Source organism: Enhydra lutris, unplaced genomic scaffold (assembly GCF_002288905.1).
Source record: "Enhydra lutris kenyoni isolate GAN:26980312 unplaced genomic scaffold, ASM228890v2 scaffoldscaffold13, whole genome shotgun sequence".
Lineage (NCBI taxonomy): Eukaryota > Metazoa > Chordata > Mammalia > Carnivora > Mustelidae > Enhydra > Enhydra lutris.
The window spans coordinates 15,714,313-15,786,401 of record NW_019154097.1 but is presented as its reverse complement, the minus strand read 5'-3'; positions in this window follow the sequence as shown (position 1 = coordinate 15,786,401).

Here is a 72,089-nt window from a genome sequence, read left to right as displayed (position 1 = left end):
TTTCTTATTTCATAAGAACCCAAGAAACCAACTAGATATAAAAATAAGAACCAATAATGTGGCTGATTAAAAAATGAATTTAACAAAACTCATATGTAACAAGAAGGAGCAGATAAGAAATACAATGGTGAACATTCTGGTACAAAATACAGCTTAAGACATAAAGATATTCAGGAATAAGGGGCGCCTGGGTTGCTCAGTGGTTAAAGCCTCTGCCTTCAGCTCAGGTTATGATCTCAGGGTCCTGGGATCGAGTCCCGCATCGGGCTCTCTGCTCAGCAGGGAGCCTGCCTCCTCCTCCTGTCTCTCTCTCTGCCTGCCTCTCTGCCTACTTGTGATCTGTCTGTCAAATAAAAAAAAATAAAAGATATTCAGGAATAAATGGAAAAACTAAAGATTCAGAGCTTACATGAAAAACTATAAAAATCCATCAAATATCATAAAAAAGGGAGAATAAATGAAAAGTTACCCTTGGTTCTTGTGTGAATACTCTAGTAATGCCATTATTCACTGAGCAAACTTATATGTTTAACAGAATCTTGATAAAAACAATTTTTTATTAAATTATTTTTAAGGTTCATCTAAAATAAACATTAGCATAGTACAAATTTTCTGAAAAGAAATAGCACTGGTGGGGAGGGAGGTGGAGCACTGAGCTGCTAGGGATTCAAATACAGTAATGGGAGATGGCCAGTAAGCATTTGAATAAACGCCATACTGCACTAATAATCAGAGAAATGCAAATTAAAATAAGAAGGGGAGTCTCACCTTTGTTGGTTTTTTTGGGCAAATTTTAAAAATTATAAAGCTACCTAGTGTTTGTAACTATAGGGATCAAGCATTCATATACTGTGAAGGTAAGTGAGTATAATTTTCTCAAGCGGAATTTGAGGATGCACTTCAGTTTTGTTTTGTTTTGTTTTTAAATTTTATTTATTTATTTGACAGAGAGAGAGATCACAAGTAGACGGAGAGGCAGCCAGAGAGAGGGAGAAACAGGCTCCCCGCTGAGCAGAGAGTCTGATGTGGGGCTTGATCCCAGGACCCTGAGATCATGACCTGAGCCGAAGGCAGAGACTTAACCCACTGAGCCACCCAGGTACCCCCGCACTTCAGTTTTTTAAATGTGCATGCTCTCAGGGTTTTAACCCCAAGTATGCAGGTATGAATGATGTGTGATCCATCAGTTGTTTTGTCTGGCAATTCTTCCAATGTACATGATTCAAAGAGTGACTCAAGATATATGAACAAGGATTTCCACTGCAACTTTTTTTTTATAAACAAAAAGAATATAAATAAATATAAAGGAGAAAAGGACTAAAATTTCGTTTATCGAGAATTGACTTGATCGCACATGATTGTCTACTTAATGTAAGAGCAAGAGTCTCGAATAGTTAAGTGAAAAAAGCAAGGTACGGAAATATATATCATTAAAAAGAACACACACACACACACACACACACGTACACATAAAACAATATAGATAGTGAGTGAGTGAGAGAGAGGGCAAGCGAGCATTTGGCAGGCTATACACCAAAATGTTCATAATTTTAATCTCCAAGTAGAATGGTTATGAATAGCATTCGTTTCTTTTTTTAGGCCTGCTTTTACTGTCTGGATATTTAAAAATCAGCAGTCAAGTTTTGGGGGTCTTTGACTCTTACAGTAACTGCTGTTACCTAGCCCCCTTTCATGTGAGCCCTGAGAAGGTATCTCTACTACCGCAGGACAACAGCCGTCTTCCTTCCGGCTCTCATTGGTAGATGGCCACTAACTTCTGGCCTTCCCTGCTGACTGTGAAGCCACAAGGGCGTGCACTCCCACTGCAGGGACTGGAATCCTCTTTGAGAATGCTGATTTCTGAGTTACACCTGGGGTTCCCTAAGTTGCCCTTGGCAATGGGGACGCATTCCCTTGAGTCTTCTAGGCGATTCCTTTCCTTTGTGAGCACCCAGCAAGACCACACTTCCCAGGCTCCCTCACAGTCAGATTTGGCCATAGCGGCCGATCTCACACCAGAGGGTGTGAATGGAAGGGAGGGGTGTCACTTTCAGACCTGATTCATTGAACGTCTCATGGGTGATCATCTCTCTGCTCTTCCCTTCCTCTGGCTAGATGTTAATGCCCGAGAGGAGGGTGAAAACTCTGCCGAAGGTGAAAGAGCCTAGATCTTCAAATGACTTGTGACCAAAGTCATTCTGCCAGACCAGACTGCCAACCTTGGACTATTTCTGAGTAAGTACATGCGTGCGCGGGCACACACCCACGCAGACACCCAAAACATAGCCAAAAGCAAGCAAACAACAAGAAACACATCTATGCTTGAGCCATTATACTTTTTTGAGTCTATTTGTTATTGCAGATAATGGACCCTCACTGATCCCCAAACCCCATCATTTTCTGTGTGGGGCTAGGCCAGTGCTTTCTCCAGCTCTACTTTCCATTTTATACTCTGGTCAGCCCAGCTGACATTCATGTATCAGAGTCCGTCATGAGAAGAGCTTCTTCAGCTGGTGTCCCAGCCTCTCGACATAGGGCTTGGACATGAGTTCAAGGGGCCCAGCAGGAACATTCTGATATACCTTCACCCTTGCTCTTGTGCCATTCCTTTAAATACATATATTCTGAACCTTCTATCTCTTGGCTAATACATTCATGACATCTGACTCATAGAGGAAACTCCTAGTGCCCTTTTGTCCTTACCGACTGGCTGTACTGGGATAGCTTGAAGCTGAACTAGGATTCCTGTCACACGTGCAGGAAACTGTCCCATTTCATAAGATGTTTGTAAGTTTCCAAATCTGAAAGAGGTGAATCCCGAGCCTCATGTCCCATGGCATCAACAAGGAACTGCAGTGTAGCATCAGAGGGATCTGGGTTTGAGTGTTTATCTAGTTCATGAGCTCTGTGGACCTCTCTGATTCTCAATTTCCTCAGAAGCGAAATAGAAAAGAAAGTAATTTATAAATAATCAGTGCATTCTAAAATATAATGAGGTGATCTTTGTAAATCACTTGGTACTGATGTTCTGAAAACTAGCAGATAAATTTGAAGATGGAGAATAAGGACAAGGATAGAAAAAGTTATGAAAAGTATTTGCTGGGTTGAACTTCTACAGGACTGAAAGAGAGGGATCGAAGGAGAGAAATTTGAATACTCAAAGGGTAAACACTGACCCTGACCAAATTAAATTGCAGTCAATGGCATTTTATTATTACCTATGACTCACAGTTATTAAACACAGCTTTAAACTTAGCAAGGGTGTTAGTATCAACTTGGTCTGCCATATCAGATGCTCATTCTCTCTCCTTCTCCAAATTTCCATTGTTCTCCTTTGCCGTATTTTATGTGAATATAGATATTTTCAGCGGGTTATTATGCTCCATTGAGATATTAGCACCTTCTAGAGTACTTTATGATTTCATCTCCTGAGTATGTATTCCCATGGAAACAGCATATAGTATAACACAACTGAGAAGGGGCCCCATATGCCTTTCCTGTGTATATCTTCGAGAACGACATTAACTAGGGGAATGAGGCTGGGAGTATGGGGTTTATTGTGGATTTTCACAGCGATTCCCTTTGCATCTTCTGAAGAGTTCTGTTTTTAATAAACTTTACTAGAAATGTAATATTACCAAAAAGTATAATCAAGTACATTGTATATGTATGAATCATAATAAATGAGGATTAGATAATGTTTTTGCTTACATAAATAGGCTGTTTCACAGTTGATATTTATTTTTTAGTGGAAAAATTTGTTTGGGTGAAGCAAAGGACTCTGGGTGAGAGGCTTTAAGAATGGGGTTAACTTATATTTAAGTAAAATTTATGAATACACATGAAGTTGACCACAACATTCCCTCTATCAGCCTACAGTTAACTTTAGCCTGCACTGTGCTCAAGCATGGGCTCTGGGGATAGCAATCTATCCTCATGTCTTATATCTCCAAGCTGTCCTTAAATTTAGGGACTTGGGTACTTCCTGTTGCTTCATCTTGGTTTTCTCTTTTGTAAAGCACAGCTGCCAAAAAGTGGTGAGCCTAGCACATCAGACGCACAAAGACAGATAATTTTGAATGCCCCCCTCCTCTAAGCAATGAAATGATCTTCAGTAATAACCATGAAATACATGAATAATAATAGTGGCAAGAAAAGAAATATACTGAAATTTTTCTATGAACAATTATATGTATATATGATATATAAAATCATGACAATTAAATACATTACAAAAAAGGGGAAAACATTAAAGGATTAATATTTTTACCTTAATTTTTTTTTTAAAGGAAAAAAAACTGGGGCTCTTGGGTGGCTCAGTCGGTTTAGCATCTTCCTTCGGCTCAGGTGGTAATCCCGGGGTCCTGGGATCGAGCCCCCCATTAGGCTTCCTGCTTGATGGGGAGTCTGCTTCTCCCTTTCCCTCTGCTGCTCTTCCCACTCATACTTTCTCTCTCTCACACCCTCTTTCTCTCTGTCAAATAAATAAAATCTTTAAAAAAAAAGGGAAAAAGCTTGCATCTACATTTACATAATAACAATATAGTTTCTGTTTTTGTACCTTGTGCAGATATGTCAATGACTTTGTCAAATTTGGTTTTCTTTGTCTATTTATGTTAAATAGATGATATAGCCAGACTTACCAATCTATGTCCTCTCATTGTTGATCAAGAATTCTTTGTTTTTATTAATTTTAAGTTCAAAAGTTGTCTTTCATAAGAACAAGTAGATATACAAATAGTTAAGAAAATACTATACATGGGAGGAGGAGTCAAGATGGCAGAGAAGTAGCAGGCTGAGACTACTTCAGGTAGCAGGAGATCAGCTAGATAGCTTATCTAAAGATTGCAAACACCCAAAAATCCAAAGGGAGATCGAAGAGAAGAAGAACAGCAATTTTAGAAACAAAATCAACCACTTTCTGAAAGGATCTCTTCTGATTTGGTTAAAGCGTATTTTCCTGGGGTCTTTGCTTTTTAGTATTTTACTTGCTCCTTCATATACTCTTATCTGGACAAAATGACAAGGAGGAAAAATTCACCACAAAAAATGGAACAAGAGGCAGTACCGAAGGCTAGGGACGTAATCAATACAGACATTGGTAATATGTCAGATACAGAGTTCAGAATGACGATTCTCAAGGTTCTAGCCAGGCTCGAAAAAGGCAGGAAGATATTAGAGAAACCCTCTCAGGAGATATAAAAGCCCTTTCTGGAGAAATAAAAGAACTAAAATCTAACCAAGTTGAAATCAAAAAAGCTATTAATGAGGTGCAATCAAAAATGGAGGCTCTCACTGCTAGGATAAATGAGGCAGAAGAAAGAATTAGCGATATAGAAGACCAAATGACAGAGAATAAAGAAGCTGAGCAAAAGAGGGACAAACAGCTACTGGACCACGAGGGGAGAATTCGAGAAATAAGTGACACCATAAGACGAAACAACGTTAGAGTAATCGGGATTCCAGAAGAAGAAGAAAGAGAGAGGGGAGCAGAAGGTATATCGCAGAGATTTATTGGAGAGAATTTCCCTAATATGGCAAAGGGAACAAGCATCAAAATCCAGGAGGTGCAGAGAACCCCCCTCAAAATCAACAAGAATAGGTCCACACCCCATCACCGAATAGTAAAGTTTACAAGTCTTAGTGACAAAGAGAAAATCCTGAAAGCAGCCCGGGAAAAGAAGTCTGTAACATACAATGGTAAAAATATTAGATTGGCAGCAGACTTATCCAGAGACCTGGCAGACCAGAAAGAGCTGGCATGATATATTCAGAGCACTAAACGAGAAAAACATGCAGCCAAGAATACTGTATCCAGTTAGGCTATCATTGAAAATAGGAGAGAGAAAAAGCTTCCAGGACAAACAAAAACTGAAAGAATTTGCAAACACCAAACAAACTCTACAGGAAATATTGAAAGGGGTCCTCTAAGCAAAGAGAGAGCCTAAAAGTAGTAGACCAGAAAGGAGCAGAGAATATATATATACAGTAACACTCACCTTACAGGCAATACAATGGCACTAAATTCATATCTCTCAATAGTTACCCTGAATGTTAATGGACTAAATGCCCCAATCAAAAGACACAGGGTTTCAGAATGGATTAAAAAAACCCCATCTATATGTTGCCTACAAGAAACTCATTTTAGACCCGAAGACATCTCCAGATTTAAAGAGAGGGGGTGGAAAAGAATTTACCATGCTAATGGACACCAGAAGAAAGCAGCAGTGGCAATTCTTATATCAGATCAATTAGATTTTAAGCCAAAGACTATAATAAGAGATGAGGAGGGGCACTATATCATACTCAAAGGATTGTCCAACAATAAGACCTAACAATTTTAAATATCTATGCCCCTAACGTGGGAGCAGCCAACTATATAAACCAATTAATAACAAAATCAAAGAAACACATCAACAATAATACAATAATAGTAGGGGACCTTAACACTCCCCTCACTGAAATGGACAGATCATCCAAGCAAAAGATCAACAAGGAAATAAAGGCCTTAAATGACACACTGGACCAGATGGACATCACAGATATATTCAGAACATTCCATCCCAAAGCCACAGAATACACATTCTTCTCTAATGCACACAGAACATTCTCCAGAGTAGATCACATCCTCAGTCCTAAATCAGGTCTCAACCGGTATCAAAAGATTGGGATCATTCCCTGCATATTTTCAGACCACAGTGCTCTGAAGCTAGAACTCAATCACAAGAGGAAATTTGAAAAGAACCCAAATACATGGAGACTAAACAGCATCCTTCTAAAGAATGAAGTGGTCAACCAGGAAATTAAAGAAGAACTGAAAAAAATTCATGGAAACAAATGATAATGAAAACACAACGGTTCAAAATCTGTGGGACACAACAAAGGCAGTCCTGAGAGGAAAATATATAGCGGTACAAGCCTTTCTCAAGAAACAAGAAAGGTCTCAGGTACACAACCTAACCCTACACCTAAAGGAGCTGGAGAAAGAACAAGAAAGAAACCCTAAACCCAGCAGGAGAAGAGAAATCATAAAGATCAGAGCAGAAATCAATGAAATAGAAACCAAAAAAACAATAGAACAAATCAACGAAACTAGGAGCTGGTTCTTTGAAAGAATTAATAAGATCGATAACCCCCTGGCCAGACTTATCAAAAAGAAAAGAGAAAGGACCCAAATAAATAAAATAATGAATGAAAGAGGAGAGATCACAACTAACACCAAAGAAATACAGACAATTATAAGAACATACTATGAGCAACTCTACACCAACAAATTTGACAATCTGGAAGAAATGGATGCATTCCTAGAGACATATAAACTACCACAACTGAACCAGGAAGAAATAGAAAACCTGAACAGACCCATAACCAGTAAGGAGATTGAAACAGTCATCAAAAATCTCCAAACAAACAAAAGCCCAGGGCCAGACGGCTTCCCGGGGGAATTCTACCAAACATTTAAAGAAGAACTAATTCCTATTCTCCTGAAACTGTTCCAAAAAATAGAAATGGAAGGAAAACTTCCAAACTCATTTTATGAGGCCAGCATCACCTTGATCCCAAAACCAGACAAGGATCCAATCAAAAAAGAGAACTACAGACCAATATCCCTGATGAACATAGATGCAAAAATTCTCACCAAAATCCTAGCCAATAGGATTCAACAGTACATTAAAAGGATTATTCACCACGACCAAGTGGGATTTATTCCAGGGCTGCAAGCCTGGTTCAACATCCACAAATCAATCAATGTGATACAACACATTAATAAAAGAAAGAACAAGAACCAAATGATACTCTCAATAGATGCTGAAAGAGCATTTGACAAAGTACAGCATCCCTTCCTGATCAAAACTCTTCAAAGTGCAGGGATAGAGGGCACATACCTCAATATCATCAAAGCCATCTATGAAAAACCCACCGCAAATATCATTCTCAATGGAGAAAAACTGAAAGCTTTTCCACTAAGGTCAGGAACACGACAGGGATGTCCATTATCACCACTGCTAGTCAACATAGTACTAGAAGTCCTAGCCTCAGCAATCAGACAACAAAAAGAAATTAAAGGAATCCAAATAGACAAAGAAGAAGTCAAACTATCACTCTTCACAGATGATATGATACTATATGTGGAAAACCCAAAAGACTCCACTCCAAAACTGCTAGAACTTGTACAGGAATTCAGTAAAGTGTCAGGATAAAAATCAATGCACAGAAATCAGTTGCATTTCTCTACACCAACAACAAGACATAAGAAAGAGAAATTAAGGAGTCAATCCCATTTACAATTGCACCCAAAACTATAAGATACCTAGGAATAAACCTAACCAAAGAGGCTAAGAATCTATACTCAGAAAACTATAAAGTACTCATGAAAGAAATTGAGGAAGACACAAAGAAATGGAAAAATGTTCCATGCTCGTGGATTGGAAGAATAAATATTGTGAAAATGTCTATGCTACCTAAAGCAATCTACACATTTAATGCAATTCCTATCAAAATGCCATCCATTTTTTTTCAAAGAAATGGAACAAATAATCCTAAAATTTATATGGAACCAGAAAAGACCTCAAATAGCCAAAGGAATATTGAAAAAGAAAGCCAAAGTTGGTGGCATCACAATTCCGGACTTTAAGCTCTATTAAAAAGCTGTCATCATCAAGACAGCATGGTACTCGCACAAAAAAGACACAAAGATCAATGGAACAGAATAGAGAGCCCAGAAATAGACCCTCAACTCTATGGTCAACTCATCTTCGACAAAGCAGGAAAGAATGTCCAATGGAAAAAAGACAGCCTCTGGTGTTGGGAAAATTGGACAGCCACATGCAGAAAAATGAAATTGGATCATTTCCTTACACCACACACGAAAATAGACTCAAAATGGATGAAGGACCTCAATGTGAAAAAGAAATCCATCAAAATCCTTGAGGAGAACACAGGCAGCAACCTCTTCGACCTCAGCCGCAGCAACATCTTCCTAGGAACATCGCCAAAGGCGAGGGAAGCAAGGGCAAAAATGAACTATTGGGATTTCATCAAGATCAAAAGCTTTTGCACAACAAAGGAAACAGTTAACAAAACCAAAAGACAACTGACAGAATGGGAGAAGATATTTGCAAATGACATATCAGATAAAGGGCTAGTGTCCAAAATCTATAAAGAATTTAGCAAACTCAACACCCAAAGAACAAATAATCCAATCAAGAAATGGGCAGAGGACATGAACAGACATTTCTACAAAGAAGACATCCCGATGGCCAACAGACACATGAAAAAGTGCTCCATATCACTCGGCATCAGGGAAATACAAATCAAAACCACAATGAGATATCACCTCACACCAGTCAGAATGGCTAAAATTAACAAGTCAGGAAATGACAGATGCTGGCGAAAATGTGGAGAAGGGGGAACCCTCCTACACTGTTGGTGGGAATACAAGCTGGTGCAACCACTCTGGAAAACAGCATGGAGGTTCCTCGAAATGTTGAAAATAGAGCTACCCCATGACCCAGCAATTGCACTACTGGGTATTTACCCTAAAGATACAAACACAGTGATCCGAAGGGGCACGTGCACCTGAATGTTTATAGGAGCAATGTCTACAATAGCCAAACTATGGAAAGAACCTAGATGTCCATCAACAGATGAATGGATAAAGAAGATGTGTTATATATACACAATGGAATACTATGCAGCCATCAAAAGAAATGAAATCTTGCCATTTGCAGCGATATGGATGGAACTAGAGGGTATCATGCTTAGCGAAGTAAGTCAATCGGAGAAAGTCAACTTCATATGATCTCCCTGATATGAGGAAGTGGAGCTGCAACATGGGGTGTTAAGGGGGTAGGAGAAGAATAAATGAAACAAGATGGGATTGGGAGGGAGACAAACCGTAAGTGACTCATAATCTCACAAAACAAACTGAGGATTGCTGGGGGAGGGGGGGTTGGGAGAGGGGGGTGGGGTTATGGACATTGGGGAGGGTATGTGCTAAGGTGAGTGCTGTGAAGTGTGTTAACCTGGCGATTCACAGACCTGTACCCCTGGGGATAAAAATATATGTTTATAAAAAATAAAAATAAATAAAAAGAAAAGAAAATACTATACATAGAGTAAGCTTGGCAGATGCATAAAAACCCTATTTCACAATACATTCCAGAACTTGTTACGCAGATTATGTGTTTTTGGAATCAATACTACCAGTTTTAAAATCTCTATGAAACTAAAAAAGAAAATCCCGCTGAAATAACTTCACCAGAAAGTTTATCAAATACGTCTTATGTTTTATAAAATCTGCAAAAATCAGAGCTAATGGCTCCATGATAACTAATATTGACGTTATTCAATCAATTCAGCAGAATAAGTATCCGGTTCCTTGAGGAAATGATTGAGGCAGTCAGATATCCTTTTGTCCTTTTGATTTTTCCTAGCACTGTAAAACCAACATCTTTTATTGTTTCCTCTGCATTCTTCTTTGAACTTTGACTCTTTTTCTTGTGCAAAATATACATTTCCTTACATCTTGCTTTGTAGTTAACGACCTTTTCCTCAGTTGCTTTGTGCTGAGCTTCAAGGACAAATTTTAAAGCTTGGTGTTTATGGTATGTTGATTCTAGCTGTTTGTAAGTAGTGTTTTGGATGTCTAATTAACCTCATCTAAAAATTCACACCCAGAAAATTTCACACTCAGAACAATATTGCCTTTATGAGCTAAAATTTGCACTTACTAGCCAATAACATAACATCTTGTACTTTCACTCAGTTTGAAGTTTTAAATGCAAATAATTCTCCAACTGGTCACCCAGAATGCCAGATTTGTGATAACTTCCGTTTTATTCCTTTGTCTATTTTAATCACTATGTTGTTGATATTCATTCAGAATCACCCATTTAAACACAAGGATAGGTAATACCACAAGTGCTAAGGATGTGAATTGGAATGGTTCTAAATTTTGCTTTTAAGATTTTATTTATTTATTTATTTATTTGAGAGAGAGACAGAGATAGCAACAGAGATCATGAACAGGGAGGAGAGGGAGAAGCAGGCTTCTCACGGAGCAGGGAGAACAAAGTGGGACTTGATCCCAGGACCCTGGGATCATGACCTGAGCTAAAGGCAGATGATTAACTGATGGAGCCACCCAGGCACCCTGGAATGGTTCCAGATGTCACAAACATAATCTTAGCCTGAATGCCCATAGCCGGGTCTCTGCCTCTTGGGTGCTGCCAATATAGCTGGGAATTCTCGGAATGAACTTCTGTGTGGCATATGTTTATTAAAGGAGAAGCAACAAACAAGTGCTAATTTAAAGCTTACATATATATTATTAAGATTTAATAGTCACAACAATTTAGAGTTTAGACTAACGAAAGATTTTTCTCAAGGACTGTTTTGTCACAGACATTGTTTAGACTCTCTGGCTCATGGTGATAATAAGGAACCGACCCACTTTCCATCCATTTGTGGTATTGTTTCAAAATTCCTCACAGACAATGCACCCCTTACTGCCCGCACCTGGGGTGGACAGCTCATACCATCGGGTCCCCAGTACCCCACTAGTCTGGGACATCCACTAGGATAAGAGGCAGCTTGTGTTAAGTTCTCAACAAATGCTCAATTTTTTAGTTTAGTCATGCCCATCCCAAACTTTACTCTGCAATTTGTTTGTCTATGTAGTCATATATGCGTTCATGCGTCACACATTTAATGAATATCCACACAATGACAGACCCTCATCTGGGCCTTGGGAATATAAGACAGAAAGGCTGGTAACAGTCTCTGCTTTTGAGGACTGTAGTAGTCCATTAATGAACAAATGAGTGTTCAAAGTTTTAGCCATCACTGGAAATTTTCTTTATGTATCTTTAAAATAAGAGCAGTTACAAGTAACAGTATTAAATGCTTAATCTTCAAGGCCATTTGCTTTTGGATTAGCATGCTATGTAGAGGTGTGAGGACCCAGATGTGGTGGCCATCAAGGACTCCAGTTCCTTTGGTTCTTTGTCTCTACCATCCTCGGTTTGTACGCGGTGGCTCCTCTTGTGGTCACAGCATGGGTGCTGCAGTGCTGAACATCACAAAGTCCCCTGTGACTTCTCTGTATGTCTCATTGGCCAGAACTGGGTTGTCTGCTCAGCTCTGAGTAAATCACTGGTGAAAGGACCTGGGATTGTCGTGATTTCTTCACACGAGTTATGACCGATTACCTGGACCTGTGCACTTGGCTACATGAATCAAATTGGAGTTTTGTTCACCAAGAAGTAGGGTCTGACAGTTGAATTAGGTAGTCAACAGTCTATATATACCTGAGCCAGGTGAATTGTGGGGGCACACTTTATCAAATTTGCCTCAGTTACTTCTTTGAAAATAGTAGTTATACCTGACCCAACTTAGCCTGTACAGATGCTTAGCCCCAAGACTCAAACTCTGCGTTAGAGAAGTTCTAAATTCTATCTGTTCCTCATGACTTGAGAGAAGACCCCTTCAATCCCTAGTCTCCTTTAATTTGGAGGCATTTAGGTTTAGATGAACTTCCAAGTTCCTTCTTGTTCAGACACTGCATGAAATAGTTCACTGGTGCCTGGAATGTATCACTGATAGCAGCCTCTGCTTTCCTATGACCTTGTCACCATTCAGACCAGATTCTCTTATGGCCTGCTGCATGTCTCTATCAAGAGAGGCATCCAAGCCATTTGTCTCAGCCATTTAATGACTAATTGTGAACCTCCTGCTCCACGGGTATGCCAGTTAGAGAAGCAATATTGCTTGCCTCTGGATTATTTCAATCTAGCTACTGTCAAAATAGCATAAACATGTGACAAATCTTCCCAACTATGTGAAGAATCAGGGCACTGGATGCAATTTAGACAGCATAAGTCACTGCAGAAGTTCAAGTACTTCCCCTAAGGCACTCCAGCCATATATATGCAATCTAGTCACATAGAACCCTTTGAGGAATGGATAAGACAAAGATCTCCCGTGGATCTCTACCTGTTTTCTCAAGAATAAAGTTTTCTACAGATCACATTTAAAGGACATGTCAAGATACATTCTCTTAGATGTCTAAGGATACTTCAAGGTACTTGAGAGATGAGTTTCCCTCAGGAGACATGAATGATTCTTTGCATTGATTTGTTCTCCAAAAACAATATAGCAAGAAAAAAAAAATAGAACCAAACATTCCTGGCTTAAATGCTTTCTTTCATTATTTATTATCTGTGTAATCATGGGCAAGGTATTAAATCCTCTCCAGTCCTCTCTTCTGCCATCTTTGAGACAGGTATGTTAAGGATGGTAGAGCAGATCCCCCAAATTAAGGGTGGACATCAAGAGACAAGGCAATGTAGTTGGGAGGCCTAAGCCTGCCCCTAACTGTGCAGTCTTAGTGAAGTCCCTTTCCCTTTTGGGGTTTAAGATGCCCATATGTGCAGTGAAGGGTTGCACCCTGCTCAGGTAACCTGTAAGTCAATATAGCAGTTGTCATATGAGTGATCATAAGAAGAGGCCACATCTCAAAGAAAAGATCCAGAAAGGGCCTGAGGCCAAGCTGTACTGAGCTGGGTTTAGAGACTCTTTAGGAGATATCAAGATCAATGACAACTCCAGGAGAACTTCTGGACAGTGTTAAGGGCTATCAAGAACATAGATCATCTCCTCCTGATTGTCATCTTTTGACGTTTCCTTTACTCATCACAAAATAGGTCCTGGGTCAGCCGGGGCTCTCACTATAGTGTAATTATATGGGAGCAACTCAGGGAGTCATCTTGCTTATCTTCACCATTCTATTAGCTACTTTTTCATGGTGAAAGTAGGAAGACCAGGGGATTTAGAATGATAGGGGATGGTTTCTAGCTACTGCTCCAAAACAGTGAGGTTGAATTCTGCTTAGTTCCCTTCAACCTGCTTCAACATTCAGCCAGTAGAGTGAAGAAGGAAGTCCCCCAAGTAGCCGTCTCTTCTCTACATACTCATGCCTTCCTGTTGACTTCTTCCTTCACTACCTACTCAGCCGTCTTCTCTGATTTCCCAGAACATACCAAAGAATCTTGCTTCAAGGGGGATTCAAACCAATAGGAACAGAATTTAGGGTCCTCATCAACTTTGGCATTTCCAAATCACTTTCCCTATGACACATCTGGACAAGTGTTTGCTTCTTTATTGACCTAGTGAGTTCTGTTCTCCCTACATCAAGTCTTTTTATACCTTCCTCATTAGTTTCTATCCTGTCTTCCCTACTTTTATGCATACCTTTATCACAGTTCATCCTAATGATCTGCTCACTCTTCTTTACTTCAGTAGACTTTGAGCTCTTTGGTCCTAAGGCCTGAATCTGACCATCCTTGCGGCACAGTGTCTGGTACAGGACATGGCAGAGGGAGAAGGTGCCGGGCTCAGTAACTCGTGAACAAATGTGTAGTGTGTGAGTCTGACCCCGTTTGTTGACTGATGGATAGCCAATCTCCTTGACAGCTGAAGAATTCTGCACCTCCCACAGGCTTCAGTTTTGGAACACTGGTCTAGTTTGTGAAGAAGCACTTTCTCCATTAGGTAGAAATCCCCATCTGGACCACATTCCATTGCCTCAAATGTCGATAAATAATTCAGGAAGTGATAAGTTGGCTATTTGGACATGAGCTCAAAGTGAAGAATCTAAAAGCAAATAGAAGATGAGATAAGCTGCTACATCACACACACACACACACACACACACACACACCATATTCATCCACACTCAAACTACACTGAAGTACCAAAAGAAGTCTCTCCAGATGAGACAGGAGTCTGACTATTAGGCAAGGGAAGACCAAGCAAATTTTATGGGGTGGAGGAAAGTAACATCCCTTTTCATCCTTATGGTTGTAGAGAACTCAGGTAGTTCAGCTTTGAAGCTGCACAAGAGGCTGGACTTGAGATTAATGAATAAATTAGCTAAATCCCCAAATAATACTCACTAAATACCCATTTTGCATTTACTTTTGTAAACTTCAAAATGAGAAAGGGTTTCTCGTATTGGAAGAGACAGCTAGTTATAGTGTGTGCAACTGCTGTGGTGAGGAGAATTGCATGGCCTGATGAGTGGGACACCTGCCACAGCCTGGGGAGAAAGGCAAGGAAGGGTGATGACATGGGCAGAATTTTGAGGAATGCATAAAAGATGGTCAGATGAAGTGGTGGAGTAGGGTAGGGAGTATTCCATGGAGGAAGACAGTCTTGGACCAAGGCATGGGTAAAGTCTAGAAAATTGGGAGAATGGTAAATCATCCCACATGGCAGAGATAGAAAGGCAGAAAGAATACATGGTAGGTGAGGAGACCAACCATGGCAGAAGATAAGGAGGGAAGGTTAATTGAGAGCCAAGTCATTAAATACCCTCAGAGTCATGATGAGAAATTTTCAGTCCTTCCAGGAGGCACCAGGAAGCCTTGGGGAGATTCTCTGGGTCCATCATTTATCTGGAGGGTGGAGACAGAGACATAGTCATCAATGCTTCTGCTCTTCCATTGCAGCTCAGAGAAGGAAAGGGACAGATGGACCTTCAGCTTTCTAAGGCCAGGATTATAACTTCTTAAGGAATGTAATCAAAGTCATGTTAATAGGAGGACCATCCAAGGCTCATGTCAAATAGACAAGGTAGTTTACAGAAGGAATTCAATCCTCACAGTTACATATTGTGTTTAACATCAAGGAATTCAGAGAAAAAGAGCCACAGACTGAAATGAAAACATCCCTCACACCTAACCACCATCTTCTTATCCATCTGTTGACCCAGTGGGAACTGAATGGCCAAAGAATTGCAGAGTTCGAAAGATATAAAAGGGAACCATAGGGGTTGGGGCAAATTCGTCACATTCTAAGAATGGGGGGCTGGAAAGAAGCAGCACCTAGAGAAGGTCATGAAGGAAGAATGGAAGTCAGAAAGAAAGCGAGAAATAGAGAATCTCTGTTGGCATTCTGCCAAGGCCCACTCAGCAGGGACTTGTTCCTTTGTGGTATTGGAGGTGAATTTAAATAATTCGAAAGCACAGCCCTTAGCTCTTGATTAGATTGCTTTAACAGATAACTGGTCAAACTTCTCTCAGGTATACTGTGTTCCATGTTAAGATGTGGCACACATCATTTAGAACGGTGAAGGGAACTCAGTAGTTTCTGGTAGTCACAGACCCAAGCCCCATATAGAGTGCAAACAGGTAAGGCCATTATTCGGAGCCTAGAACGAGAGCTAGAAGGCTCATTCTATTAATTTGCCCCTCTTTTGGTCATATTTAGAGAGATTTCTTGTGAGTCAAAAGGGATGAGATTAGAGGTTGGAATCTGCCATAGGGATTCATTAGCATTTATCAGGAACATTCTATGTGCCAGGGGCTGAGCTAGATGCTTTATATACATGATCGCACTTAATTCCTACAGTAGCCCTGTGTTATCAATATGATTTATCTTTATCCTCACTGTAGAGATGAGGTAAAGAGACTTATAAATGTTAAAAGTCAACATGATAACTTAAATATCCTAAAGATCCTTATGCTACAAAATCCATGAAACTTCCGGGTAGACTATTGACAAAGGAACAGAGGAGGAGGAGGAAGATGATGAGGAGGAGGGAGAATATTCCTTTAAAGTGGTGAATTAGTGTTTTGAAACTGCAGGCCTTTTCCCATGGATGTGTAGGTAAATCAATTTAGTGGGTTGTGACTACCGTTTTAAAAATGAAGTAGATTGGAGTGGAATAGAATAGGAAAGAAAGTGTCTGAGTGGACTATAGATGGTAAGGGGAAGTATTGTTGCATGAATTACAAGTTTTTGTGTGTCATGGTTTGCAGTGTGAATGTACATCTTTATTTGAGTCCCTCCCAGAATTTGAAACCCACTGCTGAGGTGCATAGCTGAACTTAATAGAAAATTAGGGAGATCCTTAGAAGCCAAAACAGAGCAGCATCCCCCACTCTATCTAGTGGCGTAACATGGATCTGCTATGTAGAGAATTGGCTGAAAGTTTATGATCTTTTTAAATTAAACATTTAAATCTACTTATAATTCTCAGCATGGTTGCAAAATGTTGAAGAGAAGGCAGAAAGTGCCTATAAGCTAGACTTTCTGTAGGAGGTAAATGGTTATTAGTGGGTGTTGGAACATTTCTTTTAATCCAAATATTCTTTGAAGAGTTACTTTTATGATTAAAATGCACCCCGAATACACATACATTTAGGGCGTTGGGATAAAATAACTGGTGGGTTATAGAGGAAGATTTCATTTCAAAGACAGTTTTATAAAAATGTATCATCAGAATGATTCTTGCAAGCTGGTGAATAGAAAGCTTCAAGCATCATTTTTCCTTCTTGAGACAACTCCCGGAAAGCAGCATTTTCTCATCTCTAGTTCCACAGAAGGTACAGTTCTCATTTCTGTGATTCCATCAAAAATCTCGAAAGGACACACTGAGGGAATATGCTTAGTCGTTGGCAGGCAGGCTTAGCATCGCAGAGAGGAAATCGATTACCATTTCAGGACTTCCATGCAGTTGCTGTCCAAACCACAGTGAGCAAGATAAACCATAAGTTAAACTGACCTCCTGCTGATAAGCCTGGGACACCATCAGAATCTATTTCCAAATATCACGGAGGGGACCATGTGGAATCCTCTGCCTTCTGGAGCATCAGATTGAATGGGGAGCCTGTTTTTTATTATGGCTGGGAATAAAAAAAAATAATGTTTAACTATTCCATGACTTTAATGGAACACAGATTTGGTTTGTCTTGGAAATGACTGTTCGGCATTATAATTACAATTTGCTTGCAGCGTCAGTGAAGGCACACGGTGGAGTTGGCTTCCAAACCACGGAGGCAAAGAAGAGAGAGGACAAGCACTAAGATACATGTGTGCATACACACGTACACACATCCATATATACATCATCCATTGGTTCATTTGCAATTCATGACACTTTGGAACAGGGAAGATTTTTTTTTTTTTTTCAAAAGGCAGCATCCGTTCCCTGACAAACTCATAAATCATTTTATTTTTCTGCTATAAAGCAAAAATCACTTTTAAAACCAGTGCAATCTTTGAGTCTCTGCTCATTTGGCAAATGCATCTCATGCTGAAATAAACCTGCTGTCAAGTTTGACAAGAAGTCTGCATTCCCTAATGTGGGTACTTTGCAGTGTTCAGTCAGAGGCACGCCATTTTGGATGATGCCTTCTTTGAGCTGCTCTCGCCAGAGCACTGCCCTGGGCATCCAGGCTCATCCCTGGGGACCCTGCCAGTGTAGCCTTCCACTGCCAGTGTAGACCCTTCCACCATTTTTGAGGGCTTTAAATTTTCACCCAAGGCTTAGTGGGACAGAAGAAATGAAGCAGATTAGAGCTAATTAGAGTCTACAAAGCACCATGTTGTTAATTCTAGAGTTTCGATTGTTTCCTCTTAGAAACTAATCCTAGACTGAGTGTGTGCTGGAGGAGGCTTGGGGTTCGTTGGCTGTAAATTATTTGGCGCCCAGTGTCCCATTGGGCAGAACTTTGGGTTTTTTTGTTTTGTTTTGTTTTTTTAAAGATTTTATTTACTTATTTGACAGAGAGATCACAAGTAGGCAGAGAGGCAGGCAGAGAGAGTGGGGGAAGCAGGCTCCCTGCTGAGCAGAGAGTCCGATGCGGGGCTTGATCCCAGGACCCTGAGGTATGACCTGAGCCAAAGGCAGAGGCTTAACCCACTGAGCCACCCAGGCACCCTGGGCAGACCTTTGTACTAGCTGCTCTCTCTCCCTGAAGTGTGCATTCTCCTAGTCTTTGCACGGCCAACTCCTTCTCATCCTCTAAGACTCCCCTTATTTAATTCTGATAATCATTCATTGAGTTCAGTGTTATTAGTGCCTCTTCAAAGATAAAGAAACTGGGGCTCAAAGAGTCTAGGTAGTTTGTCTACTGGCTAGTAACTAGCAGAGACAGGATTCTAACCCCAGGGTTCTAGAGCCCGTATTCTTGAATCTCACATTATGCTGCTTAGTCCTCTGCTCTAAAAAGGATCTCAGACTAGTCTGGAGATGTTCATTCTTGCTAACTAGTTCCAGAATGGAGGCACTCATGTGATCTTATAGGAGCCTGGGGGTTCATTGAAGGTTTCCTTAAAAAAAAAGCAAACTTGAGTTGGAACAGCTGAAAGAGTACTGAGAGTACTGAAGGGTAAAATATATTCTGTGTAAAGGAACATCAGGCAAAACGGCCCATCATTGTGAAACAGCAGGAATCAAAGAGGAAGCTACTTTAAGGAGATGAGTATTGCTTGAGCGTTATTGTGATTAAGAGAGGGGTAGAAGCTGAGGCTGAATTATCTAGTAGGAATCCGTATAAGGTCTAAGATGCCAAGTTACACCGCCTCCAACCTTGGAAGGAGTGTAAAGCGATTGTAGGCAGCAGGGGGACATGGTCAGACTTGCTTTTAGGAATATCACTATAGCTATCATGTGGTTAATGGAGTGGAGCAGGATGAGTGTAGGGGATGGAAGACCTTTTAGGACCATATGCAGTAGGGCAGGTAAAAGATGCTGTGAGCCTGAAGCAGGACAGTGAGTGTAGACAGGGAGAGGACAGGTCTGATTCATGAAGATTTAGAAGATAAGATCAGTAAGCTTTGGACTGGGGAGATGGGGAGGCTGAAAGGTGAGTTTAGGTATACTCCCGGGTTTCTGGCTCATGGTTTCTGGGCAGATGACAGTACTGTTCTTAGAAAGAGGGAACCAAGTTTAGTGAAGAAAAGGCTAAGCTTCCTTTGTTTAGTACATGACGGGACATGGTGGCTTGAGTGTCCAACTTGTCCTCGCACCGCAAGTGGAGAGTTGACAGATGTGGTTGGTGATTGGAAATACATAGCATAGGAGAGATGGTGAAAGCCAGTGCTTCAAGGAGAGTGTGTGAGAAGAGAACAGAGTTCTTAGACCCATGGGGCACAACAATGGTTCCGGGGCTGCTAAAGCAAGAGGAGGTTACAAGAGAAACTTGAACTCTGTAAAAGGCAGGGCCCAGGAGACTCAGTCACCTAGCCACCTGTAGCTCCTGTGTCTTCTAGGAAGTGGGATCAACCTCTCTCTGGGGATGAAAAACACTAGTCAGAAAGACCTGAGAAAAGGACTTTAAACCCACCATCTGTCTGAGGGTGCCAAGGCTCGGCGGTCCAACTATGGAGGACATTAATGTATTCTGAAAAGTGAAAGTTGTTCCTAAAGAGGTAGACATTTTGCATATGTTTTTCTTAGCAAAATCCAGAGAATTGGAATTTAATTTAAAGGACATGAACATTGTGAATGCAGTAACCGTTGTTTATTATTACTGTTGTTATTAATTAATCAGGCTCTGTTTCTATGGCAGGAAACGTCACAAAGCTCTGGCCCTTAATTGTGATAGTATGCCTAGTGTTAAGTAGAAAATAGAATAGGGAGAAAAAAATGTATTTTTATTTTCACCATTAATCACTCAAAAGTTTGGTTTCTGTAGTTATTTTCTAATTAGACTTCATTCGTGGCTAGCCATTCCCATTCAAATTGAGACTTAACAAACTTTCGCTGCGTGCCTGCTATGTGCTTGGAGCTATGCACTTTGATATTTCCTTTAAACGTTTCCCTAAAACTTCACCCAAGGGCCAAGAGTGAGGGCAGAGTGGTTTTGTCCATCTTACAGATAATAAAACTGAGGCTCTCAGAGATGAAGTGATTTGAGTTTATTCCAGCAATCAGAGGAGGCCAAGGATTTGAGCACGTGCATGCACACGCACACACACACGTGTTAAATTCTAAGTCCAGGATGGTTTTTTTTTTTTTCCACTTTTAATACAACTGCTGTTTCTAATTCTAAAATGTGGTTCACATCTTGCTGATTTTTCTAACTGAACAAATCTTTTCTCTTCTCTCCTTAACTCCTGAGCATCCCAATCCCATTGAACAAATGCATTAACAAACAGGGGGATCCATCAAATTGTGACCTTTACAAAATAACCATTCCTAGATCACCCCTGCAACTTCTTTGGGTCTGCGTATTTGGTGGTTTTGATTTGGTCTATGGGAAATCAATGATTGGTGTATAAAATGCAATGCCAATGATTATTCTCATCGACTTCCTTGAGGCTGGTGGGCTGTGGTGATTTATACAAGTTTATAGGGCTGTTTGGTGCCAGATGAGCTATATGACCTTCTACATCTTTAAACACGTCCAGATTATCTTTGAGGTTGTAAAACAAGGCGACCAGGCCCAAGCATGCTCCAGTGAGAGCATCCTGTGTGACTGTGGAAAGGAATCGTGGCTAACATGGTCCGATGAGGATTTAGCTTCTGAGCAAGTGCTCACACTTAGCTCAACAAAATATACATAATGGCCATCCCTGCCGTTCACTTTTCCATCTTCTTTCATTTCATTTTCATAGGAAACCGAGTAGATCCTGAATCTGTATATGGGAGGCAAACTCTTGTATTTTTCAACCAGATTTGCTAGGATATAAGAGAAGAGCGGGGAGAGAGAAAACACAAAGGTGAAATTGTTGCATATATCCAGTACACTAATGAAGTCGATAAAACAGAATTTTTGATGAACGCACTGATTTTTAGAAAGTCAGATGATGATTGTCTAGGCAGTGTGAAGAAGCCACTGGGTTCTTTCAGTTCTTCCATTAATTTGGCAAACGTTTGAGGCCCTACTCTAAGTGAGGCCCTTTTCTAGACACTGGGGGCATGAGAAGAAACAGGAGTGACATGGTTTCTCCTGTTACTCTCAAAGGCATCAAGTGGGTCATTATGGGTGCTTGCTGCGTGCCGTGTCTGTTTTCTGTGGAGACATCAGTAGTGGATCCCCATGTCAGCAGCAGGCCAGATGCCTGATGACCAATCCCTCAGAAGAATCCTTGTATAGGAAATCAAGCACATAATTTACATGGAGCCTTTCTCTATTTTAGGGCATGACTGTTGGTTATAGCTCCGCTACAAGATCTGATAAAATACAGAAGGGAAAAGAGACGGAGATGGAGAACCAAAGGGTGGATGTTTAGACTTACCTGATGCTTTTAAGAAATAGAGAGGGACTGCGAAGTGATGAGGATTTCTGAAAAGACCTTGATCCGGAAATTATACTTACCTGCATACGGGTCCCTGAAATTCATCATTATTAGTAAATATCCTGCTAACTAGGAAAATAATGTAAAACTGGCTAGTATCAAGTGAACGTCCATCACGTGCCAGGCCCTGTCCCAGTGATTCTGCGAACACAATCTCCTTTAATCTACAGAACATTCCTAGAAGGCATACATCGTTATCTCCGCACCCCTGGTAAACAAGATCCGTGATGTGAATTGACTGGGCTCAGGTCACGTGACTCCTGTGTGCTGCCCATGCTCGTGCTCTTGCTGGCCCGCAGTCTGCACCGTAACCATGGTTCAGGCTCCCACTGTCCCATATTGTGTGACATTATTAAGACGTTCTCCCCTGATAACCTTGCACTGTTTTCTCCACTTTTTTTATATTTCAGCTTGCAGAGAAGCCAAAGATGTTATGTATATTATCTCATTTAAACTGCTTACCACACTGTGGTATGGCATCATCCCTATTTTATTCATGGAGATAATAAGTTTCAGAGAGTTTTAGTAATTTCCCCAAGGTCCACATGGCTTTTAAGGAATCAACTCAGATAAGGGAGCTTATGCTTTGAAGTTGGAGAGTTGGCTTCAGACCTCATCTCCGTATCATACCACCTGTATTAATTATCCATTGTTTCATGACAAATTACCCCATAACTTAGCAACTTCAAATAACACACACTTATTCACTCACAGTTTCTGTGGCTCAGGAATCCTGGCAGGGCTTAGCTGGATCTCCTGGCTCAGGGTGTCCCATAAGACTACAGTCCAGGTGTCAGCCATGGCCATAGTCATTACATGGTTGAGCTGAGGTGAGGTCCATCACCAAGCTCACTCAGAAACTGCTGGCAGGATTTAGTTCCTTATGGGATGTTGGCCACTGGCTACCCTCTGTTCCTGGCCACAAAGTTTTCTCTGTAGGATGGTTCGCAACATGGCAGCGGGCTCCATCAAAGTGAGCAAGCCAAAGAGGGAGTACAACCAAGATGGAGGTCAGTCTTTTCTAGTGTAATCTTGAGAGAGACAGCCCATCTCATTTGCTGTGTTCTGTTCACTAGTAGCAAGTCACTCCGTCCAGCCCACCTCATAGAAGGATGGCAAGCTGCCCACCACACCACCTGTCTGAGTCTCTTTCAGTCTTTACTGACCCATGTTTGAAGGAAGAATAATATCCACTTTGCTCTGTTGGTGTGGGAATTAAGTGAAATAGGCTATATAAGGCCACTGGCCCATAATGTTGTTGAGTGAATTATAACTACAGTTATTATTGCTTTGTTGATATTGTAAGTAGGAGAGCCAGAATTCAAACCCAGGTATGTGCAATTCCTACCCATACTGCCTCCCATGACCTCCTCCACAGTATTGCTTGGTCTGAGGTAATCTGAGAGGAGCCCTCGTTTTCCGAGATAGTTTGATTAAAATAGTCCAAGAAGAGCCATTTATCCTAGTGTCATGTGCAAAGGGAGAGGCAAGGTGATTTTTTTTTTTCTTTTGGCCTTAACAACTGTAAAATATGAGGAAGCCTTTGTAGGAGAGGTTTTCTTTGTTCAAGTCTTTAGCTAGTCTCATAAGACATTTTAATGTTAATAGGGCTCCCACAGGGATAATATAATTGATACAATACTCTTCCAAAGCTGTTCTAAACATTGCAGTCACCCCAGTGTAGTAATATATCTTCCCAATGTCAGAAAATGCAGAGTGGTTACTGAACTCTGATTTGCTTGACTCTGGGATGGTTTCTTTGAAGACAGAGCTTATTGGGGAGGATGACTTTGGAGCCATGGGAGCAAGTCTGATGAATGTGTTGGAAGTGCTGCAGTGGCCTTTCAGATGCCTGGACATCACTGGGGGAAATAAAAATGCTAAGGAGAATTAATGTGATAAGCAAGTCTGTCAGTGAGCCATCTCAGAATCACGGACTTTGGATTTTAGCAAAACCGCATAGTGCGGTGGAAAGACCATGGGCTTTGGAGTCAGCTAGACAGAGCTGGGTTTGAGTCCAAGTTCTGCCTCTTTCTAGCTGGGTGGGACCTTGAGCAAATAATTTAACTTCTTACAACTCCCAGCTACTTGTTCTGCAAAGCTGGGTAATAATAACTATATCACAAGGTTGCATGGGTGTCAAGGAGCACACCAAAGGTGCTTAATAAATTTTAGACCACATCATCCTTTTAAATCTTGCTTTTAATCCAGCAGTGGTAAATATTTAACAGCAGACTCTCCAAAGGGTGGGAGGGGAAGTCCTGATTTGTAGCATTTGCCTATTTCTGTGGTGTAAACACTTCTGCCACATGGGTTTCTAGCTACCAACCTGGTCACTGAACATGGATTTGGGAAGGGAATGCGTGTAATCCACTCTTGGGAGTGTCATTTTCCTTCTGTCTCTGTCCAGCTTTCTTTCTTTCATGCAGATTTATGCCTTCTGCCAGAGCAATGATCATTTTTGCAAAGTTAGCTCTCTCCTCCTCCAAACCCATTCCCCCCTCTTCCCACCTCATTCCTGCACTTAAAAATTACCAGGCACACAAGTAAGCTTCCCTTCGCTGTTTGTTCACCTGGTCCCCTGTATCAGAGGCTGGAGGGTAAGTTGATGTCAATATTTATTTCCAGTCGATGGATAAAGTAGTCAGAGGGGAGAAGGAAGACAGCTGAAGCTATCAGCCATCTCGTGTTCGCCTGTTCTCCGTGTTTGCTTAAATCATTTTTCCAAGGGTCTCCTTTCTGCATCGAGTTTCGTATTTGATCTTAATTCTGGACCAGGTCCGAAGTGTGGCTGTCGCCAGGTAACAGAGCCTGGGGAAGAGAAGAAAAGTCTGTTCCTTTGCTAACTTTCTGGCAAGGCTGCCGTGTCAAAACTATGGTAACTACCATAAAAGTGTCTGAATGCATGGCTTCCTGTTTACCCTGTGTCGTCTTCTTGCCTTTTTCCATTTGGAAATTTTCGGGGCTGTCATGGATCCCCTCTGCTTATTTGCTTTCTCAGACATGGGACAGACAAGTTAGTTCTCCTCAACTTCCTCTCAGTTTTTGGTCCCATTTAGCAGAGGTCCCTCTAATAGAGGGATCATTCCCTAGGATGCACAAGCACAGCCTTTTCCAAATTAAAAAAAAAAAAAAAAAGATCTTGTGATAATTTCAGTAAGGATGTAGGAAAAGAGAAGTTACATCCTTTTCTCGGGTCATGATCTTATATGGATATCTTTGGCTAATATTTGTATTTTTAAGGGGGTGCTGGGTGCTATAAGGAAATAAAGGCAAAGTAGTGTGCCTTTCCACCTACCAGTGAAAAACATCTGGGGGAAGTCAGGAAGGACTTTAGAGCTTTTCAGATTCTCTATATCCCTAAGTTTAGTACCAACAAGAAGTAGAGGAACCCCTTTAAATATCAACCCTGTCACAGCTGAATTGTTTTATTCTAGTGGACTCTGGAAAAAAAAAAGGAGTCAGCATGATTATTATAATTACTTTAAGAACTTTTATAGTTGTCCCACACTATTCCAGTGGAAAACAAGCCTTGTCCCCTTCTTGTATTACAAGCAGTGCAACAAAGGGGACAAGAAGGCCTCACATGTATGCTTGGAATTGGCATGCAGTATAACCCATCCTCCAAGCCTCCTTTTAGACCTATAGAAACATCTCCCTGTAATAAAGAGGATTTAGGGAGAGTTTGTGGAGCCAAAAATTCCACATGCACAAAACCCTTTGGGTGAAAGAGTGCTAAATTGAATATTTTCTACATAAATTCCTATGACTGCCCCACTGTGCTTTGAGAAAAACCAACTCTGCTCTTGGACACAGCCGATCAGACAGATCAGCTGGAAGGAAGCCAACTCCTTCTGAGATGTCCTGGTAGGAACTTTGAGTGACAGAGACATTCCATAGTAAGTGACAGCAAATTGGGCCAATTAAGTTTTCTTTGCGGAGAAGAAAGGTCTAAGTACTGAGTTCATTAGAGAAGGGGTAGTCACTTCAGCTCGGGCTAGCTGCCCCAAGTAAACTGAGCAAACCTTTCAGTTTCTAAAGGCCCCATTGTCTACCCCAAATTCAGAAGTATGAGACCCAGGGGTCTCATGACTGTGGCTTGTGACTCAGTTTCCAGTGTGTCTTTTCTCTGCACTATCATTGAATGGAACATGATAATTGGATGCAATGTGTTAGTGGCTAAAGAAATTAAAAAAAAAAATCAAGTTTCGCATGCCTTTCCAATAGGAGAAGGTTGGTCCTGAAAAGAGTGTTCCAGTGCTTTATTCTTTCTGGAAAGGAAGGCTGACCAAGGGTCTCCCTCCACCCACATCGTCCCTCAAAGAACTCTATGCTCTCTTGTAATGGGAGAAAAATTAGGATCTCATAGTAAAAAAAAAAAACCTAGGCATATGTACCCTTTGACTTGTTTTATGGGATTATCCTTCATAGTATCTTGAGAGCTGCCCCTAGTTCAGATGAAGACAGTTTAGAAAGTTGGATGGGTTTTTTGTTGACAGTATTAACTTGGCGCTAGATGCCTTATTACACATCCAAGCATTGGAAGATCATTTTATGACTAACATTTGGGTTAAATCTGTAAACATTGTTTATCTTTGACATTATTTCCCTTGAAAAAAGGCAATAGCAGCAACATTTTTCCTCCTGTCATTTTGGGCTCCACAAGGGGAAGGCGGTTGGTGGAACAGGGGTGAGAAAGGCAATGATGACAAGATGCTGAGATGCTATCTCTCCTTCTCTCTCCTAGTTTCGCTGGTGGGGGGGTTTGTTGACATGGCACAGAAGGTCTTGCCTCAGGGAGTCCCACGAGCGAAAACTGATGGATGTTCACCACCAAATCCCTTTCTTAAAGGGATGTTATCATGTCACATTTCTGAAAATACAGAATGCACCCTGGGTAGTATTTTCACATATGTTGATAAACACAGCTGCCAAGAAAAGCATGCTTTAAAAAAAAAAACACAAAACCCCAAGAGTTATTGAGGGTTGTGCGTAGAATTTATATTTTCATGGTCTTTCTTGATTCTCTCAGGGATGTTATAAGCTTTACGTATTCCCCTCCCTGCTTATGCCCACTCTAACCTTGCCCAGAAAGGGAAGAGCAGAAATAATCAGAGCTTGATTCTTAAATTCCTAATAATAATGCACGGTGATGGAGATAATAGACTGGCCCCATTCTGAGTGAAAAAGTACACACACAGCCAGAGCCAACCAAAATGAAACACAATTTTTAAAATGTGAAACCAAATCATCTATGGTACATCCATAATAAAACTTCATACTATTTTAAGTTTTATTTTCTAGACTTCAGTTTATGTATTTTTATATCAATGCAGTCATTTTAAATTCCACCCTCCAAGTTTCATTTAGGAAACTGAGCCAATTTGGCAAAGTCATGATTATCATTTTTTATGTCTCCAGAGTAATCAATGGAAAAGGTATTCTATGTTTTAACTAGTTATTTCTCCATTTTTGCACAACCGTGTTGTTTTCAATTTAACCAACCCTAGACTTGCAGTTATCGTCTTTATTTCTTAGTCTCTATTTTTCTTTTGATTGAATCACTTTTTAGGAAAAAAATTTAAGAATTTCAGATATTGGTTGTTAACATTGTTACCACTTTTGCCAAATTATTTTCCAAAAGTTTTGCCAAGGGTACCGTGGATATTATTCCTTGTATTCTGAATTTCAAATAACAGGGCAGCTTTATGTAGGCATTAGAGAGGGAAATTGGAAGGGGAGGTGAACCATGAGAGACTACGGACTCTGAAAAACAATCTGAGGGTTTTGAAGGGGTGGGGGGTGGGAGGTTGGGGGAGCCAGCTGGTGGGTATTAGAGAGGGCACGGATTGCATGGAGCACTGGGTGTGGTGCAAAAATAATGAATACTGTTACGCTGAAAAAACAAAAAATTAAAAAAAATTATTGAAGTCTAGTTGACATGTAGTGTTACATTACTGTCAAGTGTACAACATGGCAGTTTGATAACTCTTTACATTAAGGCATTAGGGCTTCTGTAAAATGTTTGCAGACAAAGTGAATACATGTGGAATTTCAGGTGGTCAGGTGATGGAAAAAGGAAGTAAGTGGGGGTGCCTGGGTGGCTCAGTGGGTTAAGCCTCTGCCTTCAGCTCAGGTCATGGTCTCAGGGTCCTGGGATCGAGACCCATGTCAGGCTCTCTGCTCAGCAAGGAGCCTGCTTCCTACTCTCTCTCTGCCTGCCTCTCTGTCTACTTGTGATCTCTCTCTCTGTCAAATAAATAAAATCTTAAAAAAAAAAGAAAGATGGGCGCCTGGGTGGCTCAGTGGGTTGAGACCTCTGCCTTCGGCTCAGGTCGTGATCCCGGGGTCCTGGGATCGAGCCCCGCATCGGGCTCTCTGCTCAGCGGGGAGCCTGCTTCCTCCTCTCTCTCTCTCTGCCTGCCTCTCTGCCTAATTGTGATCTCTGTCAAATAAATAAATAAAATCTTTAAAAAAAGAAAGAAAGAAAGAAAGAAGTGTCCCCAGTTATTCTGATACAGTATCAATGAGCGACGTTTGAAAAACATTCAATAGCCAACTGCTTTTCTCTTTGCATTATCTCCTATGAGTAAATCACGTACCCTATCTGTATCAGAGTACAGATTTATATCTTAGTTTTCTTGCCTCGGGCTTCAATTTATTTTTCTATGCCCTTATTCTTCCCTTAATCCCAGTTTCTTCCTTTATTTACTTTTGTATCCATCTTTCTCTGATTATTGCTATGAGATTACCTTTTGAACTAGATGACAATGATTTGAAAAGACAATTTTTAAATTATTGTAGGGAAGTACCCTGATGTAGCGTGTGTTCATTGAGTCATCAAATGAATAAGTGAATACACTGTTGAGAAGGATCTTGAATGTTAAAAGCATTCTTTTCCTATTCACTTTTATTTTTTTTTTTCAAATAAAGCTAGGCAGTATAAATCCTGATGTGCTGATTTAGGTTCTTGCTATTGTAAATCATTATTGTCATAATACTGCTTTATCCTTTAAAAAGTGATTTCACTTCCATTACCTTATTTTATAGTCACAAGAATCCTAGGAGTTGGAAAAGACTGGCATCATTTTCTCTATTTTATAGAAAAGTGAACAGAAACCCAGAAAGGCTCAGGCCTTACTACAGATTATGCCCGTCCCAAGGGGCTTTACCTGTATTAAATTGTGGCATGTGTTGCTATTCTGATTTTACCAAAAAGAAGTGGAACTTCATGGGAACTGAGTAGCTTGCCTAGAAACAAGGAGAGCGCCCAGGCTGGTTGGATCCCCAGGCGCGTGCTACACTTTCTCCATCACTTACCCACGGATCACTCCAGCTACCATGGGGCGAGCTGTAATTACTCTTCTTTTACAAATGAGGGAACTGAGGCTCAGAGGTGGTTCTAACTTGCCAAAGCCCATGTGCCTCACAAATATAGCAGCCAGAATGTAGATGAAAGTCTTAGTCAAATCGATCCATCCGTCTGTGCTCTGCTTACTGCTTGCGTGGAAATACGGAATATAGGCACCTGAAGTTACCTTTGAGGTAATCTGGCATAACCACAATTACAAACAAAACAGCTGGTGTACTGAGTACATATTTGGGTGTCAAACACCATGCTCAACCCATGCCCACACACAGTTCTGGGAACAGCCCTATGAGGAAGGTACTATTATTAACTATCCCTTCCCTTTAATAGATGATATAACTGAGGCCCAGAAATGTTAAATAACTTGCCCATGGCCACAGAGTTAGTAAAGGCAGAGCAGATCTTGTACCCTGTGTATGAATCACCCTACACAGCTCATAGAGCATTCTATGAGGCCCTGTACTTCCAGGGACAAAGGGTCTCCCTATGATGAGGTGTTCTATCTTGTTGGAAAATTCATCTGACATGTGCCTCCCTGAGAGCCCACTCATGGGTCTAGAAGTGTGCCTGGCACATAATTAGCACAATATAATGTTTGTTAAATCAGTGCATAGATTTCTTTTACAATCTTGCTATGAGGTCTGTTTGCTGTTCCCTGCAAGGACCTTTCTGAGACTGGGGTGCTGAGATCCTGTTTCTCTCACTTACCTCTTTTTCGGAATGCACGTCTTCATCTCACTTTTCCCAAACATTTTCTACCTGTCAAGGTTTTTAATACCTACCTTTATTCTTCTGGAACCTTGAATATAGAACAAATACTAGAAGGCCAACATTATCTTCTATTATGTGACAGAAAACCGTCCTAATTCTAAAAAATATATGTGCTCAGTTAAATAATGAATATGGGTACACCTGCCATCTCATGACCTCCCATTCTCAGTTTGAACCCCTGAAATAAGGGGCTAAGAACATCCTCACAGTAAAGAAAATCTACTGTCTTCTTGGTAAAATAGGCATGAGACATTATGATGTCTTTTCTTTTTGTGATAAATCCCCAAACTAAACTTGAGTCATCGGTCCATTAGAACATCTTAGTATATTTCCCCCCATTAAAGTAAAATGCCTTTTATTAGTAAAGCACTATCCTATTTGTTGTATTATATTAAAACATTTTTCCATATCTATCAAAGTTGAGGATATAAATAACCATTTCTCCAGCAATCTCTGCCCTAAGTGGATGCCATAAAGAAATATGTGCACATATGTACTAGGAAATTCCAACACAGATATTTATATTAGTGTTGGTCCAAACTGGCCAAGAATTGGAAACAATGTAAATATTCATGAACCAGTAAATGGATCAGAATGTCACAGAGTAGTTACATAACAGGACATTATATAGCAATAAAAAAGAAAGAAACTACAGATACATACAACGCCATGGGTGAGTCTGAAACACATGATGTAGGATAAAAGAAGTTGTATGCAAAAGAATACACACAAGTCCATATATATGAAGCTTTAACCCAAAGAGTGTGTTGTTTCAGAAAACGGATAGAAAAGGGTACCTGGGTGGTTCAGTGGGTTAAGCCTCTGCCTTCAGCTCAGGTCATGGTCTCAGGGTCCTGGGGTCGAGGCCCATATCAGGCTTTCTGCTCAGCAGGGAGCCTGCTTCCCCCTCTCTCTCTGCCTGCCTCTCTGCCTACTTGTGATCTCTTTCTTTCTGTCAAATAAATAAAACAAAATCTTAAAAAAAGAAAAGAAAACAGGTAGAAAAATGGTTAAACAGTAAAGATAAAATTATTGCCCTAAGAGTCAGGAAGGTGAGGACCATGGCAGATGGGAGGGAAGGGCATCAAGATTAGGAAGGGCATCTTCTCAGCTGCTGGTGACCATCTCTGCACATGGGGGGTGGTAAATGGGTACTCAACAACATTTTGTAAACTCTGTGTTTAGAGTTTTAAGCTCCTTTCTGTACATACGTCATGTTTTGCAGTAAAAAATATCTTGGAGGAATAGTGGTTAGGAGAAAGAATAAATTGCCACATGCTTGGTCCAGCAAATACACCTCTTGGTGCTCAAATACACTCAAAACACCACAGTGTATGTCCTTGCCGTCAAGAAATTATACTTCCAGCCCCTCATCTGTTTCACTTATGACTTCCGTTAGAGGACAGCAGAACGCGTGAAGAGGAGAATGAGCATTGTTTGCCTTTGTTTGGTTGCCTTTTAGACTTTCCCCCCCTGTCTGCGAGAGAGCCACATCGAATAAACAATGGGTTGATGCAGATGTGTCTAATTAAGCTCTTGCTTCTCTGATGCATTTCAGGTCCCTAACATTTACCACTTTAGAGATAATGAAATGTTAGATCGGCCACGTCCTGCTCTCCTCTCTGGCGAGACCTCGCTTTGTGAGGTGGTAAACAAACCGCCAAGCTGCGGATTTTATTAGAAGCAGTAAGTGGTGGCAGGAATGAGAAGGAGTGCCAAAGCGTTCCATACTCACGCCTGTCAGCCTCGCTCTGCTCTGCGAGGAAGCCAAGCGCCTCATTTCCACCGTGTTATTTAAGCCGAGAAGTGGAATCGGGATGCTCTGGTGGGCTGTGCACAGTCCTCAGCAGCCTTCCTGCCAAATCCTCCAAGACATCTAGCTTCTCCCTTCAACAGTTCCCCAGGCGGGCATTTGGTATACACTCTCTATGCGTCTTCAGTGACCCACGCATACATCACAAAACATTTTTGCTTTATTTGGATTGCAGCCTTGCCTAAATATTTGTCCTTATTTTTCTAAGATGCATGGAAACTGGATCAGGCTGGAAATGAAGCAAACCAGGCCCGTCTGATTCATCCAGGCTACTCATTCACGTCCTCCCGTTCACTCCGATCTGGGGCTCATCTTGGGTCCTTCCCATGGTGACCAAGAGTGGAGCCCAACACATCAGTAGCTGCTAGGTCATACACGTCCACGAGGTCGTTAGAGCGAGGCAGAGCACATCTCCGCTCTTTGGGGTGATTAACGGACTGCCATGACACATCTGTCTTCCAGACTACCTGATGTGCTCTTTTGAATTCGACAACGACTTCAGTAGAGCAGAGCAGATAAATCTGTGCCTGATTAAATTTATTCAGGACCATACTTACTGAGCATCCAGTGTGTGTGCCAGGCCCTGGGCTGTGTGCTGGAGCTCAGAGGGAAATTGTATTTCACCATTGACATGGAAGCAAATGCATCTCAATCAAGTGAGAGAAACTCAGTGTCAGCAGGGTTTAGAGGGGCGCTGCAGAAGAAACCGCTAATAATTAATACTGAGAAGGGCAGGGGCAGAGAGAGCTTCTCACGGGTCTGATATTTACATGAAGGAAGGAAGATTCATTATGGCCCCAGCAAAACCACTTGAAAAAAGTAAAACTAAATTATCTCTGGGAAAAGTGAGGGACCTAATTACAAAATGCCCCAAAGAACACTCCTACTTAAAAAATAAAGAGCAAGAGGTAGTTAGGAGCTCAATTCCATTAACCATTCGAGGCGATGAAAACAAAAGAAAAACAAACACCAGTTAAAAAAAAATAAAAACCTTCAAGATTCTTCAAAATGGAAAAACTGCGTAGTTAATATTATGCCATGACTTACTCGACTTTGTATTCTCCATACCCAGTATGTCTCAGTAAATGCATACTGATAGAATAAATTAATGAATGATTTATTACACAACCTGAAAGGCCATACATACACATATGTAGAATGTGCATGGAAGCAGGCGGCTTGTGTCCAGTATGTGAAAACAGACCTGCCTGCCGACAGAGCTGGCTCCCGTTGGCGCAGGAGGCGGAGGCATGGTACTAATGAACAGCTTTTTTTCAGCCCTGAAAGCCAAGTGTAACCCGGAAAATCAGACCGCCCCAGACACCTGCAGAAGGGTTTCTTTTACCATAGCTTTCAAAGGAGATTGGGTGAGAGAAAAGAGACACCTACATGGCTTCCGGTGCCCTTCTTCCCTAAGGTCCACTGTGCTAAGAACAGTGACAGGCACACTGGGAACATCAGATGTTGGCAAGGATGGAGGAAAGGGAACCCTTATGTACTGTGGGTGGGAATGCAGGCAGGTGCAGCCCCTGTGCAGCAGTAAGGAGGTTCCTCAATAAATTAAAAATAGGATGATCCAGGAGGCCTGGGTGACTCCATCGGTTAAGCAGCAGGTTCTTGATTTTGGCTCAGGTCATGATCTCAGGGTTCTGGGATCCAGGCAGCCGTGGGTTCCATGCTCAGAGAGGAGTCTGCTTGAGAACTCTTTCTCTCGCTCTCGCTCTGCCCCTTCCCCTGCTCATGGGCTCGCCCTCTCTGTCTCTCAAATAAATAAATAAATCTTTAAAAAAAAAAAAAGTATCCTACGATCCATTAATAGCACTACTGGATATTTACCTAAGGAAAGCAAAACACTGATTTGAAAGGATACGTGCACCCCTATGTTTATTGCAGCTTTATCTACAGTAGTCAAACTGTGGAAGCTGCCAAGCAACCACTGATAAATGAGACAAAGAAGAAGTGGGCTGTGTGTGTGTGCATGCACGCGTGTGTGTGCACGCGTGCGTGTGTGTGTGGGTGTGGGTGTGTGGAGTATTACTCAGCCATAAAAAAGGAAGTCTTCCCATTTGCAAGAACACGAAGTATCCGGAGAGTATAATGCTAAGCAAAATAAGTCAGAGAAAGACAAATACCATTTGATCTCGTGCATATATGGAATTTAAGAAACAAAATAAATGAGCAAAGGATAAAAAGAGACAAATAAAACACAGACCCTTAACTACGAAGAACAAACAGATGGTTACTGGAAGGGAGCTGAGTGGAGGATGGGTGAACTAGAGGAAGGAGATTAAGAGGACACTCACCATCATGAGCACTAAGTAATGTGTAGAATTGCTAAATCACTATATCATACACATGAACTAATATAATACTGTATATTAAGTACACTGCAATTAAAATAAAAAACAGTGATTTTTTTTTTTAATTGAAAAGAAACAGTGCGAGGACACCTAACAGAGAAATAGTCAAAGAGTAAGTTGAAGCCAGAAATTCCATTGCTGAGCAGTCCTTTCATTGCGCACTCCTCTATCTTTCTTTGGCCACCCCACTCAGCCTTCGCTGTTTCTCCAGAAGAAGCTGGCTAAATGCATTCTGAACAAGAGCTCCAGGAGCTTTTCCCAACCTGCTGCATTTGAGTAGGATGCGTTCATTCCCTCTTTGGAGGGCCATCTGGTCATGGGTCTTGAGACAGAGTGCTGAGTCCAGGGAGGGATCTAAGCACAAGGAACTATAGGAACAAAGAGGAGGCACCAACCCAGCCTGTGGTAGACAGTAAAGCTGAAAGGGAGTATATAGGTCTTCTAGATGGGAAATCATCTGGAGTGAACCTTAAACAACAAATAGGTGTTATCCAGCCTAAGAAATAGAGAGTAGAACTGGAAGCAGAAAGAACAGGATGTCAGAGGAAAGGCCAAGCGAGGGTGATGGGCATCTACAAGTGTTTTGGTTTTTAGAGGATTGAAGGACACATGGGCGGAGAGGGCCAGATGTGAAACAATGGAGCTCAGCTGGGCCAGAACTTGACATGCCTCGTATGGGTGCTAATGAGTTAATACTTTATTCTTAAGGGCTGGGAGTATAGGACAGAGCACTCACTGCATTGCAGAGAAGGGACTGGAGGAAAGAAGAACTCTTTGGGACAATCTCCTTATAATCAAAGGGTGAGAGGGAAACACTTGAGGACTTCTTCATCCCTATGATAGCACTTGTCCCAGATTGCCTTGTTTTCAATTTAATTCTACAAATAAATGATCTCTCAGGCAGAGGTCATGTCCTTTTTTTTTTTTCCTCCTCCCAGCTCAAAGTTAATTTATTGGGCTCAAATTCTCTAGGTCCCATTCCAGTGGCAGGTGGCTGCTACTCTAGTGTGGTGTTTCTTCTCCTAGTTTTATGGTTGCCTTTGTCCTGTTTCAGATACAAAGACCTCCAGCAGAAGTCAAGAAAGTGATAATGTTTAAATCATATTATTCTTTCTTGTACTCTGAAAATTAAGACTAAAAATGATGGCAGTGATCTTTTAATGCATTATTAAAATTCAACTATACTCTCACCACTTAGTAGCTATATACCTCTAGGAGATTTCTGAGACAAACAGAGACCTTTGTGGACCTACCCTTCGGGGAATGTTTTCCACACTCGGTGGTCCTTCTTTAGCTAGGAACATCTTCATTTTCTTTTTTATTTGCTGGGAATGTTCTATTTTTATGTATCATTATCAAAAGAGTTGGGAATACATTGTTTATCAATCATGATACAGCATATTCTAAGACGGCTGGGGGGGAATGAAAATAATTTAGGAATGGTCACATCTTAACTTTTTTCATTTGATGAATGTTACTGAACATGTCCACCGGATTAGGAACTATCCTCAGCCCTGGGGATACCACTCTGAACAAGCTAAGCCAGATCCTTATTCTCACAGAGATATTTATTCAGAGGGGTTGGGGAGGGGAGGCAAACAATCAAAGACAGACAAAGAAGTAAGCTGAATTCAGTGAGAGGGAGGTGTTGTGAAGAAAATAAAACAGTTATGTAGTAGAAGGAGTGAATGGAAGGAAGGAAAACTCTCTCAGAGAAAGTGGTTCTGGTGGAGACCTGAATGACGAGAAGGTGTCAGCCATGCAAAGACCTGGGGAAAGAACATTCTAGAGAGAAGGAACAGTGACTGCAAAATTGCTCAGGTGAGAACTTAACAGGCTTGGGTGATCGAGGTGGAGAGAACTGTACAGTGCGGTTGAGACATAGAGCTTTTGGGGACAGTGGTGTGTCAGGAGCGGGCAGTGACTGGGTCACAGGGGCTTTGTCGCCCATGGTAAGGATTTTGTAATTTATTCTAAGTAATGTGGGATGTCACTGGAAGGTATTAAACAAGTGAGGATTATCATGTAGTTTAAAAGATTTTTATTTATTTATTTGACAGAGATCACAAGTAGGCAGATAGGTAGGCAGAGAGAGAGGAAGGGAAGCAGGCTTCCCGCTGAGCAGAGAGCCTGATGTGGGGCTCGACCCCAGGACCCTGGGATCATGACCTGAGCTGAAGGCAGAGGCTTTAACTCACTGAGCCACCCAGGCGCCCTATCATTTAGTTTAAATCTTACAAAGTTTGCTCGGTCGCTGTGCAGAAAATGGATTGAAAGATGGTGAGTGGAATTAGGAGAGTTGAAGTCCACTGAAGGGGACCACGTGAGTGGTCACTGGCCAGAGCTGGAATGGCAGGATGGAGAGAAAGTAAGAGGTTGTGCCCTGTTTTGGAGTTGCCTGTGACGTGTGTGTGTGTGTGTGTGAGAGAGAGAGAGAGAGACAGAGAGAGAGACAGAGAGAGACAGAGAGAGAGAGAATGGCTAATGGGAGAAATCAAGGAGATTGTGGCCACCTCAAGACTTGGCATGTAAGCAGCCCTAAATAAATGTTTGATGCATTGAAAACATGTTTCTCCTTATTTAAAAATTATCATCCCTCTGAATAATGATTTAATAACTCTACAGCCTGTGCATCATGTGAGCTTAATGAAAGTGCTCTGAGAGGTTTTTCAATGAAACTGCATTTAGAAGTAAATATTTACTTGAGTACAACTCATTTGTGAAATTAAGTCATTTTTATGAGGCATACTCAATTATTTCTGTAACTAGTGAGCAGCATAATATCTATGGAATTATACAATGTGAAGCCTTTCTAACTAATTATCCTACTCGAGAAACATAAACACAGATTTTTTTTTTTTTTTTTACAAAGTGCATTACAGACAAAACAAGTTTCTTACTACCTCAAAAACATCTTTCAAGTATATATGTAGTGCCTCACTGGGTACAATTACAAATCTTGGAAAAACAGGAAGCCGAGTTCTTCTGTATCCTTTCCGAGTTACAAAGCATAATTCAGGGTCCTGAAAATAAAATTCCATCCTGCACACCTATCATGTCTGTGTGTGGCACTTTCCAAAACCCCTAGGGACTTCACAGGAATGAGAACTTGTCTCTGCCCTAGGGGAATTCTTAGGTTAGTGGAGAGAGATACTAGCAAACCAACCACCAGTAGTAACTGGTTTTGATAAGTGAAAAAGGTAGCTACAAACTCAGGGGAGTTTGCCCAGAAGGGAGGAGGAGTGGGTAAGGGGTAGGCAGGAAGTCCAAGGAAGACTGCCTTGGGGGTGGGAGACATGACTAGAATCCTGTAGGATGAGCAGGAGCTATGCAGACGACGAGACTGGAAAGGCAGAGAAGTCTGGGCAAGGTTTGGGAGATGAGAAAGAAATCAGTGGAGGACTCGTGCTGGAGGTGAGGAGAGTCACAGCAGCCGCTGGGCCGGGAGCCCCCAGGACACAGAGAATCTTGCCCTCCATGTTGAGGACTTTCTTCTGAGGGCCATGGGGAGCCCTTGAAGGTAATAAGCAGCATGAAAAGGGAGCAAAATGACCTATCACAAAGGTTAATCTGTTATCAGTGTGGACGGTAGGCTGAAGGCTAGCATCTGAGGCAGAGAGAGAGGGTGGGAGGCTTCTGGGCGCCCAGACAGGAACACTGAGGCTCTGGGGTCAGGAAGAGAGAGCTAAGGAATAGAATAAACGTTGGAAATGTGAAAAGAAGCAGAAGAAGGAAACAAGGCTGGAATAAGTTTAGGCTGGACCTGGATTACTTTATATTTAACAAAAAAGCAAGCAAGGAGATCACAGATTTTTTTTTTCTAATTTAACTCCTTTATTTCATACATGAGTTCTAGTACCTGTGAGTGTCATTTTATATTTATTCATTTGTTTGATGGTAGTTTGTGTTTTTAAATATATTTTTCAAAAATGGTATTTGCATTGCCTCCTAAGCATTTTGCATCATCCAGGCACTGAGTGAGAATCGTGACACCTGAGTCTTTAGCGTAAGGCAGAGAGGCATGGTGAGGCAGCTTGGTACCAGAAGCATCTAGGAGTCAGGCTTATGGCTGAGGTAGATGAGCCCCTTCCCCTTCGCTGGGCTGCCTCTTACTTATCTGTAAACTGGGGTGATAAAAATTATCTTGAGACCCTTCGAGTTATAAAATGGTATTTATTTATTTGAGTTGTTCATTTGAACTTATTTTTATATGTTTTAACTTACTTTAGTCCTCAGACACTCCTATGAAATGGATGGTCTATTATTAGTCCTCTTTTGCAGATGAGAAAATTAAGGCACAAAGGGTTTCAGTAACTTGCCTGTGATCACACTGCCAATAAGTGGAAAATGGGAGATTCGAACCGGACAGTCTGGCTCCAGGGTCTTTATTCTTAACCACTGGATTCTACAGCTGCCTTCCTTCCCTTGCTTTAATTTTCCACTCAGCCCTAGATGGGTATTTAAGTTGTTTTTGTTTTTCTCAAATGCAAACACTGCTTCCGTAACTGTGCTTCTGTGGAACTTCTTGTTTTCACGCGCAAGTGTCTTCCACAGACAACTGTTAAATTATTAAATAAGGAGGCCCTCAGACGGAGGTGGTTTTAAAGCCTTGGGAGCCTACGTAAAGCAAACCACAGCCTAAGCCTGTAAATGACTGGAGTTGAAGAAATCAAAAGCTAAGGGATAAGCAATCACCATCAGCCTGCCACACTTTCCCAAATACAGCAAACTCTAAAGCTCCAGCCAATCCAATGATCCTGGGCTTTGCCTCTGCGATCTCTATAGAAGTCTTCTCCCCAGCTCCTGTCTGTGGAGTGCTCTGAATCGCTTAGGTTTGGTTTTGCCTGATTCAAACAGATTTTCACTCAAATGCATATATATATATATATATATATATATATATATATATATATATATATATATATATATATTTATATCTTTTTTTTTATTTATTTTTTTTTTTTTTTTTTTTTTTAGCGTGACTCAGTTTGTCTTTTAACACTATGGGTAGCATCGCTGAGTCCTAGGGTACCCATCCACTCTGGCAGAAACCAGCCCCTATCACTTAACCAAAACTCTTCCTTTACACCTCACTGGAAGCCCCCATGCTGTCATATCCAGTGGGAGGTGTCAGCGTTCAGTCCAGGTTGCCAGCCAGCAGCTTCCGTGACCACTTTGATCATCCTTGGTCTGCAGCTGCTGCATCCTTATAGCTCCCCCCACCCCTTTCTTAGTCTCCCCGTCAGCATCTCTCAGTCTTTCTACCCCTTGACTTTGGGAGATCCTCAGGACTCAGGATCCTCTGCCCTCTTCTTATTCTTCTTGGGCTCCTTAAACAATCTCATTTATGTACCTGTGCCTTTTTTATTATTATTATTAAGACTTGATTTATTTACTCAACACAGAGAGAGAAAAGCAGGCTCCCCACTGAGCAGGGAACCAGATGTGGGGCTCCATCTCAGGTGTCTGGGATCATGCCCTGAGCCGAAGACAGAGGCTTAACCAACAGGTACTTCTGTACCTGTGTCTTTAAAGATCATTGACCCCCTGACAACTCTGAAATTTCTTCTCCCGCCCAGACCTCCTTGGAACTCTAGAATTGCACATTAAACTGCCTCTGCGGCAGCTCCACTTGGATGTCTCATGAGTATCTCCTACCTAATAGATTCAAAACCATGCTATCCCTGCTTCTCTTCCAATGGTCTTGACCTCAGTAGATGGTACCTCCATTCATCCAGATGATGATCCGAGAAATTCCAGTCTTGGAAATCATGTCACTGAGAGCCCTACAGATAGGTTGCCCACTGATTCTACCTCCCCTATATATCTGATTCCTCTGCTCTTCTCCATCTCCATTGCTCCTACCCCAATCCCAGCCTCCACATATCCTACCTGACCTATTGAAAGTCTGCACAGTCATCTCCCTACTTTTGATCTCCAGACAGCATCCTAGTGATCACCTAAGAATTCAGCTTCGATGTTTCCCTGCTTCCTGCTTAAAAATGTTCGATGCCCTCCCATTGGGAGGAAACTGAAACACCTCATCCTCTTCCAAAAAGTTCATCCTGTTCTAAAAGGCCCCATGGTTCTCATCCTTGGTTGTACACTAGAATTGCCTGGGAAGCTATTTAAAAATTCTTTTGGGGGCGCCTGGGTGGCTCAGTGGGTTAAGCTGCTGCCTTCGGCTCAGGTCATGATCTCAGGGTCCTGGGATCGAGCCCCGCGTAGGGCTCTCTGCTCAGCAGGGAGCCTGCTTCCCTTCCTCTCTCTCTGCCTGCCTCTCTGCCTACTTGTGATCTCTCTCTGTCAAATAAATACATAAAAAAATCTTTAAAAATTCTTTTGTCCAGAGCCCACTTCAGAGCAGCTATTATGATCTCTCTTGTGGTACATGGGTACTGGTACTTTTAAAAACCTCCTCAGGGATTCTTAGAAGAATGGGTTAAGGACCGCTGAGCCACCCTCATTTAATTCTGCAACACATTCCTCTCTCATTGAAAAAACACATTCGATGGATGGATGGATGGATGGAAGGAAGGAAGGAAGGAAGGAAGGAAATAGAAGAAGGAAAAAGAAAAAGAGAGAGAAAGAAGGAGAAGGAGGAAGGATGGAAGGAAGGAAGGAAGGAAGGAAAAGGAAGAAAGAACACATTCTGACCACATTATTGTGGTCCTTGCAGTTTTATGCCTTCGGGCTTTCAAATATGTTTTTCCCACTGCCTGGAATGTCTCATTCTGGGTCTGGCTAAATTCCAGTCATACTTCAAATGTCAGCTCAGACCTTCTTTCTGAAGAAAGGCCTTCTCCTGCATTCTTCCCCTTTCAGTATCTGTCCTCTCTTTTACTCTTCAAGAGACTTAGTTATTCGACTTCATTGTCTCATTTACCATGCTGTGTAATTACAGGCGTAGCTGCCTGACGGTTTATGTGATGTCTTTATCCCCAGTAGAGGGTTGGCTCCCTGAAGGCAGGGACCAGGCTCGTTCGGCTGATGTCACTCTCCCAGCACATCCCAGGAGGCCTACCTCACAGCAGGTGCTCTCTGGATCCCAGGGTCACAGAGAACAACAGCTAGCCTAATAGCTGTGAGCTGTGCCATTTGCTGGCCTGATGATAATGGGGAAATCATGGATCATGGATTACAATCACTATCTTGCCCACTTTAGAGTCATTTGAGATTCGAGTAGGATGATAGGTCAGAATCACCAGGTGTCCCGTGGGCATTATGTAATATTAGTAAAATTGCCAACATTTTCTAATAATTATCAGCTCAACCCATCTGTAAATAGAGTCTCCTCTTTTTCATTTCAGGAAAACGATTCAGGGAGCTTAAATCATTGGCTTCAGTCCCCAGACATGCCAGCCTACAAGCAGAGGATAGCCAGACACTAGTGAAGCCAATGTCTTCTCCTCTCTGCCCCTCTCCCTTCTTCCCTCCTTCCCTCTTCCTCCTCTCATGGCTCCTCATTGTCTCAACCCCCACCTCTGTCTTCAAACGTAACTGCTTTCTAACACCAGTAATCCTTATTTGACCTCATTCTCAAAACTCTGATGCACTAAGGGACCGTTCCCTACCAACTACTGCCACAGCAAATTATTTCATAATGCCCAGGGTGCTGTCGAGAGCCCAAGCAACTCCCCAAAAGGACGATAGAAACCAGGGACCCAGAGGCCCCTTCATAGCTGCAAATCATTCACTTATCCTCTTGTCAAACTGGAATGGCAGGGAGTGATAAAACGGCAGAGGACTCAAGTCACATACAGGATTTTCTTTAAGGTCCTGACATGTTTTTGATGGGGCCAGTGAGGAAATACAAAGCCAAGATCCATTCAGCAGACACTTGGCAGGCATTCACTTGGCTTAAGAGCGAGCATTTAGACCAGCACTCAGTCAAGTTGTAACCTCATTTTCTCATCTGATGTGAGCAACAGCTCTGTGAACTCCACTTGATAAAGAAGATAGCCCAGAAGTGCTCTGTAAGTGTGTCCAGGTCCCATAGCTGGGAAGTAGTATTGATGTGACTAGAAATTCTTAAGTCAAATCTTGGATTTGTTTTTTTCCATTGTAGCAAGCTGCCAGACACTGAGAAAGGTGACATAGGATCTAAAAAGTTCAGCTGTTGGGGCTCCTGGGTGGCTCAGTGGGTTAAAACCTCCGCCTTCAGCTCAGGTCATGATCCCAGGGTCCTAGGATTGAGCCCCGCATCGGGCTCTCTGCTCAGCAGGGAGCCTGCTTCCCCTTCTTTCTCTCTGCCTACCTGTGATCTCTGTCTGTCAAATAAATAAGTAAAATCTTTTTTAAAAAAAAGGTCAGCTGTCATTGAGTTGAGTTCTTCTGCCTCAGATGCCTCCCCTACCACTACCCGCCCTCCTCCTGTTGACCGCTGCTTCTTGGAAGAGCTCTACTTTGTCTGAGCATGGACCCTTCTCTGGAAGTCCTTCATCCAGGCCAAGTCCCTCTGTCCTTCCTCTGTGCTGCATTTGTTAGTCATCCCGCATCCTTTCTCTCTCTGGAGGGCTTTTGTATGAGTTATGGACCTTGCAGCTGGTTGGAACCTACAGATTCTGATTGTGCATCACCCAGACCTCTCCCTTGTCTTCTTCCTGCCCTGGCTCCTTCAGGCCACTTCTCTGAATTTCACACTATCCGCTGGAACTCAGCCAAGGGGTGGATACCGCTCACTCTCGACCTGCCCCTCCCCAAAGCCCTGACGGCTCAGGGATCCATCCCAGTCAGAGTTACCATGTAAAATATAGGAGACGCAATTAAACATGAATTACATATACATCATGAATAATTTTTTTTGTAAAATCATGTCCCAAATATTGCTTGTGTATTAGATATGCAAAGATATATTTGTTGAAATAAATTGGGCACCCTGTTTTGGTTTTTGCTAAGTCTGGCAACTCTAATCCCAGCTCTTCCCTCTCCTAGGGGCCCAGACAGTAGGAAGAAGCAGGGAGGAGAGGTTGTGTGGGCTGGGTCACAGGAGGCTGCTCCGGGCCTAGCTCTTCTGCGTACTCGTGGTGCGGCCTTGGTGGAATCTTTGTCCCTCTCAGTGACTCAGTTTCCACATGTGCACAATGGGGGGTTAAATCAGGAGGTCACTGAGGATATCACTGGCTCTCATCCCCCAGCACAGAAAAGAGGTTCTATATTTTCTATGCTCCCACCACCTTGCTCAGATGGTAGGAGGGATGGTTATTTAATTACCAAGCATGCTCCCACTAGAACGTTCTGATTTCAAAGGTTGTTTTTTTATTCACAGGCAGTATGGTATGGTGGGGGAGGGGGGACAACAAAACAAGACTTTGACATCCTGAGCTGAAGACTTGGCAACACCATTTATAAGTTACTTAGCGTATGTAAGCCTCGGTTTCTGCATTTTACTACAATTGGAGGATGGATGGAAGCTCTACAACCCTCTCTAGCACAGAACAAGCATTTAATAATCAGTAGCTATTATCACTGATTCTGGATTTCCAGAGCCTGGCAAAGGTTATGATAAAGATTGTGTGTGTGTGTGTGTGTGTGTGTGTGTGTGTGTGTGTGTTTTTAAAATTTTATTTATTTATTTGACAGAGAGATCACAAGTAGGCAGAGAGGCAGGCAGAGAGAGAGGGGGAAGCAGGCTCCCTGCTGAGCAGAGAGCCTGATGCGGGGTTCGATCCCAGGACCCTAAGATCATGGTCTGAGCTGAAGGCAGAGGCTTAACCCTCTGAGCCACCCAGGTACCCCTGTGTGTGTGTATTTAATTGGAGAGCTACACTTCAAAGATTAGCTGGCTGTTAACATCAAGGGAAGGGAAGCGTGGAACCTTCCTCCTTGTAGAGAGGATTTCAGTAAACCTTCATCTACTTAACTTCATGAGAGAGTGGTTACCTTAGAGCCTAGCTCTTAGACTCCTAGGGCAAGTTCACAATCAGCTTGCATGGATGGGTATAGCCTGGAGCTCTCTTTTAGGCTTGGCAAATCAGCTCAGGCTAATGGATCTTCCAGCAGACTTCTTGCAACTGTCAGAGCCTGGCTCTCATGCACAAACTCCAGGCTCAGGCTGTCTGGCCAGCTCCCAGGCAGCTGGAAGCCTCTGGTGCATTCTTGGCCACGGCACATAATATGTAGATGAGGAAGTGGGAAACATAATTTATTCTTTGGGCAAACTGGGGGCTGAAGAATGAGTATGTTGACCCAACTTTCTCATCAGAGTGCCAACTGGAGAAGATAGATTGAGTCCTGAATCCGGGGGAGCTGAGAGTGAGAGTCCAGGAAGTCCAGGAAGGGTGGAGGAAGTTGAGAAAGATGGGGAAAACTGGCATCCCAGAGGGCAAGTGCCCAGGTATGCAAGGGTGTCTGTGCTACCTGAAGGGACAGCAGAGGAGCAGCTTGGTGTGGTAGTGGGGGGGTGTCTCATGTTGGGGGTGGTACTCTTGTCTTCTGGTAGAATTAGTTTACCCAGAATAGAGTTCAGCCTCCTAGGAGGCACCATGTCACTATCAATGACAGTATTCATAGCTAACATTTATTGAGCACTTACTGTATGCCAGGGATTGTACTAAGAGCTTGACATGGATTGTGGAATCTAATCACGAAGAAACCTCTCTGGGGTATTTGCTAATAGCAGGGCTCACATTTAGCTGGTATGGCTGGGTGTTAAAATATTGAAGTAGTTCAAAGCCTGTTAGTAAATAGCTGCTGACCTGATCTCCCTGAGTGATTCTCCACCCTTTTGGATGCCTCTGCCCCTCCAGTGAGGCAAGAAAGAAGGGGACCATTCTGCAGCATCTGTAGCACACTACACGGCTTAACATCTATTTTTAATGTTGTGTGGTAGACTGGGGAATGGCTCCTAAAGAGATCTAGGTCCTCAACCTTGGAATCTGTGAATGTTACCTTCGCAGATGGTGATTACATGGAGGATTTTGTGATGGGGAGATCATTCTGGTGGGCCCTGAGTGCAACAAGAAGTGTCCTTGTCAGTGGGAGTCCAAAGGGAATTTGACACAGAAGCCAGAAGACGATGTAATGGTGTAAGCTAAGGGAGATTTGAAGACGCCAGGCCACTGGTTTTGAAGATGGACAGAGTGGCCACAGCCCATGGATTGCAACTTCCAAAGTGAAAAGGAAGAGAAAATGGGTTCTTCCTTAGAGCTCTGAACTCTAGAAAGTACACTGGGACACTTTGGTGTTGGCCCCGTGAGACTGACTTCAGACTTTGGGCCTCTAGAACTATAAGCAAATACAGTTATGTTCTTGAAGCCACTGACTTTGTGATAATTTGTTAGAGCAGCCCCAGGAAACTAGTACAGTTGTCCTGGGAACAGCCACAGTGAAGGAGGTTAAACCTTGAGAGGGGAAGTGATGGGCTCCATGTTGACAGTTCGCTTTTGAATTTGGGCTGGCTTCCCTCACAGCCCATGTTCATGGTCACTAAGCTGCCTTCTAACAGCAGAAATGACCATTAAACCCATCTCAACATGAGGTGGATCACAGAAACATAGAGACTTACATGACCTTGCCTGAGGTCAGAGTCTTGCCTAAAAGACAGAACTGCGATTCAAAACACAGGGGCATCCCGTTCTGATAATTTCTATATCAAAAGTCCTCCTGCTCTGGAGCCTGGGCTAAACAAGGCTGTAAGGTAGAGATCTGTATGTATCTAGGATTCAACCCAGGTCACTAGTTGGCCCATCAAGGGACAGCAAGCCTCCCTCCAGTACTGGAGGCAAGACTGCAGGTCTTGGCCCAATGGGGTGGCTTTAGGATGTAGGTGGAAAAGCAGCCTGGACCTGTCAGTTGGGCTGCTACAGGGAGCTGCGAGGACCAGGGTGGGGAAAGGAAGTGGGCCTGAATCAGCCAAGCTCCATGCTGGTCTTGAAGGGCCCGCTTTCTGGATTCAGCACGATCCAGAGAAAGCAGTAGAGGGGACGCTCACTGGTGGGCAGGCGGGCGGAGGCACACACCACAGAGGGACCCGTGGGGCATCTGTCAGCCAGGCCTTTCCTGGCCAGCTGCGGTGAGTTTGTGCCAATGCCTCTGTGCAACCCTGGATTCGGTGAGTGAGGCTTCCTTGGGCCAGGTCACCATGCAGAATTTGGGGTCAGGCCAAAGAATACGTGCAGAAACTCCACAGTCTGTGAGAGGCTGTGTAAGCATGAAGTAGTCTCTTGGGCTCAACTTAATGTTTTATTCTCCCTGGACAGCCCATTTCTCTTGGCCACCCTCTCCAAGTTAGAAGATGCCTTTCCTCCACACATCTGTAAGGTATTATAAGACAAGTACCAGAAGATGGAGACTGGTTCCTGGGAGGGCGGAGAAAGGAAGGGCCCCGTCTAGTTGGGGCATCAGGGAACTTTATCCAAGGATATTAGACTGAGTCTCAGAAAATGAATAGGACCTGTGCGGGGGTGGGGGGGGGGTTGGATTCTGCCTTCCAATAAGAGCCACTAACCGTAGGTACCGATGAATGTGGCTATATTTGGAAATCGGGTCCTTGAAGTTGTAATCAAATTAACATGAGGTCTTTAGGGTGAGGCCTTTAATCCAGTATGACTGGCATCCTTCCCCGAAAAGAAGGATGCCCGTGAAACCACGGAGACACACGGGTCTAAAGGGAAGCTGCCACGTGACAACAGAGGCAGAGAATCAGTGATGGAGCTGCAAAGCCGAAGGACACCTAGGATTCGCCAGCCCCCACCAGAAGCTAGGAGGTGGCAAGGGAGGATTTACCTCACAGAGGAAGCACAGCCCTGCTGACACCTTGATTTCAAACTGCTGGATTCTCCAGAGCTGTGAGAGGATAAATTCCCAGTCGCCCAGTTTGCCGCCCTTTGTTCTGGAAGCCCTAGGCAACGAACACGGGCCCAGAGGGTTTAAGCCTTGAGATACCTTATCCTTCTTCATGTCTCCTGCAGACCTGGTTCCCAGACGCTCAGACTCAGCCTGAAAGTGTAGCTGTGGGGAGACCCCTGTGAACAAAGGCCTAGTGGCTGAAAGGTTTGGATCATGTCTGAGGGGAAAAATGAATTTGGCTACAGAGCAGCCAGCCATGGTGAATGAGGCTCGATAGGCAGGCCGGGGCCAGCTTGTGACAGGCCTCGTTCCTCAGCCAAATACAATATTTTCAGCTCTGGACTTCCTCTTTCTCAGAGGGGTAAAGTGTGTGAGTCTCACATAAATTACCACAGAGACAAAATATTCAGAGAGAACCTTCCCCTTCTCCACACCTTAGACAGATACACTGTAGGTTTTATTTTGAAAATGCCTGCCTCTCTGTTCTGAGAAGTTGACCACCTCCCTAATTTTCACCTACAGTTGGAACAAGTTGAAAGACAGATGTAAGAGTCAGCATGATAGAGATCAAGAGATGACTTTCAACACGGTAAAACCTTGTTGTAGTGCGTGGCCCTGAGTCAGAGCCAAATATGCCCGACTTTGGAGTAGTTAAACCGTCGGACGGTGGGAGTCTGCAGGGCAGGCCCACTAGGCCATAATCACTGCCTCGTCACCACTGTTGGCAGGGGAGGAGGGGAGAACCCCAGGCTCAGGACTGTTGATGAAGACACCCGTAGGCAGCCATGCAGCAAGAGCTGTCCCCACCATCTAAGGGACTCAATATACCTCTGAAGAAAAAGTCTGGCCAAGGCAGGAGGCCAAAGTACTCCAGGAAATTCAGAGGTGTGGAGAAAAAGCTTTCCGCCCCCGCTGAAACCTAAATATCATGCCTGCACGTGGCTATATGACACCTTCCTGGGCTGGGGGGGGCGGTTAGGGGGTGGGGGAGCTCCAGGGGTAGATGTGGGGAAGGAGAGCCAAACACCCTTCAAATCCACATCAGAACAGTGAAGGTCTGTGGAATACCGAGGGGAAGCCGGGCGGGAGGGAAGACTGGGCTCTGAGTCAGAAGACATGGGATGTTGTTGGCTTTGCTGTGAACTTGGTGACCTTCTTGCAAGTTCCTTCTACTTTTAGGTGTCAGTTTTTCAGGTGGACCAAAACAAAAGGCATTGTGCCTGTGTGTTTATATATTTATTTATATTTATTGTAGGCGCATACCTACATCTCTGTGTGTATGTGTTATCTTTATATATGGTCCCTCTAAGCCCAGAGCTAAGGTCAGGATCCTGGGACAAGAGACCTGACTGCAATGACTCTGGAAGAAAATGTATACAGTTCCTTGCATGACATGGATAGAACAAATGGCCACCGATATTCCTTCAGCTGAATGAAAAGAGAGAAACTTGGTTCATCACTGCAGGCTTCCAGGCATCTCACAGGGCGGTCTCCTTGTCATCCTGGCATCTGGCATCACTTTGGCATGGCCTGGGAGCAAGGCTTGGGTGCTAAATGAAGATGATCAGATGCCTACAGGCCTCTCAGTGTGGAAATGATGGTGTTCCTAGAGCTGGGAGACAGGGCTCTGCCAAACCCAAAACACCACTTTGTCTTGGTGGGCAAGGCCAGAGGAAGCAGGGCACCAGGCTTCTGGGTAGAAGGTAGCCTTCCTGAAGGCTCTGGGCTCCTCATACCTCTGTCTGCCCCTAACTGAGCTCTGGGGGGTTCCCAGAGTTCCATCCTCCATCCACAACTCTTCTCTGGGTGTACCTTCTCCCCCACTGATTTAACTGCCTCCTTGAACGTGCTGAGACTCCTAGATCTGTGTCTCCAGGCTGTCTAAGGCCGTCTTATCCTGTTGCTTAGACCACAACTCCACCGAGATGTTCCAGAGGAGACTCAAACTCAACATGTTGAAAGCCAAAGTCAGTATCTCTTTTCCCTGCCCACAAATCTCTTTCCTTTCTCAGTGGATCATGCAACCTCTACCCGGTCGCTCATGGGAGAAACAGAGTCGTCTGAACACCCTTTCTTTCTACCCCACCAAACACGGAGTCTTGACAATTCTACTCCCTCAGTATCTTCTGCTCTGCCCTCTTCTTTCTGTCTTCACTCTACTGGTTCCTGGCAGGCTCCCAACTGGTCTCCTTGCCTCTGATCTCACTGTCTCTTCCCTCTTCCTCTACGGCACGGGTCAGCAAATTATTTTTCTGTAAAAGGATAGGTGGTGAATATTTTTGGCTTTGCCGTTGCAGTGCAAAGCAGCCACAGACAGTACACAAGTGAATGAACATGGCTGTGTTCTAACACAAAATTATTTACAAAAACAGTGGAGGGCCAGATTTGTCCCACAGGCCAGAGTTGGCCGGCCCCTACTCTACAGCAGGGTCAATGAGATCTCTCTCAAAGGCAAGTAGAATCATGTGCTGTCTTGCTTAAAGACCTTCAGTGCCTCCCCATCACTCTAAGCTCTGCCCCAAGCCCAGTGGGTTTGGCCTTCTGCTACCTGTTAGGTTGGAGATCACACTTGCCCTCTGCATTGTTTGTGGCTCTGTCTTGTTTGCAGTTCCTAGAACACATGGTTCTGTTTGTCAATTCCATACCTTTGCCTGCCTGTTCCCCTCAGCCTGGAAGGCTGTTTATCCTCCTACCACGAAGCTTCTGGGGATGCTGCTTATCTTTGGACTCAACCCATACACTGTCTTCCCTTGACTTCATCCTTTCATTTGTGCATTCACTTAGCATTAATTTTAAGCCACTTGCTGAGCAGTATTTATGTGCCAAGAAGGGCCTATACCAAACATGGTGAAATTGGGGGTGTCTGGGGACTGCTTGGCCTGGGCCTCATCAGGATGGGTTAGGATTTGAGGCATTTTCTGAAAATGACATGACCCATTTATTGTGGAATTTAAAATTTGTGCCCCATTGTGGGAACACATTTTTTAAGGCACATCTATTATTAAATTTTAAAATGTACTTGAGTTATTCTGTGACTAAGAGAATAACATTGCTTTCTGTTATTAAAACGTTCATTTATTACATGCAGGCATTTAAAAAGCAGCATAATTTTTGTAATTTCTTTCTGGCATTGCTTCATTTTGAATTATATTAGATGTTTAAAATCAATGAATAGGGCCCACTCCCTGGAGTTCTAAGAGGCTGCAGGACAGCAGTTATCACAAGCGGGCAGCTAGGAGAGAGGTGTCTCTGGTTACTTTTCCTGAATCCCTAACAGTCTCCCTACCAAAGCCATGCCAAGTATACTTGTGATCCCTGAAACAAACAATACAAGGTTTGCTTGAAAATGGAGCTGCAGCCCGACTCCCATTCTGTCTAGGTTGCTGTCCGTAAACAACTTCTGGGTAGAAATTCTCGAGGTGCCACTGTGCAGAGCTAGGCACCATTCTAGATGCTGGACATGCAGTGGTGGCCGAGAGAGACACGGCATCCCTGATCCCAGAGCCTACATCACCATGGAAATTACAAGCAAATATACAAGATGGCGTGAGCTACTAACGGAGATAATTACATAGGGGATACGGCACAGAGGGACTGATGGAGGTGGGAGAGAAAGCTCAGGCAGAGCCACCAGGCATTTCCACTTTAGATGGAGTGCCCACAAGAAGAATCCTGAGTTGTGTGATCTCCGGCCGGGTTCTCACTGTGCCTGGCTAGCTTGTAATTAACCCATCACCCTCCATGCATTCATTTCTTTCCTCCCCTGGCTCTCGCCGTCGCCTGTGAGCCCGTCATCAGCAGAAACCTCACTGAGAGGCCCCCTCTCTTGTTCCTGGGCCCCAAGAGCTGCTTCCCTAGAATTTGCTGAATGAGTACGTCGAGTTGCACCCTCCAAATGCTGCCTGCGTTTCTGCCGCCAACCACAGGAAGTAATTTAGGGAGACCAAGGCAGCGTCAGGGTAAACCTTGAAGTTCAGCTCAGTGGCAAGCCCACTTCAAAGGCAGATGACAGAAGAGAGATGGTAATGCATGTGCCTGAAATTTACCTCAGAAATTAAGAGCCAATATCTTCCAGACGAGTGCCTCTGGGTGTCCCCAATCATTGAGATGTCTGAAAACCAGCCCAAGACGTTGGAGACACACAAAACGTGACTGAGTTGAGCTGGTTGGGGTGGGGCCTTTGGATAAAAATAGCCACTCCGTGGCCTGATCTATAGCAAAGGCGAAGCCCTCTCAGTTCTGATGGGGGAGAGCATCAGTTTTTAAATCTTGCTTTTTCACACAGTTTTTAAAAATGTATCCTTTATTTCCCAGTCGTGGGACAAACGCTTGTTTACTGCAGAACACCTGGAAAATACAGAGAGTGGCAAAGCCCCTCCTCGGACGCTTTGGCACATTTCCTTTCAGTCTCTGCTCGACACCACTCGTAGGCTGACAGCAGTTAGGAATAAGTAGAATAAGGGGAAATACCATTTTTTCTCTCTTTTTATACAAAACATACATAACACAAAAGTTACCATTTGAACTATTTTTAAGCACATAATTAATTTAGTGTCATTAAGTACATTTGTAATGTTGTTCGACCATCGCCAATATCGATTTCCATCCCAAACTGAAACTCTGTACCCATTAGACAGTAACTACCCGTTCCCCTTCCAACCAGTTCCTGAGATCCTCCATTTGACTTTCTATCTCTAGGAATTTGCCTACTCTGGGTGCCCCACGGAAATGGAATCATACAGTATTTGTCCTTTCATGTCTGGCTCATTTCACTTAGCCTAATGTTTTCAAAGTTTATCCATTTTGTACCTTGTGTCAGAATGTTCTTCCTTTTCAAAGGTGTTAAATTGGGGTGTCTGGGTGGCTCAGTGGGTTAAAGCCTCTGCCTTTGGCTCAGGTCATGATCCGAGGGTCCTGGGATCAGGCCCCGCATTGGGCTCTCTGCTCAGCGGGGAGCCTACTTCCTCCTCTCTCTCTCTGCCTGCCTCTCTGCCTACTTGTGATCTCTGTCTGTCAAATAAATAAATAAAATCTTAAAAAAAAAAAAAAAGTAAAGGTGTTAAGTTAATTAAACAAGGAAGCCTTAGGACTGAGACGGCCTCTAATACCTTAGCAGCCTGTAAGTGCCTCAAGGTTAAGAAATCAAAACTGAAGGTAGCAATCACAAGGAGCCAACTAGTCTTCCTCAAATAAGACAAACCCTTAAGTTATGGCCATTCAAATGATTCCCTTGCTATTCTTCCTCACTTCCTCTATAAATCTTTGCCCTAGCTCAGGCTAGGGGAGCACTCCTAACTCTTTGCTATTCGGTACTGCCTGATTCACATCGATTTTTGTTCAAACTCTCCAGAGTTTTTAATATGCCTCAGTTTATCTTTGACCAAGAGTGAATACCATTCCATTGTATGTATCTACCACATTTTGCTTATTGATTCATCCATCAATGGACATTAGGGCTTTTTCCACCTTTGGGGTATTGTGAGTAATGTTGCTTTCAATATGAGTGTGCAAGTACCTGTTTAAGATCCTGTTTTCGGTTCTTTGAGGGTGCATATCTAGAAGTAGAATTGCTGATCGTATGAAAATTCTGTTCACCTGTTTAAGAAACTGTCAAAACATTTTCCACACTGCCTCACCATTTCATACTCCAGCCAGCAATGCACAAAGTTTCCAATTTCTCTTTACCCTAACCAGCACTTTATTTTTCATTTTTTTCATTGTAGCATTCCTAATGGATGCGAATTGATATCTCACTGTGGTTTTGATTTGCATTTTTCTAATGTTCATCTCTTGAGAGGAGGAAACTAAGCCAGAGCAAAACTAAATAACTTCTCCAGATCACTCTGCTGCTAAGGAGTAGACCCCGAATTCAAATCCAATTTCCTCTGACCCTAGCATCCATACTTTTAATTGCCTCACTGGTTTGCCTCCCTTCAGATCAGAAGAGCTTGAAGTGGCCAGTGTTATAGGTCAGAAATGTTCAGCCAGAAGCCGTCCTTTAAGTGGTAGATTACTCAGTTATCCAGACCTACCTCAAAGTTCTCATTTAACAGACACTAAATGATGGTCCTTTTGAAGATCTTCAAACTTTGGAACAGTGCTTTCAAACTTGAGACAAAGAATCCATCTCATTTCTTTAGTTTCCAATCCATTACCTACTGATATTTTTGGGAAGCCCATGAGAAAAGAATTACTAGGAAAATTAAACAAGAAAAAGATATCCATAATCATCCCTAAATACCTTATAATTGGATTTGCTGCAAAAAATGACTATGTACATAGCTATAAATATTTACTTACTGTAGGTTTCTGTGTTTATCTCAACATGGATCAGTGAGAGCGCACAGACAGCACGGCCCGTAAATTATGTATTGAGGAAGAAGCTCACTCCTCAGGGAGAGGAGGCACCTCGAATTTAGAAGGACAGATGTGAGCTAGATATTGTTAATATGGAATTCCTGGGTCTCTATTGTTTTGATCTCTTTTCTTGAGGACTAGAACTGAGAGCACATGGCAAATTCCAGGGACGTTAGAAGTTAGCTTCAAGGATTGGTATATAAGATTAAAATAGACCCTTGAGTCAGGCAAATCTGGGGTTAAATTCTAGCAGCTGTGGGTCCCAGCTGGGTGACCTTGAGCAAGTCAGTTTTCCTCTCTGAATCTTATTACCATTACTCGAAAAATGCAGCAAGAAAGTCCTATCTCACAAGGATGGTGTTCAGATGAAATATCACTAAGTATGTAAATCACTTAGCACAGTGCCTAGGCTGTCATAGCTACTCAAGCAATAGATGGTAGTCCCTTCCCTTTTTTCTTGGCAGAGCTCTGACAGCTCTCCGAAGCTGCCAGCAGAGTACCAGACCACAGCAGTCTAAAAATGCATCCTCTCTTAATTACCATTTGGTTTGGAGGGAGACTGACTCATCTCTAGCCTCAGCAGCAGCAGGTTCTGGTCAGGAAGGAGGCGATGCTGGGTCACTGGACATACCTTGGAACTCTGCCTCTTCCCAGCATGCTCTGGGATGCTGCCACATTGGGGCCATTCAGCCTCAGGAAAGCAAAAATGCTGTTAGCATGCCATTTTATTTGAAAAAGCTGGACTTTGGAAGAGCCAAACAAGGGGATTCAAACAAAGCAAATTCAGTGTTTTCCATTACCCTGGCTTTACTTCAAAAGGACCACATACTCTACCAAAGACTCTAGCAGCATCTTTGAAAATCTGTGAATCCTGATATCCCAGGACCCTGGCAAATAAGTCATGTTCTCCACCCCCCCCCCCCACCTTTCCTTTTGGCAGGAAAGTCTTTTTTTTTTTTTTCATTTTCAAAACATAAAGATGGTAGATGTTTAGTTTGGGGATCTGGTTTTAAATTCTGAATCCATGATGCCAGCTGTGTGATCTTGGAAGAATCTTGTATAAAATAGATTTATAAAGCTCATGAAAAGGCTACAGTTTCTGTTTTTGAAAGGAAGGGGTAGGATGGTGAATGTGAGACTGTCCCACAATCCTTTTCTCTTCTCCATTTCCTCTCCCTAAGTGGTAAAGGGCAACTGGGAATTAGGTACAACCAAATGTTTTGGGGCCCACAGCTCAAGGAACAGACCCTCAGGGGTGTGTTCTACTTCCCATCTAGAATACCAGGGTTACTGCTGGGCCAGTGGAGTGTAAACTTGTAGTGTTTGGAGGGCATAAATCAAAGCTTATTTTGACAGTGTGCCCACCTTAGAGTTTGTGGTGCGAGTGCAGCTGCTGAGTTTTGTGTAGCTAAACAAGGAGATAATTTGTTCATCATTTTTTAAAGGAACCCTGAACTTATACCAATAACAAGGAGACTGTACTTATCTGGAATCTTTCTCTAAAAAATTTATAGCTCAGCACAGGCCTGGAAAAGAGGGATGAGAAGTGATGGGGACCACACGGCCCTAAGAATGCAGCTGACTTCATGCTTACTATGTGGAGGGTGTGCTTTCCCTACTTCTTGTGTGGAAAGTTGGACTGGCCCTTCCATATGCTTTCAGGAGAGGCCATGTGTCAGCCTGGATCCTAGAAGGAAGACATCCAAGCAGGATGCATTTAGTAGTACCAGCATTATACCAGTACCCTGTGGAGCTCAGCAAAATGCCTTTACCCTGGTGCCTTCCTCATCAGCAATTCGTATCTCACACATTTCAATGATTTCCCTACATTCTCTGCTGTTCTGTTCATGTCCTGATGCCCAAAGAGCTTTTGGTTTCCTGGTAAAAACCCTGATAACCTGGCCAACTGCCTTAGGCTGCCTTGTGTAACATCCTTCCTACTTTGACCTCGGCTTTAGGATCCTTTCCACTCCAGAGTCATCTTTATAACCAGCTCTCAACCTTGAATTACCCTTGTCCAGCATACCCTGTTCAGACTGAATACATATTGAATTGGTGGGACTGGAGTAGAGCATCTCTCTTGGAATTCAATCAGTAGATATATTTGGAAGCCCGAGTGTGGTTGTGAGAGGATATATATGGAAAGAAACAGTCCCTTCTGTTTTTAAATTAACCATAGGACTAACCATAGACATGTCTTGAGTTCTCTATTTGTGTCGTTGACTGATAGTTAGCTTTTTAAGGAAATGGGCTCCTGAAAACATACTCTCTTAAAATAATAAGGAGAGAGCTTCCTCTCCATTTTCTGTGCTAAAGAAGGAGCACAGGCATGGGTAATCCAGAAGATCATATAACCCCCCAAGTCCTTGATATTTATATTTTGAATTTATTATGATAATAGCATAACTGGTAGAACATGTACCTCTGGAAAAATGCAAAATAGTCTATGTGGGATGAAGGGCTTTCACAACCATTGTTAAGAATCTGTAGGCAAATTTACTCCCATAATTCATGCAACATTTTTATCACCTTGGAACCTGGAGAAACAGAACAAAGAACTGACATGAACATACTTCTGTAGAAGAGTAAGCTTTTACCCCAGATACAGCTGTCCCATCAGGGTGGCCCCAGCAGAGAGCACCGTAGGCCCTCCATCACACTCTAGCCTTCCTGCCAGGACAGCCCCAGTGCAGAGTGCCTAGGGCACTTGCTCGAGCTCTGGCCAGCCTGCCAAGGTCAACCTTATGCAGCATGACCTGGGACCCCCACAGGCCTACATCCACCCCAAAGCTGCCGGGCACATGCAGTCTACACAGGGTTGCTCCTATATCAGGCCACTCCTTCAAGATTGGCAGAGGTAGTTGTTCCACCTAATTCATAGAAACAAACACAAGGGGCACCAGGGTGGCTCAGTCATTAAGCATCTGCCTTGGGCTCAGGTCAGGGTACTAGGAATGGATCCCTGCATCAGGCTCCCTGCTCAGCAGGAAGCCTGCTTCTCCCTCTCCCACTCCCCCTGCTTGTGTTCCCTCTCTTGCTGTCTCTCTCTCTGTCAAATAAATAAATAAAATCTTTAAAAAACAAAACAAAACAGAACAAAAACAAAAAACAAACACAACTAATCCAACAAAATGAAGACAGAGGAATATGTTTCAAATAAAAGAACAACACAAAACTTCACAAGAAAAAAATCCTAATGAAATGGAGATAAGCAATTTACATGATAAAGAGTTCAAAGTAATGGTCATAAAGATGCTCACTGAAATCAAGAGAAGAATGGATGAACACAATGAGGACTTCAACAAGGAGTTATAAACTAAAAAGAACACAGAGCTGAAGAATACAATGACTGAAATGAAAAATACGCTAGAGTGAATCAGCAGCAGACAGAGGATACAGAAGAGCAGATGAGTAATCTGGAAGACAGAAAGAGTAAAATTGCCCAATTAGAAGAGCAAAAAGAAAAAAGAATTTTTTAAAAATGAGGGTGGTGTAAGAGATCTCCAGGACAACATCAAATGTACTAACATTCACAATATAGGAGTCTCAGAAGAAGAGAGAGAGTAAGGGGCAAAAAACGTATTTGAATAAATAATGGCTGAAAACTTTCCTAACCAGGGGAGAGAAACAGACATCCAGGTCCAGGAAGCCTAGAGAGTTCCAAACAAGATGAACCCAAATAGATCCATACCAAGACATATAATTAAAATGGCAAAGGTTAAAGATAAGGAGAAAATCTTAAAGGCAGCAAAAGAAAAACAAAGAACCATAAGTAAAGGAAACCTCATAAGACAATCGACTGATTTTTCAGCAGAAACTTTGCAGGCTGGAAGGGAGTGACAGGATATATTTAAAGTATCAAAAGAGAAAAACATAGTCAGGGGTACTCTACACAGAAAGGTTATTGTTCAGAATTAGAGGAGAGATAAAGAGTTTCCCAGATAAGGAGAAACTAAAGGACTTCATCATCATTAAACCGGCCCTACAAGAAATATTAAAGGGACAGAAGTAGAAAAGACCATGCCTGGAAATAAGAAAATACATGAAAAAGAAACTGCCACTGATAAAGGCAAACATATAGTAAACACAGTGTATTGGCCACTTAAAAGATAGTATGCCATAAGAGACTCTTAATCTCACAAAACAAACTGAGGGTTGCTGGGGAGAGGGGGATTATGGAGAGGGTAGTTGGGTTATGGACATTGGGGAGGGTATGTGGTATGTTAAGTACTGTGATGTGTTTAAGCCTGACGATTCACAGACCTGTACCCCTGGGACAAATAATACATTATATGTTAATAAAAATAATTAATAAATAAATTTTTTAAAAAAAGATAGTATGCAGGTTATGGCGTACCTGGCTGGCTCAGTCAGTAGAGCCTGCAACTCTTGATCTCAGGGTTGTGAGTTTGAGTCCTATGTTGGGTATGGAGATGACTTTAAAAAATCTTAAAAAGAAAAAAAATAAGATGGAGATCAAAAGACAAAAATAAAATCAACTGTAGCTACAATAAGTCATTAAGGGATTCACAAAATAAAAAGATATAAAATGATATCAAAAACATAAAACATGGTAAGAGGGAGTAAAAATGTAGTCCTTTTAGAATGTGTTTGAACTTAAATGACTATCAGCTTAAAATAGACTGCTATATATGTAGGTTGATATATATGAACCTCATGGTAACCACAAACAGAAAACCTACAATAGATACACAAAAAATAGAGAGAGGAACCCAAACATAATACTAAAGAAAACCATCAAACCACAAGAGAAGAGACCAAGAGAAGAAGAAAGGAATAGGGAAGAACTAAAGAAACAACCAGAAAACAATGAACAAAATGGTAATATTTACATACTTATCAATAATTACTTTTTTTTAAAGATTTTATTTATTTATTTGGCAGAGATGACAAGTAGGCAGAGAGGCAGGCAGAGAGAGAGAGGGAGAAGCAGGCTCACTGCTGAGTAGGGAGCCCAATGCGGGGCTTGATCACAGGACCCTGGGATCATGACCTGAGCTGAAGGCAGAGGCTTTAACCCCCTGAGCCACCCAGGTGCCCCAATAATAACTTTTTTAAAAATTTTTTTAATTTTTATTTTTCTGGAGAGAGAGAAAGAGGAGAGCCCAAGCAGGGGGAGGGACAGAGGCTGAGGGAGAGAGAGAATCTTAAGCAGGCTCCATGCCCAGCTCAATCTCACAACTCTGAAATCATGACCTGAACCGAAATCAAGAGTCAGATGCTTAGCCAACTGAGCCACCCAGGCACCCCTATCAATAATTACTGTAGGGGCGCCTGGGTGGCTCAGTGGGTTAAAGACTCTGCCTTCAGCTCAGGTCATGGTCTCAGGGTCCTGGGATCGAGCCCCACATCAGGCTCTCTGCTCAGGGGGGAGCCTCCTTCCCCCTCTCTCTCTGCCTGCCTCTCTGCCTACTTGTCATCTCTGTCAAATAAATAAATAAAATCTTTAAAAACAATAATTACTGTAAGTGTAAGTAGACTATATGCTCCAATCAAAAGATACAGGGTGGCCGCATGGATAATGAAACAAGACCCATTATATGCTGCCCATAAGAGACTCACTTCGGATCTAAAGACACACACAGACTGAAAGTGAAGGGATGGAAAAAAATTCCATGCAAATAGAAGTGAAAAGAAAAACTGGTGAAACAATACTTCTATTAGAAAAAATAAACTTTAAAACAAAGAATGTAACAAATGACAAAGGAAAACATTACATGGTGACAAAACCGAAAAAGAGGGTATAGCATTTGTAAATATCTATGCACCCAAAATAGAAACACTTAAATACATAAAGCGAATTCTTGACAGGCACAATGGAGAAATTGACAGTAATACTACAAGAGTAGGGGAGTTTAATATCCCACTTAGACACCAATGGATAGATCATCCAGACAGAAAATCAATAAGAGAACATTGGCCTTCAATGACACAATAGCCCAGATGGACTTAATAGATATATACAGAACATTTCATCCAAAAACCGCAGGATACACATTCTTTTCAAGTGCACATGGGACATTCTTCAGAACAGATCACATGTTAGCCTGCAAAACAAGTCTCAATAAATCCAAAAAGACTGAAAAGTGAGCTTGATGCTCAGAGGGCTTCACAGTGCAGGGGGAGGAGAATAGATTTGGACTTCACCTTTCTACATGCAGCAGGACAAAAGGTAAAAAGGTTCATTTTTAAAGAATTGCATCTGTTTATATATTTTGGCAGAGGTCATCATCTCTGGAGGAATCCTGTTTTGTTACAAAAATATTTTGATGAGGCCACCGGTTATTCAAATATAAAACCTTGGACCTAGAATGGAGGGGAGATGTTAAGAGACAAGGGGAAAATCAGTTTCTCTGCATATAAAATAATCTCTCTTTAGGAAGAGAGATTGAGTGTTAACTATGTTTTTTAGCTTCTGGAGGTAGAGAATCTAGAAAGCCTTTCTGGAGGTAGAGAATCTAGAAAGCCTTTCTAGATTCTCTACCTCCAGAGGCTATAGAGTCTGGGGCTCTAAAGGACGGAGTGAAGAGGGGACTCAGAGGAGGGACCCAGGTGTCATAAGGGTGGACCTGGCAGGATGGTGGCAGGTGGGTGATGGGTGAGGCAGGGGAGGAACAGAAGCATGGCTGAAGCTCAGACATGGCTCCACACCAGTGCTAGGCAATTCCCCACCACGTCTCCGTCTTTACCCCAATTTAGATTATGCTGGAAAAGGAAGGGGGAAAAAAAGAAGGGTAAAACCTTAGAGTGACCAAGTTTTTAACTTGAATTGGCCAAATTTAGATAAAGGAGCTACTAAACTTGCTGTGTTTTTAATTAAATTTCATTCAAATAAAGTTACAAATTTGTACCTCTTTGACAGGAAATTACTATGAAATTTACACTCATTCATTGCATCTGCTGAGTTTCCATCTAAACTTCATGATTTCTGTGATACTTTTTTTCTTGGCAGTCGATAACATGTTAGAATGACTTTCTGCCTCTGTACCTCCTAGTTCTTCCTTGTCAGGATCCCTTTCTAATGTCTGTCTACTGTTCTCTTCTTCATCCGCTCCATGAGGTCAGAAACTCTAGGGAGCATTTTCACAGTTGTATCCTCATTTCTTAGCAGAGTGCTTAGTATGTAGTGAGTGCTAAATAGTTTTTTGTTGAATGAATGCCCAAAGAAGGAGGACGGAGTGGCCAGGAGAGGAGGAAGATCAGAATGGTTGCAAACGAAGGGACAATCAATAGGTCCTGATTGGGTCATTACAACTGGGTGCCCAGGAAGACAGCTGCGTGGCTGTAGGCTATGAACACAAGAATGTTCAGGATGGGATGGAGAGGGCACAAAGGAAATCCTACAATTTCATGTCAAGAATTCAGTGGGCTGGCAAATTGCTGGTTCCTTCTCATTGATTACTGGCCTGGTGAAAGGTGGTGGAGTGGGGAGGAGAGAGAGCACACTGGTGTTGGTTCAAGATGTTCAAAGTCTTGGGGCGCCTGGGTGGCTCAGTGGGTTAAGGCCTCTGCCTTTGGCTTAGGTTACGATCCCGGGGTCCTGGGATCAAGCCCCGCATCGGGCTCTCTGCTCAGCGGCGAGCCTGCTTCCTCCTCTCTCCCTCTCTGCCTGCCTCTCTGCCTACTTGTGATCTCTGTCTGTCACACAAAGAAATAAATCTTAAAAAAAAAAAAAAAAAAAAGATGTTCAAAGTCTTTTAAGCTCTCACTGGAGCACAGGTGTGCTGCCAACTGTGCTTCTGCGCACTATGCTATTCTCCTGAGCAGCTGTGATTGTGTTCTGTTGTTTAGAGCGCTCCTTCAGAATGTTCTTCCAGCATGTGAAGCCAGAAGTTCAGGGGGAACCTAAAAACCTCTGCCACAAATCCTAAAACACCACCTGGATTATGTTATTCCCTATTCCAACACCTTCAACGGCTTCCTCTTGCCTTTAAGGTTTATTTTAAAAGTTTTTTTATTTGTTTATTTGAGAGAGAGAGAGAGAGAGATAACGAGCAGGGGGAGGGGGAGAAGGAGAGAGAGAGAAGCAGATTCCCTTCTGAGCAGGGAACCCTGCTCGGGGCTGAATCCCAGGACCTGGACATCATGACCTGAGCTGAAGTCAGATGCTTAACAGACCGATCCCCCTAGGCGCCCCTCAGATTTAGTTTAAAGAGATGGAGCTTGCTAAAATCTTCCTCACACAGTGGTTCTGAGGGTTATCTGATGCCCTTCTAGCAGAATAAAGTTGGGAAGGTTGAGATTCCCCCTTCCTTGCAGATTCCATTAGGGAAGAGGAATGAACATGAGAACAGAAGTATTGGAAACAAAATCCTTAGGACATGACTTACTGGGCAGAGACTTGAGGAGGCTATGTGGCAGTGAAAGTGATTGAAGAAAGCTGCCACTTCTCTTGACAGCAGCCTCCCTCCTCCTCCTTTCTCTTCCTGTTCAGTGCCCGTGGCTGGAGCCTCTCTGTTGCTGTCTATCCTATTATGAGTTAATAAATACGAAAATCCTTAAGAGCAAGTGTCTGGCTCAGAGTTAGCATTGAATAAACGTTCTCTACTTTTTCACTTATTCTGTTCTATTCGGTGTGTTTCTTGCCGCTCATGTTTCTGCTACCTCTAATCGAGTTTTGAGTCAGCATGCCCGACACAAGGGTAAATGTGGGATGGGGGTGGGATCCAGGAGGTGTGGTCATGGAGGGAAGGGAGTGTCGAATAGCTGAAGGAAGGTTCCCACGTGAAGCTCTGCTGAAAATGGCTCACTTCTGCTGCAAGGCTTGGGTTAAACATTTGCTGGACATAAATGCATGGTAGTTTTTGACTAGGCTTTGAAGTGTGAGTGGGAATTATCTGCCCATCAGAGAAAGAGATGTTCAAGGTAATGGTTTTTCAGTTGCAAAACTAAAGAAGCTGTAGAGAAGTAATCCTATGACTGTAATAATAAAAGAATGTGAACCAAGTCAGGGGGCGGGGAACACAACTGTGACTGAGAGCATGGGAGAATTTTCCTTCCAGATTTCTGAATAAGCTTTCTTCATGCCATAGGGCTTAGAAAAATCCCCATGGAAGTCAGATGTGTGTGTAGTGACACCAAGCGGGTGGTCTTCTCTCCCAGAGCCCACCCGCTGGCATAAGAAGAGGACTGAGCATGGCTCCGGGGACCACGAATAGATTTTGCTGAGTCATCCCTGTTTGCTCAGAAGAGACTCGCCTAAAAATAATGTTGGTCAGGATGCCTCCCTGCCAAGTTGCCTACAAGATAAGTCCAGACCATTCAGATTAGCAAGGTGTGCCCCTGCTGGTTTCTTTCGTGTCAACCCCCGCATACCTCATCCACCCCCATGCATGCATAATCCTGTGTCACAGTGATCCTTGTGGGCCTGCAAACCCACCATCTTTTTTCCTATCTCCATGTCTATGTGCATATTATTTCCCTTATCTGGATTTCTTGTCTCTCCTTATGTTTTTCAAGCTCCTGTTTGACCTTCAAAACCAAGGTCCAGTGGTTTTTCCTTTCAGTACTTGGCATATAATTCTGCAGTACTTGGCATATAATCCTGTGACAGCAATACAAGAACATGTACTTATATGTCCTGTTTTAAGTAGGTCTTTCAAGAGTATTCTTTCATTTAGAAAATAATTATTGAGTACCTACTATGTGCAGGGCACTCAGGACAGGGACTGTACATTTCTCATCTATATTGTTTATTGCAGTCTCAGTATTTCCAGAGGCTGGCACAAACAGGTGTTCCAGAAGTATAGGGAAAAAAATGAATGAGTGAATGAATGAATGAATGAATGAATCACATTTCCTAGGTTCTTCAAGCTCCCAGTAGACCTGGTTTGATATGATATGAAAATTCAAGTATTCTAAACCCCTAGGGAAGATGCTGGCACTCTTCTCTGAGGACCATAGGCAGCCCTGGCTGCCTGTAATTTCATATAGGCTGAAGAGTTCTTTTTTTTTAAACCCTACCCCTAAATGTGATGGTATTAGGAGGTGGGATTTTTTTTTTTTTTATTTCTTTATTTATTTGACAGAGAGAGGCAGAGAGAGAGGAGGAAGCAGGCTCGCCACTGAGCAGAGAGCCCGATGTGGGGCTCGATCCGAGGACCCTGGGATCATGACCTGAGCCGAAGGCAGAGGCTTTAACCCACTGAGCCACCCAGGCGCCCCAGGCTGAAGAGTTCTATGCAGGGCTCTGGAGAACTCTCTCTGGTGGTGTTTTCTATTCTGAACTTATGTGTCCCTATGGTTGTGGAGGTTGAAATAAAGCATTGACATCATGGCACCATCTTTCTAGCAGGCAATGAACGAACAGTTGGGCTGTATACACCCCACCAGGGGGAATGCTAACCACCTAAGTCCTACCTTACTGCCTATTTCTATCCCATTGTCAACCTTGAACCAAGGCTGGAGCAGTTTGGGGTTTTTCTAAAAGTACTCTGCACTGATTTCAAAGATAACTGTCAAAATGGGGTTTGAAGAATACATAGGCAGCCATATAATCACATTCTCTCTCTCTCTTTCTTTGGAGAAATATAATAAGCTCCCAATTTGATTTGATGATGAATTGTTTGGTCCATGCATTTCCAGGCTCTTACCTATACTATACATACATTTCTATTAAGGGTGACTATAGGGGCACCTGGGTGGCTCAGTGGGTTAAGCCGCTGCCTTCGGCTCAGGTCATGATCTCAGGGTCCTGGGATCGAGTCCCGCATTGGGCTCTCTGCTCAGCAGGGAGCCTGCTTCCCTCTCTCTCTCTCTCTCTCTCTCTCTCTCTGCCTGCCTCTCTTTCCACTTGTGATCTCTCTCTCTGTCAAATAAATAAATAAAAACTTTAAAAAAAAAAGAGTGACTATAGAGTATAGAAAATGGACTGATTTTTTTAACCTGCAAATCTGACTATAGATATCAAAATGATAGCCAACCCCCTTCAGATGGTCTCCTCCTGGAGCACAGTGTACTAGAAAGAACCAGAAGTATTGGGCATCAATTTTCAGCTTTACTATTTGCTATAAAGGGTGACATTGGGCAAATCACCTATCTCATCCTTTGTAAAAATGGAAATAATGCTTATTTTGCAGAGATGTTTTAAGCTTCATTTCTTTATTTATTTTGTTATGTTCAGTTAGCCAGCATAGAGTACATCGTAAGTTTTTGATGTATTGTTCAATGATTTGATGATTTGATGTATTGATGTAAGTTTTGATGTATTGTTCAATGATTCATTAGTTGCATATAACACCCAGTGCTCATCACAACATGTGCCCTCCTTAAAACCCTTAATATCCTTCTGTAACCCTCAGTTTGGTTTCTGGAGTCCAGAGTCTCTCATGGTTTGTCTCCCTCTCTTGATTTCTTCCCATTGAGTTTTTCCTCCCTTCCCCTGTGGTCCCCCACTCTATTACTTATGTTCCATATGTGAGTGAAACCATATGAAAATTGTCCTTCTCTGCTTGACTTACTTCACTTAGCATAATCCCCTCCAGTTTCATCCAGGTCAATGCAAACGGTGGGTATTCAACCTTTCTGATGGCTGAGTAAGATTCCATTGTATATATGAACCACATCTTCTTCATCCATTCGTCTGTTGAAGGGCATCTCAGCTCCTTCCACAGTTTGGCTATTGTGGACATTGCTGCTGTGAACAATGGGGTACATGTGCCCCTTCTTTTTACTACATCTGTGTCTTTGGGGTAAATACCTAGTAGTACAATCACTGGGCTATAGGGTAGCTTTATTTTTAACATCTTAAGGAATCTCCATACTGTTTTCCAGAGTGGCTGTATCGGCTTGCACTCCCACCAACAGTGTTAAGAGGGTTACCCTTCCTCTACAACCTTGCCAACACTTGTTTCCTGTCTTGTTAGTTTTAGCCATTCTAACTGATGTAAGGTGGTATCCCATTGTGGTTTTGATTTTATTTCCTGATGGCTAGTGATGATGAACAATTTTTCATGTGTCTTGTAGCCATTTGTATGTCTTCTTTGGAGAAGTGTCTGTTCATATCTTCCACCCATTTCTTGACTGTATTATTTGTTTTTTGGGTGTTGAGTTTGATAAGTTCTTTATAGATCTTAGATACGAGACCTTTATCCAAAATGTCATTTGCAAATATCTTCTCCCATTCCATGGATTGCCTCTTAGTTTTGTTGACTGTTTCCTTTGCTGTGCAAAAGATTTTTATCTTGATGAAGTCCCAAACATTCATTTTTGCTTTTGTTTCCCTTGCTTTTAGAGACCTGTCTTGAAAGAAATTGCTATGGCCAGTGTCAAAGAGTCTACTGTCTGTGTTCTTCTCTGGGATTTTGGTGGATTCTTGTCTCACATTGAGGTCTTTCATCCATTTTGAGTTTTTCTTTGTGTGTGATGTAAGAGAATGGTCTAGTTTCATTCTTCTGCATGTGGTTGTTGAGTTTTCTCAGCACCATTTGTTGAAGAGACTGCCTTTTTTTTCCATTGGATGTTCTTTCCTCCTTTGTTGAAGATTAGTTGACCATAGTGTTGAAGATCCATCTCTGGGGTCTCTATTCTGTTCCATTGATCTATGTGCCTGTCTTGATGACTATGACTTTGTAATATAGCTTGAAGTTGGGCATTGTGATGCCTCCCACTTTGATTTTCTTTTTCAATAATCCCCTGGAAATTTGGGGTCTTTTCTAGTTCCATACAGATTTTAGGATTGTTTATTCCAGCTCTATGAAAAATGTCAGTGGTATTTTGATAGGGATTACATTGAAAGTATAAATTGCTCTTATAAATTTATATAATTATAAATTAAATGAGACGGTGTAGATAGAGATACTGGCACATAGAAGATAATTAATATATATGAATTTCCTATGTTTCTTTGGAAATCATGTGTTCTTTGTACAGATGTTATCTTTGGGGCCTGTCATTGAAAATAACTAAGAGTTGTATATGAGGTGACGATGTTGCGGCTACCATTTATTGATGATCTTGGCACTTCTATCAGTCCCTGGGGTTTGCTAGAAACCACTGGTAATTCATTCTCTGCTCTCATGGCGTTCTTAGAGCCTACATCTTTAAGGAGGGGAAGGCTTTTGTCTAACTGTAGGCCTCCTTCCCATTGGTCCATGGAGAGATGGAAAGAGAATGAGACAATCTAAAAATTTTAAGGTATTTGAGAGAATCAGCTCCACCAGTTGAGATTAATGGCTGTGGCTTACCAACCAGGTAATTTGCCCCACCTCCATTAGGTGGAGTGAAAGGTAGGGCAAGGACCAAAAGGGGATGTGGTTCACATTCAAAAGATAACAGGACCCGTGACACCCAAGCACTGACTAAAGCCAGGCTGTAGCTGTCCTTAGAGTTCTCAGCCTTCCTCCCAGTCCCAACCCCACTGCCCCAGCCAAGATCCTGTTACTATAATATTCACAGCCAACCCACACCCTTGCAGCAAAAGGCAGTGAGCACTCTGAAGCTGCTCATTCTGTTCTGGTGTTATTTCTGGCTTTTTCTTGTACCTGGTTTCCTCCTGTCTGCCTGGCTTGTGCTGGTGCTTTGGTTTGGCTCTTAATGGAGCTTTTGAATCATTCCTCAGGTTTATGCTTCTGCAGATAGGACATTCCTAATGCACCCCTTTTCCTAGCCAAGAATTCTACCCCTTTCCCCCTACCACCCCCGTCCCCACACCCACCAGTAAAGAAGAGATCTGTGACTGGTGAAGCTAGCTGAATTCCCATGGAGACTATGAAAAACTGGAATAATGATAGAGACCTTCAGAGTCACCTGGCCTCGTGCAGTGCCTGTCTAGAGACCTGGGTCAGAAGGAAAGAGAAACCCCTTCTCAAACTACAAAGTCAGTGCTATGTTCTATCCTCTTCCAGGGAGCTTCTGTGAAGACTGCCCTTCTGTGAAGAAGTATTTGACTTCTGTCTCTGTTTGAAATGGAAAAGAAAAGGTCACAAATCCCTGGGGTGACTAAAAGCTGAGCAAAGTATTTTCTTCAGTTATTCAGAATTGTTATTTTCCAGGAACAGGAGTCAGCAATTAGAAAGACAAAATCGGCGATTTATACAGTGATTTAAAAACAAACGCCTGCATTTTATATACTATTGAAGTGTGAACCTATGCTGATATCCCTTCTGTTTTCTTTGACCTCTATTCTAAGCAGATAGCAAGTTTCAGTTAATTTCAAACTTCACAGAATGTTGTGGTGTAGAAAATAACCTTTTGCTAAAGCCTTAACTGAAAGCATTATGCTTAGGATCCTGGAGAGAAGAGATGGCAAATATGAACAGAGTGGGTAGGGCATCTCCGAGATGAAGAAAGGCTGTGAGTACAATGATTAGCTCAGGCTCATGCCCTACCCTGTTTTGTTCTCTAGGAAGTTGATCAAACCTGAGCATGGTTGGCTTCTTGGTGTACATAGAACATGGGATTCTGGGCACTGGAATGAAAAAGAGTTCCACACATATGACATGGAAGCAGCTGGACATCAAAGGGCTACTTCAGGCTTAGTGAAGATGTTCATGAGGACCATGACAGACTGGGAATTAGAGAGCTCTCCTCTTTTGGGGGCACCAAAGAAGACTCTTAGGTTTTGACGTGGTCTTGGGGTAAGAAAGGGACTACTCCTCATAACCAAGACTGACTTCCTGCTGCCCTGGTAGAAGGACTGTTCAGAGTAATATTTGGTTTGATTTAGAGAGAAAACAAAAGTGTGGTATTTCTTGTATACGTGGAGATGCAAATTGAGATCACACTTTCACATACAGAATAAGTTGGGTCTTTAACGTGAGGTACTTTCAGTAGGGTCCTCAATAGGAGTGTTGAAAATTATAGTTTTATCCTTAAAAATATAGAAGTTTGGTTTTTATCTTGTTTTAGCTGAAATGCCCTTTTTTCAGAAGAATGCTTATGTTATGTATAAGTATACAATTTAGGTGAATCTGGAAGTGTCCTGATTGGAGTTAGTGGGACCCAGAGCCCTTCTACTTGGCCTATTCCTCACACTGACAGGCTCATAAGTGACTCTGTCAAGTCCCAGGGCTCTGAGGGTCAGCTTGGGGCCAGACTACAGGCTGCAGACTTGCTTTGAGAAGTAGGTGGCTGGTGGCTGAGGTAACGGGTAGGGAGTAACTTCCAGGTCATGCCAACATCCCTTTGCCCTTTATTTAAGGTCCTTCATAATGCGGCCCCTTCCTCCTTCCCAGCCCCATCCATCTCTTGCCACTTGCCTCCATCTTTGTAGTCTGAGGGATGGCCCTAGCATCCACGTCAGTGCCTGGAACAGACAAGCCCTAAACAAATGTCAGATAAACAGTGTAATATGTGTCCTTTCTGGGAAGTCATCTTGCAATACAAACAATGCAAGGAGACAGAATAAAAGTTTGGCCATTACAGAGAAAGAGAACAAATTATGCTTCATCTTTATTTTCTCTCTCTTCATTTAGAATGACTTCTATGAAGTTCTACCCACAGTTAGGGTCTAATACATGGAAACTACCTGCCTCTTACTATACCTCTTCCAACTTTATTCGAATGGTGTGTGTGTATGTACATGCACACACACAATGTGTCTGAAACCAGTTGAGAGCTAGAGAAGTCAGAACGATGGAGATGACAATATCTATTTTCACTAGTAATGCTGGATCAGAGAATGTGGTTTGAGCAAGCTTCTCCTCCTTGTTCTCAAATCTCAACTTTGGAGTGAGTTGCCTTAGTTCAGTAGACAGACTTACTTAACCAGCCAGCTTAGCCTCAAGGAACACGACCACTGCACACCTGGTAGGCCTCAAAGTAAGAACAAAGACTTGGGTCTCCTGAGATACCTTTGGGCTCTGAATCAGATATACTTCCACTTGGAAGCACAAGTAAAGCACAATACACACACACAGATACACACAGCAGAAAGCAGAGAATAAAGCTGAGACTGCCCAGAGAGGTCTTTCCTAATCCCTGGGGTTGCCGGTAGGGGTGGGAGATTTAGAAATAAGAGTAAAGGTGCTACTTTCTAACATTTACGAATGAGTAGTAGATCCCAGTTTACTACTCTAACAGAATAGTAATTTCTACTCTAACTGAGTAGAAATTTAGATAGTGTCCCTAAGAGTCATTTTTCACTACGTTAAAACCAGTTGCATTCATGAAAGACTTGGATCATCATGTCAATCAGGCATTTTGAACTGTGGTTTTTATGTTTATTGACAAGCCTAAGTTCACTTCTGGCAGGGTGACCGTACTCGGTGGATACCACACCGTGGCTGAATTCTGCAAAAATGAAACAAAACTAATGCAAACGTTTAGAGAACTGCGTTTACAAATGTATAACAGCATTGTACAATAAATACACTAAGAGAATTTAACTCTAGCCTTAGTGTACACAATTAAATCTGAATATACACCAAACATGATACTCACAGTGGAAATTAAGGACCATAAACAGATGGGCAGAGACAAAACACAGTAGCGCAAGTGAAGAGACATGGAGCCAAGCAGCCTGTTAGGTCTATAAAAAGCACAAACACAATTAAAGATCAACATTAAAATTAATTATCCTACTCAACACCCATCTCTACGTCCCAGGAAAGGTCCTTGTCACCAACAATTTTCAAGATGAGAGGCCAATGGAGATTAAAATCTGAGTCCTGGCTGGAGATGATATATAAAGAATCTGGGTTGGACAGGATCCACCAAGAATGAGGACACAAGTGTTAGAGGTAGTTCAGGGGGAAAATGGTGTGCTAACTAGATTTCTTGGTTGCAAACAATAGCACCCAAATCTCTCAGGATAAAAGAGAATATTTTGTAAATCATGGAAGCTTGAAGAGATAGTGTTGGCAAACAGATAAGATTCAAAGAGGGTTTGGAGGTTGGGCAGGAATGGCCATCTGACCAGGACCGTACACCACTGCTATTAGAAGGTACAAAGCAGCTCATCACCGCCACTGTTGGACCCTGACCTTGGGCACCATGGTAGCTGCAGAATACACCATCAGTTCCAACTTGACTTCTTTTTGGCATTTCTCAGTTCTGATTCTCATTTCCTAGTAGGAATGCATCTTTGCCACCATGTGGGATGTGCCTGTGCACTGGCTGCCAAGGGGAGGGGGAAACTGCCCTTCATTTACCATCAAGGAAACAGGCAGTGAGATTCAACTCTCCCATCCCCCGGTGGAAGGAGAAGTTGAATAATGGGTAGCCTAAATGTATTCACATATAAAATAATGGATGCATCAAGGATGTCTCTTCAGATATAACATTCAAATGCCAAAATTAAATGGACAACTGGAAGTATTAAGTGTCACAAAAGCCACAAAAACATTTCTTCGTTATGGAGTGGTATTTATTTAGTTGTATGATCACTTAAAAAAAGTAAAAATCAAGTTACATGTCTTCTTGCTGATAAGTTACAAACTGCCTAGTCCATGCCTCCCCCTCTTAGTATTTCTTACCTCCTTCTCCACCTGTTCACCCTCACAACTGCCAACATAGGTATGTTATATGAGGAGCTAGGCACTGCCAAATGAGAGTCACTAGGGGTACAAAAAAGAAAAATCAAAATGAAGCAATGATGCAGTGTCCCATTTTTTAATCATAAGGGTTGGCTCACATACTAACAGGTAGATTGCCCCAGTATTCTTGCTAAACAAAATACCTAAGATAATAATAATAGATAGCACTTACTGAGCGTTTACTACGTGTCACATGCTTTGCATATGTTGTCTTGTTTGATCATCATGGCAACGTGGTTGAAACGATCCCCGTTTTACAAAAGAAGAAACTAAGGCTCGGAGAACGTGACTGACTTTGGGGAAGGTTGTAAAACCAAGCAACAGGCAGAACCAACATCTTAACTCTCCGTCTGTGCAACCTAGAAGGTCCTTCTACAGGCGCCACACCTCCTCTGAGTATTAGCACATTTGAATAGACCTGAGTCAATGTTACTCTGATGGGTGTTGGCTGCACAAGCACATTCCTTCAAAGATAAAAGGATCACTCTCACAGGTTTCTTGGCAGAGAGAATGGGAGTCTCGGCTCCAAAATGAAACTGAGGATTTGTTTCAGGAAGTGGGGATTGACAGAAAAGGGAAAGAGAGGGTCTTGAATTGCAAGAGGCAAGCACAGGCCGAACAAGGCCGCCTGGAAAAGCAGTGCCCTGGGAGGTTGTCTTGGCCAGTGAAATCGCTTTTGGCCAGAGCTGTCTTCTTCGTACCAGATGGAAAGTAATGGTCAGCCCAGGATAATGCGACACAATTTGCTTTTATTTGACTGTTCCTTCTGCCTGTGTGATGTTTCCCAGGCTGCTTTATAAGTGAAAAGGAAAGAAGTTGTTATACATTTTGTTTAAATCATGACCATTTTGCCTTGGCTGTGGATTTTTGAAAAGTGGTCAAACTGCGTTGCAATTAAACTGCAATTTAATTGCAAATAAATTCATGAAAGTCAACATGCATTCTCTTCCAAAAACACCAAATGCATAGAAAAACCATAGGTCTATACTGCTTTCCATATAGTACTATAATTTTTTTTCCTCCCTAGAGAAAGAAAAAAAGTA